At 39.2% G+C, this 72,089-nt stretch overlaps 1 protein-coding gene across 2 annotated transcripts; it reads right to left on the reverse strand.

The window, feature by feature from the left end:
• Window positions 1-18,444: 18,444 nt before the first annotated feature.
• PTGFR (prostaglandin F receptor) lies at window positions 18,445-37,502 on the reverse strand. 2 transcript variants are annotated; one of them, XM_059822267.1, is made up of 2 exons: window positions 37,035-37,502; window positions 18,445-18,750 (listed from the first exon to the last, which is right to left on the reverse strand). In XM_059822267.1, exons 1-2 carry the CDS (start codon window positions 37,500-37,502, stop codon window positions 18,445-18,447), a joined length of 774 nt encoding a protein of 257 aa, XP_059678250.1. The 2 variants fall into 2 exon arrangements, with proteins under 2 accessions (XP_059678250.1, XP_059678249.1); XM_059822266.1 differs by having other exon boundaries at window positions 36,714-37,502.
• Between the last annotated feature and the right edge of the window lie 34,587 nt (window positions 37,503-72,089).

Below are 72,089 nucleotides of genomic sequence, written 5' to 3' on the forward strand. Positions count from 1 at the left end.
ACACAAACACCTCCGTAGTGCAGCCTTTACCTAAATTGAGGGAAACCCATCTTCATTCCCTTCTCTGCCTGAGCAGACCCAAACATTGAGATCAATGCTCCCATCTTTATCCAGAATTTTGAGCAATGTTACTCTTCTAAAATGCTGCTCTGGCAGGGGGGATGGACTAGATGATCTCCAGAGGTCCCTTCCGACCCCTATCATTCTGTGATTCAGTGTGATTCTGTGATTTTTCCTGGTGATATGGGTGCTCTTCAGGAAGGTGGAGGAATAAAGTTGGGACCCTTTCAAACAAAGCACAGAATGAATTCTAGGTCCCCCATATCTGAAAGAAAGCTCTCAGCAATTTAACAATTACAGTCTAGTATTCTAAATAGCTTGAAGGCAGCTCCATCTTTTCTCCCGCTGCATTTTAGAAGAGTAACTCTGCTCTAAAGTCTGGATAAAGATGGGAACATTGACTTTCTAAAAAGTGGCCTGGCAGAAGAAAAGTCCCTTTTCTCTTCTTCTTGCTGTGGAAAGCACCTGTGCTTAAAGGATGGGCTGAGTACAAGCTCTGACCTTGACAAGTGAACTCCGTTCAAGGTCCTTTGGGATCCCGCAGTGGAGAGCTGGGCACACCAATGCCCTGCTGCTTGGTCCTGTTGTCTGAAGCCACCTCTCACAACTTTAATGGCAAACCAGTGCCATCTGATTAGAGGTAGCTAGATAGTTATCAAATTAGAAAATAGTGATTCAGAAAGAAAAAAAAAGAAAAAAGCAGTAATTTTAATAAAATCTATTTCAGGAAAAATTCAGTTGAAATCATGATCCCTCCTATGTCAAAAATAGGCAACACATGTTTAACACAGCTTCTAGTGCAAGTTGGGCTTACCTGTAAAAGAACACTTATCTGAAGGAATTACACGATTAGATGCAATGATTCAAAACGAAGCAAAATTCCAATAAGACAAAGGCTTGGTGTTTTCAGCTGCAGCATTTTAAGGTTCTTTTTTTTTCTGATAGAAAACAGCAAAATAGAAAACAACCAACTTCATTTAGAAATAATAATAACAAAATAATAAAGGTCGGAGTGCAGGGAAGAATAAACATGTTATCATGTTTTCCTGTGTTTTTAAATTTACTTAGGACACTTTAATGCCTTGCAACACTATGGGCAATGATTTTAGTGCAGTAGTAATAAGTGCAAAGTATCACATTTTCCCATGTGGTTTCCTAATTATAGCTGAGTAATAGGACGGTCAATATTGCACACAATTAAATGATGAATTAGGTGAATTGAAATCAGCACAGAGTTAAAACAACCTTCCAAGATGAACTTACAACATAAGTAATAAAAGTATTTCAGATGACGATAATAATACATCAGGCCAAAATGATGAAAATAATGATCCTTTTTACAGAGGATAGAAAAGCTTTGTTCTTCCCACTGCACCAGTAAAAGTACCAGTGTGACTTTTATATTAAATAGATGTATTTTATTTACACAGATTATTTTCACATAATTAATTGTTGCACACAGAATCTGTTCTTTCTCTTGATATACCAGCCATTTTAATAATTATAAAGGCAAGTACAAGGCTTGGAGCTTTCTTCAATTCTTATAAATTAAAACCTTTATGCTGTGTTATACATACACATGCATGTGTGCACATCTCTTTATGTACAGACATACTCCTAGCAGAAAAATAATGTTTACATAATTGGACTCCTTCACTACTGAAGTATTGCTGTTATGTTTTCACATTGCATATTCATTATTATTATTTGGTGTATGATCCCAAGCAAGCATATATTTCTGTAATAAAAATATGAACATCTACAAATAGTTAAACAGATAGGATTAGTTTATTGCTAGTAGTTAAGAGACTAGCAGTATCTTATGTCAAAGCAGATAAAGTTACGGGGCTTTTTAGTTTGAAACAATATTGTTTCTAAAATTAAAGATTTGTATATATATTCTTAGATTTTTATATATATATATATAATCTAACTAAACTTGAATACTGTAGAATTAGGAAACAGAGGAATTGGGAAAATGTGTTATTTTTTAAGAGCTGATAAATGTTTCCTCTCCAACAAAAAAGCTAGAAGTTTTATGAGGTTTTTGTAGTCTTTTGTGCTCAAAAGTAATATTTATTTCCAAAAAACAAATTGCACTTTTGACTTAAAATTTTTTTTCTCCTAAAACATAGAAACCAGCTTACCTCTTCATTGTAACTGCATCAGTAGAGCAACTTGGTGATGGACGCTCTCCTGTTAGCTGCTATAATTTTTCAGTGTTGTAAGAAAAGGTATTTTTACACCACAGTCTGAAAGTTCAGACTTCCAGCAAGCAGCGCTCCAGAACCTGTGTGCAGCTCTTTAACCCGTGTTCAACACCATCTCGTTTCCCACACGACACCTTCGTGCTTTCTCCCACAACCTGTCCCTTTCACAGGAACTTCATATACCATTCCCTTCATCAAAGGCACAAATGTGTTGCAATTCCAGAGGAATTCAGAATGGATACAGCCCAAAGAAAGACTATCTACTTTCTGGCTGGTGAACACCTTCTCAATTTGTTTCTGATGGGATTTCATATTAATCAAGGTTTTTACGAAGGCAAGCTTCTCTATCTCATATACAACTAATAAAAATCTTCATTAAAGATATGAAGCTTTCAAAGTTAAGCACTGAGAAGTTAGGAAGTGCCTAAATTAGTATTGCCTTTGCAGCCAAAGCTTACACTGCATGTATATATGCACCACAAAACAATCCTTAGCTGTTTTTCCCACCGGCTGTGAGCCAAATAACATATCATTCCTCAGTCCCATCTCCACAGACAGCTGAACAGCTTCAGTTGAATTTTTCCCAAAAAGACTCCCTTCAGGAAGCCATCCAACATTACTTTTTCAAGCAAAAGGTTAATGTTTCAAACTTCAGCAAATGTAACCAGTTGCACTTTGAGTTCTCATGGGGTCTCACAGATGGCCCCATACACAAGGCCACCACATCTTTGAAAACATGGATATAGACAATGAACATCCTTTGTGAGGATTCAAGGACACAGAATTCATTAGAAGAGAAAAGGGTCCAGCCACTGTGCAACTCACCTGCCCTCCTCTGCCATACAGGGAGCAGGAAAGGAATGGGATAGGAGACTATGAACATTACCCTTGGGCCACAGATTTATTGTATGGATCTGATCCATGCAGCTGCTCATGGCATCAGCTTGAATGACTGTTACCCTACCTGACCATTTTGAAATCTCTCACATGCTATGAATCCCCATTCAGTTGTGCTGACCTGTCCCACCATGTCCTATTTCTTGCCTGATATCAAGATAAAATACATGTATCTGCTCAGCAAATTTATATTTTATAATCTGTACTTCTGCTTGCCTTTTCCTTCCAGGTTGGGCATTCAACATTATACTACTGTTTCATATTCATAGCAAACTAATAACCAAAGACAGGCAGGTTTCTTCAGCTATTTGAGCTAGGAACATGATCTAAATTCCTGCCCCACGTAACACAGCCTAATGAGAGGTCTGTATTAGATTACATAAAAAGGACTTGCAAGCAAATCTTATCTCTCTTGCAATTATTAAATCTACTACTAAGTAATATGATTGTGTATCATTTGTATGATATGACTTTGATGTGTGATTACATATAACTCTAGCATTTTAATTCCACTAGAATAGAGAACCAAATTGGCCAATTTCACTGTATACTTATTTCTTTCATGTTCATTTGAACCATGTGCATTTATTATGAGCCAATTTCCTGAATGAATGCCAAGGCCATCTCTTGAGTTCCATCACAACATTCATGCCTGCCTTGCGAAGCTCCACACTGCACTGACACTGTTTCTGGTACTCCTGCTACATTATTTGAGGTTAGATATTGTATCACTCCACTGCACACTGGAACATGAAGTGTTGGCATATCCTTAAATTGTTTGGGGTGGATTTCTTTTTCCATTAAATGCTTTTTATTTCCACCATTGTGAGAGCAGAATCAAATCCAAGACTGAATCTTTCTGCAGATTTAATCATGCTTCCTTTGTTTTAATTGCCATTTAAAAGCATATTAATACCTATCTACATACCTATCTTTATTGTACCAGCTCAAATGAAGTAATTTCTTGCCTTCAACAAATTATTTCAAAGCAGATTAAAAACGTATAAGTCATTCCTTTAGAAAGCAGAGCTGTGGCTGAGGTGTACATACGCTGCTGGCAGCAGTCAGACAGCATTTTGCTAATGACATCCAGATAAGGGATCTTCTTCTACCTCCTTACGGTTTTCGCAGTTTGGACTCTGAACTTTTATAAACTGCTGTTACACAAAGTGGGCGCTCTCTCCCAAGAAACCACAACTTAAGCAATGGAGATACAAGCCTGAAATATATTCAGCTCTTCAAGGCATAAGAAATAAATACTGCTCTATTCTCCAAAGAAACTTACGGTGTGGCACACAATTGCTACAGCTTGTGACGGTAACAAGGAGACTAGCTTGCTGTGATGGAAGTTGGATGTCAAAGGAGTTATCTGCCCTTTGGAGCCTTAAAAATACAGCCCTCCATTCTCTGAGGTATTTGCATTTCAGCTGTAAAAGTTCATAGGGCTTTTTGTGGCTAAGCTTGAATCATATGTAAAAAATGAAAACCATGTGAACCTCTGTGTCTATTTTTACCACTGTACCATTAAACTTCTGTAGATTGGCTTAAGCGGGTTTGCTGACATATCCCTTTATCTTCTCACCATGAATAATCACATTAAGCTGAGGTGATCATCATTAAAAAAGATCTCCATGGCTTCAGTGCCTAAATATATTCGTGAACGTTCAAGAAAATCAAAAGTCCTTTTTCTTTGCACATTAAAAAAAAAAAAGGACAAAAAAAAAAAAAAGCATGGCGTCAACACAGAGGACAGCACTTCAATTTCCACACCAAATAATAAGCGGAAAAATAAACTGTATTTCAGCCACCTTTGACTTCTGAAGTGTAATGGGAAGTTAGTCTTCATATAAATCTTTAGCACACCTTTTGGGTTCCTTTCAGGAAACTTTTTTCTATTAAAATATGATACAAATAAATGAGAACTACGTGTCAGTAAAATGAAATAGTTCAAAGGAATTCTCACCAGTGCCTTCTGAACTCTGTGTCGCATTCTAGAAATATGGAGGATCCCAAAATCCCACAAGGACAAAGTGGATAGTTAGGAAATGTCCTGCACTTGGCATTTTACTCTGAGTGCTACAGTGATGCAATGAACAGGTTATATAACCATTAAAAACAGTAATAAATGAAACTTTTTAAGCTTCTAGGGAACACAGAAACTTATTATGTACCACTCATTTGTGACTGAATATCAATTTATGCCCATTACTAATATTTCAAAAATAACCAGACTTTGGTTTTCAACAAAAATGATCATTTTCATTATTTTTCAAATTCTCTTAAGGCTGCCTAAAAAATCTTCATTCTGTCTTGCTTTTTCTAACCACTCCACAATCCCAGTTTTTTTCCTTCTGCTTAGAGTGCTATAACACTTTTAACTAGATGGATAAACGCTAGTTATGTTTATCATACAGAGAGTTTTGAATAAATTGGAAAGATATGCAGTCTGCAGAAATGAAGCTGGATGGAAGCTTTGGATGTTGGCATAACAACATCTAGTTTTGACACTGAAGAAGGCATCTGTGTTTCTTTGTTGGGTGAAAGACAATAAAGCCTTCTGATGGGATAATTTATAACCTTGGGATATTTTCAAAGAACCGAGCAGCTATTTTTATGTTTTGTCATGATGTCTCAAGAAGACATTTGTCAGGTTAGTCCTTTAATGCATCAGGGATTTGGTTATATATTAATAAATTTAGAGTAATTGCAAAGATTTTGATAAATATTTGTCAGGTCTTTGTGGCTATAGGGAATTTTTAAATACAAAAATGTTAAATATAAATAAATTTAATTCTATCCAGTCAAATAAACTGGGCAGAGTAAAATCAAGAGGCAGACCTTCGAACTGCAGATGTAAATTTTTAATGGCACACAAAGAAACAGCCAGAAAAGTGTGGAGCCTGTGCACTGTGACATTTTTCCTGCACCCCCCGCATTGTTTTGGTAAATAGTTTGTTAAATAGTGGCATGTTGCCTCATATATATTGCCTTACACATACAGAGTTATTAGCTAACAGTGAACAAGTGTTGCATAAATATATATATCTGAGGGAATTGGGGAGAGAGCTACTTATTCATCTTCCCCAGATAAGTAGACACTTTCCTCATAACTATAGCTGGAATGGAGTCCCACCTAGTAAGGATGAGTTCCTCTCATGCAAGTTGAAGAATTCACCCCGACCTTCCTTTCCTCTTGATGGCAGAACTTGAACATGCTGTCTTCAGCACAAGTGACATCACTGACCATCATTGTGTTAACCCTACTCACATGTCCATTTTTATCTTAGGCAGGCCATGTGGTTGTGCACTGTCATTTTCACTTGAGGCATTAGAGTAGGACTAGCAGACACATTGCACTCATGAAAAACTGCAACATGAACCATCACTGCTTAGTAGCACTGGAATCAGTCGCCACAGCTCACAGTAAGAATAGCTCATCCCCAAATCAGAACAAACCACTCTAAACTGGTAGCAGAGATTATGGCAATTTGAAAAGACATTGGAGAATCAACTTTTAGAGAGTGGCCACTATCATTCCTCATTTTCCTTGCAAGCAGTAAGAAATGTTTGTTAATACTGGGGGGAGAGGAAAAGAAAAAGAATTAGCAAGCACAGCGCATAAAAGTCATTAAATCAGCAGCACAGTCCTAAGTTCCCCTCATGTTCTCATTGTTGTTTCTTGCAGAGAAAGCAGGTAAGATGCAGCAAAGCTCGTCTGATTCCCTTGGCCAAGCAGACCCTCATGGTGAGGGGATGGGGGCTGCAGGTGGTGTTTGTGTCCCCCCAGCAGAGAGTTAATTCTGTTCAGCATGTGCCCTCAGAAATCAGAAATTTTCTCAAAAAGGTGACAGTTACAACACCTGTCCTTATACTCATGGATTTGCAGAGCACACAGGCTGAGGTGGTGGCAGCTCTGGATCTGCAGTACTAAGAATACCATGTACTGCATTATACTCAGTCCTCTGCCACGTGCATTTGGCCGATAGCTGTTCTCTGTTCATTTATTCTGTTGGAACTCAGTCTTTTTGCATCAGTTGTCATTTTGAAAGGTATTATACATTGATTTTGCTTCTAACTGCTAATGTAGAAAGCAGTGGAGGGGATGAGTATTTGTAGTCCTGAAGATAAGCAGTAGAGATGGACAGCTGGGGGAAGGAACTGTGATATAAAAGCGTACAAGAATTGTTAACAGTGTAATATCTGGTTATTTCTACCATAAATCCCCACCATAGAACACAGAAAATACGAAGCAATCAGAAAGGAGAAGAAAGAGGCAGAAAAACTAGAGAAAAGATGAAAAATAGAAATTACAAGAGAGTTTGGCAATAAGAATGCTGATTAAAGTGCTAGGGGTAGCTTTTCCTCTCTCTATTGGTTTGTTTTCCTAACACTTTCTTCTGTATTAGGCTAGGATTACAGATTAAGCTATTTTTCCATGTGAGTAAAACCAATTGATTCAATCTCAATGTAGGCATCATTTGAATTTAATAACTCTGAATTTGAAGGGGCACTGTTACTATATTGGGTTTTCTAGAACCTGAACCTGGGGTCTCCTCAGAAATGAGTCCTACTTTCATACCAAATGAAATGAAAAACAAAGTTTCTCCCATATTGGGTAGCAGAACGTAACATCAGAAATACCAGCAAAAAAATCACCCAGCCCTGCTTTGATTTCTTTTCCAGTTCACAAAAGTAGCAATACTGCTTTCCACAGAAAATGCTAATGTTCCTTGAATTTATTTAGACTTTTTACTTCTGTGTCCTTGTTTCTCTCTGAGACTGCTACACAGTAGGTGAACCCGTTGGCATGGAATTACTGACCACATTGCACGTTGATTTTATTAAGTCGCCCAGGGCAGGAAACCCAAGTGTCTCAAGCAAATGAGGAATTCCTGCTCTGCTCCTGCGAGCTGTACCTACCTTCCACACAGGCTTGTTTGAGAGATTTCCTTGCTCTGACTGCACATAGTCAGTAAGGCCTGAGGGGAGTGGGAAAATCTGTAATTAGTTATTGCTCTCAGGTGACCTCAGTCTCCCTGAGGAATAAGGGTCCTGAGAAGAGTGTCTTATTGAATCTGCCCTCCGGGTAGCATGTTTTCACAGAACTGTATTTCAGGTGAAATGTTTTATTATTTAAAAAATAATCCACTACGGGACTGATTTTTTTCTCCCTTTTCACAATCCATATTCATCTCACCATCCCAGCTTCAGACCAACCTTTCTTGTACTGGTCAGAGTATAAACAAGGGATTTCACCTACCTCGGAAATTGCATAGCAGATCTGCTGATGCTGGAGGCTTGCAGGGCTTTCGGCTGCTCCCCCCAGCCTCTCCAGGACGCCTGCATGGCACGGCAGCTGGACTCAACAACATCCCCGCTCCGTAGGGCTTCCGCAGGCCGGTCGCTGACGCTGCTGAAGCATCACATCCCAACCGTGGGAGCATCATCCAGAAGAACATGGGCACCGCTGACAAGTGGGACTTATCTGGGGTCTCTCCAGAGCGACCTGCAGAATAAAACAGACGGGGAAGCATTGCCGCATCGTCTTGCCTCCTGGCGAGAGCACTGTCATGGAGAGTGACCCTTCTGGCTGGTATTCTGCTGGTGTGTGTATGACACTATCATTTAACCCACTTTATATGCTTTTTCTTCTCTCCAGACGAGTTTTTTTCCTTGTTTGGAGATATGGATTAAGATAAGGAGCTATGGACTAAGCTCATCCATTCAGGCCATGGTACTGGACTCTGTCAGAAGCTATTTTGAAATCCAAGAAGGTTACATCTGTAACTTTCCCCATCTGTTCTTTGCATAATTTGCCTGAAAATAAGTATACCAGACAACATCACACTTGAGATTTTTACCTTTTATGAAGTTATACTGGCTTGGTTTTGTCATCCAGGACTTTTCCAGATGTTTTGTGATCTCACTTATAATTAACATATCCAAGATCCAAGCCTCACACTAGCACTGAGATCAGACTGAGGCACATACTTACAATAGTCTAACATCAGTCTTGATTTTATTTTATTTATGTCTCCCAAGCCTTTTCTATGGAAGAAAATAAGAAATGCATGTGAATAACAACTTTGAATATCATCACCGACTCCTAATAATCTATTTAAAATTACTGCTTTATTATCACTGTTGAACATTTACACTGTGAAATTACTCTAGTTCTGTATTTCTATGGAAAACATGTGGTGTACAGACACATACACCCTGGGTTGAGTCCCCTGTTATTCACTCCGCAGCTCTGAAATTAAAATGGCATTTCTAATTTTCATAGCTGAGAAAGCAAAGTGAACTAAGTAAAACGTGGCAGTATGTGTGACTGTACAACACTAATTCCTACACTGGCAGGAGCCACCAGCACGCACATATAACCTTAACAAGACTTTGACTCATAATGTTATTTTTCTACATGTTACCACCCTAAACTCAGTCCATTTTCATAAACTACTGATATTTTAGCATTAGCAGGACTATTTACAGCACAACCTGCTGACCAAAAACAAGCGTATAATTTATTGACACAGTAGGTGATATTCCAGTATTAGGATATCAGTATTATAATAATTCATTTCCTTTTATCAAAATATCACCCTCTTAAATTAGTGACAATGAGTTGGATAATTCTTAGTAAAGAAGAGGTATGAAAGTTGGAAGAATCATCCCTGCTTAATTACAGCAAAAAGCATAGTTCCTTCTTGATGACCTGGAGTGTTTTGAAAAGGAAAGTAACATTTTATACATGAATGAAGCTAACTTTCACTTGGCAATTGCTTTTCCTTTGTTTCAAAACAGAAATATTTGAAATAAAGTTTACAAAAGTTCAGGGGAGAAACCTGTTTCTCTTATATATATTTACAAATCACCTAGTGCATTTCTTTCAGATCACTGAAAGCATATAAACTATTTCTTGTGAAATAAACTATTTCCCAAGAAGACACTGAAGAGAGCAGAAATACACCAGTCAAACACGGCGAAATGTGAACATTTATTTGGGAGTGAAATGAAGCTGTAAGTGACATTTTGTGGGATTCGCTTGTGTCAAGTTGCAAGTTATTTGGTAGAAGGAAGTAATTTTAAAATGTATCAGTATTTCTTCAAGCACTGAATGACTTATGATAGCTCTGTCAAATCTTCTAGAACTGAAAACTGTTCCATCAAAGTCAATATGAACTCTGCCAGTGAATCCAAGAGGAACAGGCTCACAGTAAGCATACCAAATAAAATGTAGTATTAAACATTGCAAATACTTTAAAAATCACTTTACTGGTTATGTTGTACTGAAGCAATAAAACACCACAGCCTAAGAATGATAGTCTCTCACTGTAGTGGATTAATGGTTTCTTGGAAGAGAAAATTACTGAAAAGACATGTGTAAAGACTGATATTTCTGTATAAAACAATAAACACTTCTTACATACATAAGAATAGTTTATTCAGCTTTGAAAGCTAAATCATCCAAACCGCTATCCTTCCCTCCGGCCATTAGCTCCCACTCCCACGCAATAGGCGGCCCACCCAAAGAGCAGGTGCAGAGGAGCCGTTGGTGGGACACACGAAGCGTACCCCTGAGCTGCAGCCGTAATGCTTTGAACTGGCAGTCTTCGAACAGACAGCACTAGATAATGAGAAGTGATGATTTCTCTTATACAGTTTATGTCAGAATTTTTTTTAATTAAGTATTTTTACTTTAGAAGTGAGCGCTTTTCTTTCTTGTGGAGGTTTCTACATTTCCCAAGACTCCCTGCCCTTTGCACATCGCGAGGCCTTGTATGATGTTTGTGTAAAAGCAGGAGGCAGAGGATCACTGAAATAGTAAGGTGTTACTTATATCTTGTCAGATTCAGACACCTTAGACTTCTTAAATATAGTGGCAGAGGAATTTTTATGGTTATTTTCTAAAGCTCCCAGTGAGAAGAGAATTATTTTTTTTTTATTCCAGCTTTTTCCCAAAAACCTTTTACCATTGCCTTTCCATGTGCTATTAGTCTGCGAGTTTCTGATTCTATGGACTGTAGTACAGCAGTAAAAATTATCTCCTGGATAAATGTATTTGCAGAGAAGCATATAACATGTGGGTGCATTTGGAGGAGATAAATCTGAAAGAGCTATTTTATTTTACATCGTATAAAACTTCATATTGCCACCACATTCTCTTAAAAATCACCCCTTCTCTTCTGGGAGATGATGTAAAACCATGAACAAGACATTTTAATGTGCTCTGTTAAGTTTTAAGAGCCAGGATGTGCAACCAAAAAGGGTATTTGGTTTGGATTCTTTAAAGCTGAAATTAAAGGGGATCACTGCTGATCTCCCACAGTAGCAGGCAACATAGGCTGGAAGAAGGGTAACTACAAGGAACTTCTGATATTAGAAGTTTATAGAATTGCCAGAAGGCACAAATCTGTTGACCGAGTAAGCCCAGCCCCTAGAAATCCTGTTTTATCAGCCACAAATACAGATGAGAGAATAAGCTCTACTGATGACAAGCCTGACTTGGGACATATGGCTGAGAATTTATGCAAGAAACGTGAGATAATTTAGGTTAGAAGTGATCCTGGAGGTCATCCTGTCCAACCCCTTGTTAAGAGCAAGGCAAGCTTTGAAGGTGGGTATCACCTTGTGCTTTTGAAACTTGGTGGTACAGCTTCCTCGAGTTCATCACCATGGAAAGAGAAATCTTGCCCACCACAGAGGGGCTGGTAACAGCCAAGATGTAACAGCCAAGGGCCTCAGATATTGTCTCCACTGCAGTGGAAAAATACCAGAGAAAGAAAAGGGAGAACAGAGAAGGTCACATCACCCACATACCAGATGAACGCATCAAGTTCAAGGTCTCATACTCAGGGACTTGGTTGTCATGAGTTAAGCAATAATTGGACGCCGGTGCTCAGCACAGTTTTCTGTTGAGAGGAACTCCAGATATGCATTGCAGATTGACGATCCTTCCCTGCTGAGGGGGTCAGTCACACTGGTTTTTGCAAACCAGAATATCTTCAACATAGATGACAGATGTCAAATTACTGTTTAGGAAGCAGGGATTTAATTGCTTCAGGCAATCATGGATTAAAGTTCTGCATTCTTCATCTTCCTCTCATGACAGTGTTACATTGACCAGAAGGAGCAGCAGATAGCACGTCGTGTTTCAGGCATCTGGGGAACTTAATGGATGAAAATCAAGGCACCCTAGAAATTACTGGAAGTCACTGCTCGTCAGGGTTTATAAAAATCAAAAATTTGAACCCTGAAATGGAATTTAAACTTTATTAGTTGTCCAAGTGACATTGCAAAAGTTTCGCCCTAGGCTACCCGGCTGCTTTGGCATCGACATTTATACGTCCTCCTGCTGGAGCCCTCACTTCCACACAGCTCTGCCTTCAGTGTGTCTGAAGCAAAAATAGGACTAAAACATGTAATCCAAAGAAGAAATTGTTTCAGATTACAAACATCTGAATTTATAATTGATAATGGAACTTAAGGTATTTTTCTTATGCTGGATTCAGAAGAAAGTAAATACACACACACAAACTTTTGCTGGGAATGGTAGCTACTTGGTAGTGATGTTTTACTGATAACAATTTTTTGCGTCAAGTATTTTAACTTGTCAACCCACTACTGGCAGCAGATTTTTAAAAAAAAGGGAAATGGGTTTATCTTTGCAAAATTCTGTAGCAAGTATTTATTTTGCAACCATGGTGCTGAAATTAAACAGCTAGATAGATACATGTTTATATTCCTGCAACCACAGGACTTTTTTTTAGACTCGGTCAACGTGTTGCTAAGAAACAAAGTCCTTAGGATATCTATGTCACTCTTTAACTTATCCTAATTATAAACTTTTTAAATTGCATTTTAAATTATATTTTCAATATTTAATGATTGTCCAATCGCTTCAGACGTCATCTTGTTTACAGGAGGCAGTAGAAAAAAGGGACAAGTGAGGTAAATAGATTTGGTTTTAAAGTACCATCATTTGGAGTTGCCGAAATGTTCACAGGAAGCATTTTTCCCCATACAAGGAGGGTCAGATGTATTATGGCAAACAGTTGTAATTGACTAGACATTTGGTATTTTTCTGTTATTAATTCTTCCTGTAACTTGCTGCAAATACTATGTTTGTTTGGCTTCTTGTTTCTTATGAATAAATTGTACTGAGTAAGACCTAATGTTTTAGGTTTTGCACAATTTTCAGGCTCTCTGATCACATCCCTCAGTTTCCACCAACAGATACATTCCTTGATTGCACTGCCTATCCCTTCGAAACATAGAACCTCTAAAAAATCATCAGACTACTACATTTCTCCAGAGCTGGATGGGATTTTTTTCCTATGGTATTTCTCTCCTAAAAAACCAAAAAAGTTAGATGGAAAATGGAAGACCTTTCGTTTGGTACTGGAAGGAGGGTGGAGAACAGAGCTGGAAGTATTCACATCTGTGTTCTGCTGCCCTGCTAGCATTGGATCCTTTCTGCACAGATCTCAGAAAGGGAAGAATTTTTACTCAACCATAGTGTTTAAGTTACTTGAGCCAGTAACTGCGGGTCATAGATGTATATTGTACCTACCTGCATAAAAGCAGAGCACCAACTACACTAAGGCTCAGACTGCAAATATGTTTTGATTTGCCAGACACTATTAAAGTAAAATAAAATGAGAAAAAGTCTGCATTACTACTTACCAGGGAAGAACAAATAACAGATGATAGAGAAAAACCTGCAACAGTCATTGCGTTTTTCAGCCCCCACAAAAAGAAATTAATTGTGACCTAATTAGTTTAAATAACCAGGAAAGCTTGAAGAAGCCTGAAGAAAGAATGAGCTAATGAATCTGTGAGTTGCATTTAAGAATCCTATAATGATATGCAAGTATAGGTCCTGCTCACCAGCCTGATCTCCTCCCATGAAGGGCATGGGTTCACAAAACAGCTGAGTAAAATTAACAGCTCCTCAGCAAGGGAGGTCTCATAGCCCTTCACTTTGCTGATGCACTTCCCTCCACGCTCTCTTTGCTTCACCCTTGCAAAATTTCTGGCACTGCAACATGGAGCAATTTGACTCATTATGCCTGTAAACAGCTACTCCCTCTTTTGCCACAGTCGTATTTTTTGCCATTTTTGCAGGGTCAGTCAACTCACGGTGCACTCAAATGCCAAAACCAGTGCAAAGGCAGCACCAGGAGTGCGTGGCCAGATACCTCGTTCTCCCAGTCGTGGTTCAGCCAGCTCACTCCAAAAGCGCCCCAGCAGCCCAAGAAGCTGAGGTAGCAGCAACATGGCAAACATCTTGGTGTAGAGGGGATTGTTTACTTGCCAGTCTAAATTGTTGTCTACAACAAAAAAAAGAAAAAGGTCTCCTTCCAAAGCATCCATCTGGGTGTACTAACGGTCACAGTAAAGTGAGCTGTGACAGAGGTTGTTCCATGTAGAGAATCAAATATTGTATTTTTCCCATTGCTTACCCAGCTCCAGTGCCTGAGACAAGAAGCCATGAGACACACAATACCTGTCACCACCAGTCCCCACATTGCTGCATCCACTGATACGGAGCAATCCACCATATAAACAAGTCATTCATATGAGAATAAAAAGCATGTTATTACTGAACCAATCAACATGGCACTAATGTGCAATATTTTCCATCTGAGATACACACTCATACTGTCTGATGACCAATGGGTACTGGAACTCATAATCGGTCTTCATCCTTGCAGTTATTCCTCATCACAAAGCAGTAAACTCAGGGTTATCTCAAGATCACAAAATGCAACTACTCATATTAAACAGCCCCTCTTTGATCTCATCAAAGAGAACAGCATTACACTGTTAGTATTTAAGACTATTTAGTAACCTACATTCACCAGGAAAACATTGTCTATTCAAGGAGTAAATACTCTTCTCAATATAATGCAGCTGAATCAAGTCATCATTTGCTGAAATCAAACAGTTTTGCCATTTTTAATGTTGGCAGATCACAGAAGTTTAAATTGAAAAGTGTCTGGGTTTTTTAGGATACAACAAAAGTGTTGTTGTAAACTGTAGGTGTTATAAATTCCCTCGGGATTTGAATGCTTTTTTTTTCCCAGGACCCAAGTGTTGAGGATTAAATCTCATGCCAACCTATGCAGTTAATCAGAGGTGTGCTGTGTTACCTGTAACATCCTACAGGAGTGTATAGGCAGGTGAGGTGCATCTGAAACGTCCCAACATCTTGTCCTAAAGGATCACCATGGCTACAGAACTGGTATGTATATGAATATCTGAAAACAAGCACACAAGGTGGACACTTTGCCTCAAGAATCAGATCAAAAAGACCTTGAACCTTGCTCTCTATCTTTGCATCTAGGTAACGAACTATGGATATTTGCCTAACGCCCGTGATGAGCAACTTGTTACTGAAGCTTTCTTTGCTTCAACAGGTTGATTTAGCCCAGGCTAGGACCTCGGTTTAGGATAACGTGCTTCCTTATATAGCCTGCATTGCTTAAGATCCCAATTAGATTAAAATATTCTCCCACACTGAGGATTTCCTTGGTCATTAGTCAGAAATGAGATTCACTTTCTTCCCACCAGAACGCTTACTGCCCCTGCCTGCTCTGGAAACACTAATTACTGCCTAGCAGTAAACAGGCAGCTCGCGACTGCTCACGTCATTAGCCAACCTCTCAAGAGATCACCAGCACATTGCTAAGCAGACTGCCCTTTTCTCCCTGCCTGGGCAATACTCAGATTCTAGTGTGAAGCTGTCCCATTGTTTTTTTTCATAATCTTATATTCCATAAAACATATAATTTGCTAATCATACAATACAGCACATTGCTGGCTCTCCTGTGAGATGAAACGCAATGATAGTCAGATCACTTTCAGTGGTAGCAGATCCTCGGGTGGCTGTGTCCTGAGCTGCCTCTGCAGGCTACCACATCACTGGACAAGACAAAATATTAACAAGCAAAACTCACAATTGTTTCAGGATTCATAGTGTATGTGAAACTAATCAGGGTCTGTGTAACACATTGGAAAATATTTGGACAAAAACACTAATTCCAAACACCGAACTCTCTCAGCTCCACTTTTATTTGCATTTTCTAGGCATGGATCCTCAGAACTTGACCTTGTCTGCCTTAGACCACCAACCGCACTGGGCTGCTCACCTGAAAATGAAGTGTACGGACACTGACACCTCCTATTTGAATTCTCGCTGCCTTCCTCCATGCCTTCACAACTGATATCACACGTGTGAATGGCAGTGGCTGGCCTGAATCCAGCGTGAGGTTTTTTTAACATAAGGATTATTTTTAACAACTTCAGATCTCTTCTGTCACACAAAAATATCGTAACACCCAAGATACAGTTTGATAACTTTAATGAGGCTTTGCAATTTACATTCAATATGTATTAGTACACAAAATATAAGAAATCACATATACATATAAACTTTTGTTTGTTTTACAAGTCAACCAGTATGAATTACACAAACTACAGTTATTCACGTAACAAAATGCAACATTGATGAGCTTCATTCACCGATCAAATATCTCAACAATTTACAGACCAACATTTTTTTTTGTAGCTGCTAAAACAACAATCTTCTATAAAGAACAAATAATTTACGTCAATAGATACACTGGCATCACATTCTATGAAATGAAAAAGCCAAACTGAGCACTGACTGAACACTTCCAGATTTCAGCAGAACCCACACGAAAGCAACAGTGTGGAGCTTATACCAACATCAAATCCGTCCACGGTTTATCAGCTCTGTGACTGAGGAAATAACTCACATACAGAAATTCTTCAGGGTAAACGAAGCCATTCCATTTCATTATAGGGTTATTTAACCCATTTATTTTTCAACCTTTTTAAAACAAAAAGGAAACAGCTTTAAAAAAAAATTATATATTTAAAACCTTTTGGGTTTTTATTTACTGACAAACTATTCTCACATACATGAATTCGTAGTTTGTGAACAGTTTTGGTCCCTCGGACTGTCTTCTTGGTGAATCAGTTTTCAACTGCTTTGTCCAAATACACCAACAATTCACTAATGTAGTTACTTGAAGTTAAGTAGGTAAAAATAACATTAGACATTTCTATCTTAAAACAATCCCTCTGCTACAAAGTCTCTGATACTCTAATTTTTGCTTCTGAACAAAGTACAGCAACAAAAAACAAAGCTTCTTTTAGCAGCATTGAAGGTGAAGGGCCTCCTCTGTAAAGTCTTGGAATCTTTCTGCTACCTTCAAATTTACTGAATGCCCTCAGCTCTTCAGACACAGACCCTGCAAAAACTGAGTGTGCAGTTTGCTTTTACAAACGCAACCACGCTCCCAGTGCAGTACCCTGCAGAGGTGCTCATTTGGGCACGCACATTTTTCATAAGCCACATGTGACCTTTTACAAGTGAAGCAGATGTACCTCATGAGCATTTCAGCATATGCATCAGGGGAACGCTTCAAGAAACTTCCTTCGGTTTGGGGGGAAAAAAAAACTTACTCTTTTTACAGACTAACCACAGCTTTATGCCTGTTAGTTTCAACAAGATTTGTCAAAAGGACTAAACACTCACCGATAGATCTGAAAATATAACTGTAAGCAAGCTGAGCTGATCTGCTTCTGCGTTCCCACAGGGAACCTCATGTTTTGTCAGTGATTTGAAAGGAACGCTTACACTGATGAAGTTTGCAGCTCTCCCAAAAATCCATGGAACAGTAAATAATTAAGAGGTCAAGTCAATGAACCAAGCAAACTGGATCATTTAAAAAACTGGGCACAAGCAAAATGTCTTTTATATATCCAATTGGAAAATTCAATGCCTAGAAGCAAAGAATACCCTTATGGAAAGGATGGTGGACTTTACTCTAGGAAGTAGTGACTCTGCAAAGGATTTGGGGGTATCACTGGTGAATAAAAACTACCCCTTTTAAAAATCACCTTGGAGATCACTTTCACACTTGAGTGTGTTCTTAAGAAGCCTGCTAAGGTAAAGGATTTGGTAGGGAGTATTATAAGGAACCCTGTTCATTTTAGTACCTGGAAGGGAGAAATACAGGATGATTTATCACTCTACTACTAGTTTTGGAAGAGATGTATTCTAAAGGGAATTAAAACATTCAAGTGCATCTTCTGGAGTAGCAATATCAAACTGGTAAGCAACAAGAGCTAACCACTCACAATTTAAAACAAATGCCAAACCACTGAGCCTTGGAATTAATTTTAAGGTATTGCCCAGGTATGAGTGTTGCCTCCATCATCTCTTCATACACTGTGTTTAACTTTATTGCCCCGTAGAGCTGAGTGGCTGTAGGTTTATTTGTTTGGAACTTACTGGTGACTCAGATATTGCTGCAACCTTCAAAGAATTCTTGATGGAGCTGAGTTCCCACATGTGTAAGTTTATGATGTGCACACCACAACATCCCCTTGTGATCTTGTACAGGTTTTTAAGTACGGCTTTCCGGAGAAGAATGTACACCCAGGGATCTAAAATCTGATTCCATGTTGCCATTCGGAGAGCGAAAAGTATTGTTTCACAGGTCTCCTTTGAACGATTCTCATTTATCCCAATTCTGGCCATTGTCACCTGAAAATGGAACATTTTGAAATTATACATCAAAAAAATACACCAAGAGAGCATGTAAAGGAGTGAAATTGTTTCAACATTATCTCTAACCTTCACACCTTCACAGCATCAATGCATCCCAATTGCAAAGTAAATACTTTCAGGCATGTAACGTCTGTAACAACATATCCTAGAAATCCTCTAATATTTTACATAGGACATACATGTGTCTCTGCTGAACTACTTCTGCTGAACCTTGAGCAGAGGATGGCAACCAGGCAGAGAATACCCTCCAAAACCAGGGATTGATTTGAGCAAGGAATAAGAACTTAGCGAGGAATAAAAACTTATCCAGAATTTGAGCTAAAAAAGCATGCCAAGATTTTTTCAAGGATAGAGGGCACTGATAGATGAGAACATTTTTATGAAAGGTATTTATTTTTCCACATTTTCCAAATTAAAGTCTGCATAAGGAATACAGCACCTTGATTTTATCAAGAAGATTCACATGTTTTAAGCTGCAACAGAACACAATTTATTGACATCAGAGGGTTTAGAGGTTTCTAGGAACATTAAAGCCATGGTGAAAAAGACCACCGATACCCCTCCTCTTGCCAATGGAGACACAGAGGGTTTCATTCACCTGTGGAGGTGAACGCTGCCGGAGCCAATAGCTCCACATGGCTGGAAGAATTAGTCTTCCAGTATAGCTCATCAGGACTGCTTCTGGCAGAGGATACCCAAGAGCTACACCAGCCCAGTAAGTTGGGGCTGGCGTCCCTGCTTTGCAGAGCTACAACCTAGGCTTTGAAACACCAGCCCTAGTGAAACACACGTCGCTGGGGCTCCTGCCCTGCAGAGCCCTCCTTTACAGGCTTTCTGCCACTGAGGTTTTGTAACCTGAGTTCCTGTGTGAAGAAAGCCTGACTCTGCAAAGCCAGGAATCTGCCAGAGGGCGGTAAATTATCTCTCTCTATTATTAATGTTGAAAGCACATGAAGACTTTTTTGGTAGAAAGATGAAACACTGTAAGGCTTTCAGTTCCAAAGCCTTTAAAGTGATACAGTTATTTAACTAAGAAACGGGATATGTTACAACTGATGTTACGAGTACACTGATTTATTGGGTGATGAGAGGTAGGGTCAGTCTGTCCGAGTGCAGAGGGTCGGATTTTCACAAAGATACATTGTAAAAAAAACAAAAAAAAGAATGAAGAGAGAAAACTCCTGCTCAAGATTCCATCAAACATATATTACTTCTTTTTAAATGCTTCCCTGTATTCTTAGGCCCTACCTATAGCTTGCAGGTTACCACATCTGAGTATAAACTTAAGTGGAACAGAGTGAACGCACAAAAGGAGACTCTACTTGCTTGAGTAAGCATTTGATCAAGCATTTCTGTATGGACATCTATGGGAGCAGCGAAGACAGCCCCTAGGAACATTCCTAAGGAAGCTGGTAAGACTGGCAGAAGCACAGCTGGGAACCGGTGTGACGAGGAGGAGGAATGTCTCAGCACCGAGCCAACACAAACACTTACAAGTCAGTTCCCTGACTCTGCTTTTCACCCCACAACCGCTGGGCGCGTTCCTCTCTGACATCAGCAGCCCACCCAAACTTGGACAACTCCTTTGGCTTCTGCACGGGATGTTTTCTCAGGACAGGCCTACATTTTTTTTATTAGAGGTCCAATACCACAAGCCAAACTCGGAGGGAATACTCCTTACTCATGCAAGTAGGACTGGGCAGCAAAAGACAGCACAACAGAGCTCATGGACCAACGTCCTTATCAGATATACTGCATGCTTGACTTAATACAGACATATAGCTTCCTAATCTGCTTCTTGATGTACTTCAAAATTCCATTCGTTGTTCTTCTCTTGCATTCTGCAAAGTTAATAAATGCCAAATCCAATGCAATTTCATGCCTGGAAGAGGAAGCAGTAGATGTTGCCGTCTAGGAAAAATAGCTCCATCCAGATTTTGTAAAACTGTATTATTTTCTCACATTGCCTAGCAAACTTGTGAGATTCCTTTCCATTTAGCAGTAATCACCTCTAAATGAATCCATTCATTTGCTGTTCAACTTGCTGGCTCAACATAAAATACCTCTGTTTTGATTATGGATTTACATAAGTAAATCAGGACAAGAAGGAAATTTGATACGTAATTTTACGGATTCTGATACTTGGAGAAGCTTCATCCAGAACATTTAAGTTACCTCTCCTGAATGCTGGACATACAAAAAATAATATATCTGAAATCACAAGTAGCAAGTAGAGCTTATGCACATAGCTAAATGCTTAAGCAACTCAGCTGTGAATCCCTGCATATAAAATCCCTGTAGATAAAATCTACACTATCTACAAATTTTGTTCCATAAAATAAGAATTTTCTAGCCATATTACTTATATTATTTGGGACTGTTATGCAGAAATTAAAAAATGTTTCCTTTCTGTATCGCTAAAACCAACATAAAATGGTATCGCAACTTTTTGAAGTTCTGAGAGGCTGAGATTTCCGTATAGGCCTGGACTAAGACAGAGAATCTCAGTCCAACCCCAAGCATGAGAATTTTTATCCTAAAACACTTGTGGCAGAGCAGTGGTAGTGACAGACATGTTACCATCACATTGTCTCCGGGTACGAAGCCAGACAGCTTCTCACTCCTCCAAAGAGCCTGCACCGTACTGGCAGCTCTTCTATGTCTTCTGAGAAAACACGTAAGAGAACTGCAGGCAACTGAAGCTGACTGCATGCAAAGACAGGGCAAAGAGGAAACCAGGTCCTGGCTACTGGAGCCTTTCTAAAGTAATCTGATGATTTCTAGAACAAGACGCTAAACTCCAGCTGAAGAGGGGTAGAATGGAGTGAGGCCAATATAAATTATTATTTCTATCACATTTTCATGGCCAATTTTTTAATTTAAATTTAAATTCTTAAAATACTATTCCAAAGTCAGTTTGAAATCATAAATGACAAAAAGGTCTAATACGCTACCAGCTGTTTAATAAAGGATTTCAATGAAGCAAAACATGCAGACAGTCTGTATTTACTCCCTAGGTGCGAGAAAGTCGTGTCACTGAACTGGCACAAATCACCGGCTCAGAAACTGCAATCAGCGCTTCCTACAGTGCTAAGCTGACCCCTGAGAGCAGGACCTTCTCTGTAGGCACAGAAAGAACACTTCTTTTTTCTTATTAGTTCAAAGTCAAGAAACCAATTCAAAGACTGACTTTTTTATTTTCCTTCCCTGTAGGTCCATCAGGTTAGTATGATGAAGGAATTCTGTCCTCTGTAGCCAGCAGCACACAAGTGGGGAAGCGGGAAGAGGCACCGCGATTGCATCATATCTAGTTGGCTTTGATCTCCACAACTGAATTTAATATTCATGCAGATTCAGCAGTATGACTCAAAAAATTAATCCCCAGCTGGTAAACAGTAAACATAACTCATGACATTTTCTAGCATATTTAGAAATTTAAAAATCCAAGTAGCATTTTGCTGGGTTATACAATGTTTATACGAACACAGCTGTAGCATGTCTCCCTGGTTTGGAAAAAAATGAAAGTATCACATGATGTAACCAATACAACTCACACTTTCTTTAGGATAGTAACTATAAAAGCATAACTGTAAAAGTGACTTTTTAAACCAAGACTGACTCATATTAGTCCTTGATGGTTTAAGGAAAGACCTGAGAATTCCCTGTCACTAAAAACAAATACAGAGAAATCAAATTCGTGTCAAGCAAGGACTGGACACAATACATTAAATTTCTCCATCCTTTCTGTCCAATTTTAGGCTTTGCTAAAACCAAAGCTCACTTTGCAAGACCCAGAAAGTCTGATGGGAAAGTTTTAAAAACATTTTGAAATTGTTGACTTCTACAATTTTGCATCTAGCAGATAGCATCAGAGAATTGCAATTTCCCTTAGGGACAAAGCTCAGCGCAACAAACCGAAAAAAATTGCTCCAAAGCTTCACACCACTCTCCAGATATAAACAGCATGTCTTTAATTTCCCTTCCAATTGGATCTCAATTATATGAGAACAACTAATAAGCTAAATGGCAGTGCTGCTTAGTCACATTCCTGTTAGTACTCAAGGACAGCCAGTCAAAACACGAAGCAGCCTTTGCAGACTTTACAGCTAGTTAGGAAACATGGCAAACTGTAATACTACTTTGATGCATTTCAGCACATAGGCTCTAAATCCAGGCTCTATCCTTGACTTCAGGAAACTGGATAAAAACCAGTCACCAAGAGATTGCCATGGAGAGCAGAGCAGACCGGCTAATTTTGTTATGTGCAAACAAATATCAGAAATTCTCTTCCTCTGTAGCTCAACCTTCAGGCTCCATTTCCCTGTGGGAACCTTGCAGACCCTCCCAAACCTCTTCCTCTTCCTCTGGATTTCATTACAAGTAGTTCTGAGAATTTCCATTAATGGAAGAAAGTCCATGGTTTTTTCAGTATTTTCAGAGTACTTATGTTTTGTCACTGATGCCCATGTCGAATCCAAAGGTGCACATCCCCTTCTCCTAAACCACATAGGACTCAAGGTGGTATTCTACTATGTCCCACTCCATGAAACAAAAACTGTATCATTATTTTGAATTTCCTGAAGTTTTTGGAATTTCCATTATTCATACATGCTACAAAGAAGCAGCAGTCTGCTATAGGCAAGAGCTGATAGAAGATGACACTTTGCAGTACTTTATAAACACAAACTTTAAGAAAAAAATCTGCAAAAGAGGGGGAGAGAGAAGTCAAAATGTATCCATCTTCACATTTTATGTACCATTTCATATCTCCTAAGAACAGCCATTAGAAAAGAAACACTGACAGCAAATTGCCTATATCATTGCTACATAGATATTGCAGTATACAAACCAAGCATTTGTTGCCACAAAGCTGAGTATGCTTCATTTTATTTTTTATGTGATTCTACATAAGTCAGTTTAAAAGCAAGGGCTTCCAAGAAAAATATGTAGCACACCACTTCTGCCATCAAAATGTTAGTACACACACTGTACTACTTAGGCCACATAATGCTTTTTATGTTCTAGATCTGCAACATGTTTTTCCCTGACTGTTTTTCTTTCTCTTTTTAAAAGAAAAACATGAACCATACCTTCAACTTTTATATATCAGATTTGGCCTAGCAAGTAAATTTTAACTGAACATAGTGATTTTATAAAAAACGTGTATTTAAAAAGGAATTGGAGAAGACAAAATGTGTTAGCAAGTTCTCCTCCACATTAAAGTGCAGAGGGTACTTTTAAGGGGATACATAATACTTCCATGTGTAAAGTTTTGCAGGATCAGCTCTTGACAAGTAGCAGCAAAATAAGGGAGTCCCCTTTTCCCTCATGTATGCTTCTGTGAAAAAATAATAAGGCCACTAAAAATTAACAACGGATCCACTGGCTCACTATTCAGTTGGGGAAAAATCTGTGTCTACCTCCCAAAATCAAGTTCTAGGCCAAAAGAGGTAAATCAAGGATGGTAACTACTACCTGACATGATAAGCATCCTTAAAGATGCAAGTTTCCTTATTATCCTGTTAAAGGCAGCTAGTCTGAGAAAGACCTTCCCCTATCAGAGTCGCAGTCCTCTATGAGAAACACAGAACCCGAACGAGAAACAGACAGACAGAGGATCAGAAAAGATTCGGATGACCAGAGGTAGCTGAGAATGCAAAAACATTTTGTAGGTGTTTATTTAGCCTCCACGTGCTCCGTATTTACCACCCTTACAATGGAGCTGCATAAACCTTTTGGAGGTATTGTAAAGGTAAAGCCACTCAGAGCTCAGAGGTGTTCCCAAAGCGCTACTGCTGTGATCAAAGTCAAAAAAGTATAGAGAAATCAGGAAAACACAACATTTTCAACAAAGCTAATGAAAATCGTTTCTAATGCTCCTTTCTCAGACACAGCTGATGCTGTGACCAGGCGATTTCTCACCAGCCAATGATACTGCTCCATCAACATGGTACCATTCAGGATACACGCGCCTTTTCTCATGTTGGCAAGGTCAAAGCCTTGAAAGGGAATGCCCAAGCACCCCTCTGAATTCATCGGGCAGATCTCACATCAACTGAACACCAAAGAAAGGACCGCAGTATAGCAGCATATACATGACACTGCAGCCGTGACATTAAATTAAGGCTCTGTGGGTGTTTGCCACCCAGCAGCTCAGCTCCGTCTGACCTCACCGTATGATCCCTCCTTGCTGAAGCCATTCAGTTCTTCTGAGCTTTCTGCTCTCCTCACACAGGCTCAGGTCTGCAGAGGACTCGCAGTCTATTGCACTCCATTACTGTGCCATTAGAGTAAAGTGTGACATTTTCACCATCTGTGTTTTCACAGCTTTACACAAAATATTTATGGAAGGCAATACACTTTCCAAGCAAACATTTGGAAACATCATTTGAAATGAGATTTTTATGTATGCAAGAATTTGTCAAAATTACTGAAAAAAATGTAAAGTGCCATGACATTATACTTACCATTTATATTTTGTTAACTGCCTTTGGCATCATCATGCTCTATGTCAGGCAGGAATGCAACTATGAAGTAAACCTCATAGAGAGAAGGATTTTTTTTGTGTGCATAAACTCACAAACATTAACTGAAAGTGAAGCTTTTATTTTCTGTCAACTTTCCCCTTAGACGCTACCTATTTGCATCTGGTTTGCAGTAACGTATATTCAGGTTGGGCTTAAATTAAGCATTCCAGCTCACCTTTTTTTGTTTCTCCAAAAGAATCCAGATATTTCTGTCCTGGATTGGCAGTCTATTTTCCTTCTTTCCTTTCCACCCTCTCAAAATTAGAAATACTTTGGTTCAACTAGCAATGCAATTACTCTCACAGCTTAATTGATTAACTCATTTGAAAGGAAAGCAGAATGGATATGGACAGAGAAGAGTTTAGCGCTGAAAACAGTAGATGATTCACTTCATAATCAAAAGACATAGTGTCCGTATCAAAGTCAAATAAACAACCTGTTTCCTAAGCTACATGTTTTCAAGTTTCACAAGAAAGCCTGCTTCCATAGAGTGAGGAATGTATTGCTGCCTAACAACAAGGTCTACAACAAAAATCTCTTGTACAAAAAAAATTGATTTTACAAATAAAATTAAAATATTCTTCACCCAGCAATGCTGAGAGAAACTTTACAGGACAACTGCTAGACCTCTTGGGACCAGAAAACAATAGAGTATTTCTAATACTGCATAATAAGAATCATCCCGAGAAAAACAATCAAATCAAGTAAGTATTTAGGGACTATACGTATAAGTATTGAAGAACTATATGTATTCAGGATCCATTCATTCTTCCTTTAGGCTCAGTTGGGTAAAGCTTCAAACCCTGGAAACGCCATATTACTTCTCTTCTATTGCTTTGCTTTTTCAGGTTTTCACACTCATTTAGAAAACAATCACATTTTTACTGGTTAAACAAATATTCGCATTGATTTGGGAGCAACAGAACTTCTCTCACTAATACCCTACAAATACCCAAAGAAAGAATCACAGCTAGCACATCATACTGGGGAGGAAGGGAAGAAAAAAAGAGACAATATACAGACAACCTGGAGGAAAAAGGAGCTGCAAAGGTCCATAATTATAGAATTAATTCAGCATTTAATTACTGTTATGCACAGGATCAAATCAATAGCTTAAAAGTGAATTGTCTTTTCAAACATCACCACATTCATGCTGCTTTATTACTAAAGTCATCCTCCACTGTATTTACATGGCTGAGGAAAGATACAATAGAGATTCAGCAACCAGAGACAAATCTTCCACTTATGCCTTTGAAAGCAAGAAAACGTTCTCCTATGGGGAATGCAGGATCTGCCAGTTCTTACCTGGCCATTTTTAATTCTCTCAGATTTGTTACTTTTGTCTAAGAAGCCAAGAATTAGGCTGAATTCTCTAAGGGCTCCTTGGACAGGTCACTTCCCAATTTCAGAGGAATGGCACATGCATGCAGGCTTTCAGGGCAAATACCACCCAACCCAGACATACCCATACATAGTAGAAGTGTGAAAAGAAGGGAGAAGAATTTCGCGGTGAGTCAGTCATGATATATAGTGGCCTTTTCACCTCTTCTAGAACTCAGGAGTGCAGGTGGCTTTGACGTTTGACCAAGCCTGCAAGACCTCAAGTAACAACAGGTCTAAAAAAGTAAAGAACCTGCTCTCTTGTCTACCAATGGAGTCAGACCTTCAGTTTAATTGCCTGAGAAATTATGGTGTTTATTACACAGGTGTAGGGGGAAAATAAATTAAAAAATATATTAATTTGTAACTACATTTTCTGTACATTTATATTTACCATGTATGCAACATACACAGTGGAGGAAAATGAAAACTTTTTAAGACGGATTGGAGTCATAGTCATCTAATGACTTGATGCTATCTGATTTGCAGTATTTACAAATCTGGTGGGAGGCAAAGGAAGACATAATGTGTTCCTTTCGTGTTAATTTTTTTTAAAAAATCTCCTTTTTAAAGTGACTTATTCTATGCATCATTCTGGAGAAGTACACTAAAAAGCTGTGAATGGAAATATCAGGGCTAATGAATTAGCGATATATTTACCAAGTTGGAATATATAACTTGCAATTGTTTTTTTCTTTAATGTTGGCACATAAACTAAAAGGGACTGCTCTGCAACTGGACCACCTTTTAGGTGGAGGAGGGAAGAGAAAAATTACATCTCCATTTAAGAGCTATTTATTTCTCACTACTTCTGCAAACACAGGCTCCTGGTAAAAAGTGGATTCAATTTTATTTCTAACTCACTAATGGACTGTAAATCCTAAAACAAATTGCTATCATTCACATGGATCCTCATCTTCCTCCTGCTTCACCGTCTGTTTTAACACCTTCCCATGCAGTGAGGCAGAGGGGAACACAGCTGGCCACATCCCTGCCAACACCAGAGTCTTCCTCGCCACATCCTCATGTCCTGATGTTAGTCATTCACGGGCAGACTCACTACACCCTTTACATCTTCCCTCACTCCCGGAACTTTGGGGTGGCTGTGCAGCACACGCACAGCCAGCTTATACAGGGTTCAAGCCACCTGAGTCAGCTGGCAGCACCCAGCTCTGGGACAGCAAGTAGGGGACCAGCTGGAGATCAATCATTAACTTCCATTTCTCCAATGAAAACGTAATCTTTGGTTTCTGTGAGTTTAGTATTGAGGCCTAGTTGTCTTAAAAACCTCAGCTCAGGACATCCCTTACACGAAGGCTCATCTTCAGCCTTCTTCAGGAAATCATGCCGAAACACAACTCCAATGCCATTCAAACCCCCCCATCGGCACGCGCCTCTGAATGAGGTCTTCACACGGCTCATTAAAAAGAGGAGCTAATAGCAAGCTTATGAGCTGCTCTCCGCTCCCTGCTCTGTCTGGAGTAAATAAGAGCAATCCTTCAGCAAGAGACAGAATATTACCTACAACACGGCTCAGGTTCATTCAGCCACTCACCTATTTCGCCCCATCCAAGATGAGAATGAATCTGAAAGAATGAATCACAATTACTAAAACTTCACTGTAACTCCTGCTGTAAACCCTTTCTGCAATGTTCTGCCACCTGACCATTACTATTTCTAAAGGCACATTCACAAAACCCGTGACGGGATCGTGCTCCTGTTCTGCGGGGCACTGTGCACACACACAGTAAACAGGCACCTTTCTTCCCCGGGGAGCTTGTAACCTGAATTGCATTTCAGCAATTTCTGATTAAATTTCATATAAAATCTAAGTCAAAAGCATGTGAAATAAGAATTATTGCTCTGTTTTAAATCTAAACAGCGTATTTCCCAGAAGAAGATCCAAATAATGCGCTCTCTCAGACATGCACTGATTCTACACTACTATTGAGACAAGTGACTTCTGCTAGAAAGCATTTATAATCACCATGCGAAACTTAAGACCGTGAATTAACACCATAATAACTATCTCATAGAATATATGAACATATATCACACCCTGATGTCTGTCATGTTAAACCTGGTGAGGCTGCAGGACTTTCTGGAGTTGTTCCATGTAAGTGTATTTGTCCCAGAGACTTTTCAGCAACAAGTTTACCATTTAAAGTCTTTAGATTGTCAGGAAAGAGAGCTTTCCTAAAATAACCATCCAAAAATGGTTATGCCGTGTATGACATTTTCCAAAAATGGTTATGCACTGTATGATATTTTCCAAAAATGGTTATGCACTGTATGATATTTTCAAGCAAGAAAGGCCTGAATAAGTGTAATATCTAGGAAATAGGAAGAATTCTTGTAGATCAAACAAAATTGGAATGTATGTCAAATTGACTTCCTTTTAATAACAAACACAGAATCCAAAAACTTTACCAACTGAATAATTAAGGGGAGGTTATGAATGGCAAATTTATTTGGTTGAAGTTTTCAGAATTTGATTTTTTAAGATGGCAACTTCAAAACTGAAAAAAAAAATCAAAATTTTCTGGGAAAGTCACTGACATCTATTTGGAACAAAGTATTGTGTTTCAATTTATAGATCTTTATGGTTTAATCCTGCATATATAATACAAATTTAAAAATCAAGCGGCAAGCAATTTTGAAAGAAAAAACAGGACCACATTGTTTTGAAAATGGAATGTTATCACACAACTGGAAACCTGCCTTCCCTACCTTTTCTCTCCAAAACAAACCAACCTCATTGCATTCTGATGGCACCGCATTTTCAGAAAAAGGCTTTACATAAGTTTTTCCAAACAGCACAAGTAAACATAGATAACAAAACCCATAATTATGCTTCTCCAAAAGCCTCTGGTAAAGGACAGTCTGTCAATCTCAGCTCTTCTTCCTTCCCTGGTTCATGTCACTACTGCAGGACAATATGCCGACCACTGTCCATTTCTTCTCCAGAACTTCTTTCCTGTTGAGAGAGTATCTCAGCTGCTCAACTCCCTGACTTCTGTGAGAGGGTGGTAAACACTTGAATTACAAATATAGCCACAATTAATATAGAGTTTCTAAGCATTCTGTGATAAACTATGCCCTGGCCCACACTTAAAAACATTTTTTTTAAATTGTTCGTATTTCGCAGAAAGGCTAAGGCCCAGAAGATCTCTACAAACTGTGAAAGATGAAAATAGGAACAGACCAGTTCTGAATACTGAAACAGTACCTTTGAAATTCAGTATCGTTTTAGGCAGGTATACTCTAAAACGATGCTCATTCCATTTCTCATCTAACCTGGTGGAAATTTGTCAGCTGTGCCTCTTAAGAATCCAAAATAAAAGAAAGATGACTACAACCAACGCTAAAAAAAAAAGGCATGAACATCTTATCCAAGGGTTTCTAGTATCACAGAAGCACATCTGAATAGGTGGATTTAATTTTTAAATGCATTGTATTGAGCTTTGATGTTCTCTCTCTGCAAACACCTACAATTTCTTTCCATAGAGTATTTTCATGGTGACATACAAAAACACACTTGAATTGTCTGAGTTGCTGCTTAAATCTTATTCCACAGGAAACAAAGCTAAAAAGATACCTCTGTCTTGAGACTAACAAAAACTTCAATCAAAATGAGTGTTCTCCTTCATCTTAATCCCTAAAATCAGCAATTTACTCCAAAATATCTTTTGGGCCATAATATTAGGAATGACACTAACATTTCAGTGATTTAACCTTGAGTATCAGAAGTTCATTCAGAGGAACTCAAGCAGGAATAGTAATTGAATTTGCACAGTGTGAAAGGATGTATTGAGAAACTTGGAAAGCAATTAAAAGGCCATGATATGAGTGAGAGCCTTTTTTCTAGTGTAGCTTGAAACACAAACAAACTGATATGGGACTTTCTTTCTTTCCAGAGGAACTCGGAGCATTTTATTCAGTCAAACAGCCACTCCTGATCTGACCTCTCCTGACACAGCAAGGCCTGGAAGAGAATTAACACCCTGCCATTGACAATAACCATTATGGTATTGATGCTTTGGACTATAGATAAATAGGCGTATCTAGCAGGCCTTCTGCTAGCAAAAAGCTTTTTTCTTTTCCCTATGAAACTAGTTCATTTATTAAATGGTTGTGGCAGAAGTGGGCTCCTGAGATGGGCTTGCAGCCAACCCAAGAGATGCAATGACAATGTCCAACAGGTATTCCATGGAGGTCCTGCAACAGGTCACCTCTCCTGTGCCCATCAGCCTGCCGCAGGCAGGGGATGAAGCGTAGCCCAGACCCAACTCAAACCACATCTTCTTTACTGTGACAGCACGTCCTGTCTTTGTATGGTGTCAATAGACAACTGTTCTAGCAAAACATGACAAGAATTCAATGACAAGAGCCAGCAAAAACATAGTAATTATCATTGATTATCTTCTTAAATCTGAATCTTGAAAAAGACAGAAAAAGTGTTTTTCCCCTGTGAAAGTAACTTTTGCAATGGCATTCAAAGCTGCAAGGCTAGCTAAACACATTTAAGATTATCTCCTTCAGTCTTCAGAACAGATGACTGGAAATTGAAAGTCTAATTTATTCTTTTTCAAAAGAAAAGATCACTCTCCTTGTTGACAGTGCCTATGTAGGCACAACAAGCCCACAGAGGCTGCAGCTTTGACTAACAACGTGTTTTGCCAGTGGTTCTGTAAGAGAATACGCTTCTGCAGAGCAGCCACCCATGAGATCGGGGTGGCTGTACGGTACATGGCGACGAGGGCCTCCCTGGCAAAGCGTGGGCCTGCATCTTGAGACATCTTGTGTCTGCTTCTTCTCAGCTGCATTTTTCAATTATGAAAATCACCAGCCAGAGAACACAAGAGAAGGGACAAATTTTTAAGTAACTGTTTTGTTGCAGGAACAATCCAACTAGCAATATTTGAAGGCATACAAACAACATTAATAAAGCAATGAGCTCATATAAATGATGCCCATCGCACATATAAGCATAAGGTAGTATAACAGAAATTTAAACTGCCAGCTTGTTAATGAATACAGAAAACAGGAATGGAGGAAGATGCTTCAAGGGTAACAAAAATACTGAAATGAGATGCACAGAGGACTGCCTTGTACAACAAAGTACTGTATATTGGATGCAACTACGTGGCCTAGAATTTAGTTAGTGTAAAACCTGCAACCCACTGACCTCCTTCAGCACATGCCAACCGTGAGCCTGTCTCAGCACCCGAAATACCTGGTGAAGCAACCAGGGTGGGGTGGGCTGGGGTAAGGGGTATTCCACCAAGAGCATCCCTGTGAGCGCAGCACTGCCCTTCTCACCTCCTCCGGCAGCATAGTCACTGAAAGGACCACTCAGACCAGCTCCGGCAGCTTCTCGGTTGGAGTCATTCAGCAAATCATAAGCTAAATGCAGCCCTAGGTGCACGAAAACCAACCATCAAGCCTCGCTGCGTGAGACAATCTGAGGACAAGAAGAAGTCAGAGCAAGTTCAGAGAGACGCAATTAGCATAACAAATTGGAAAGGGAAGAGATGACATGAGAAGAGACTGCTAGAAATTAATCTAGGCAGTAAAAAAAGCAACTGAATAAGAGCTGATTTAATCATATGAAATAAATAGCTCAGATCTTTAAAAAAAAAAAAACAGAAAGAGCTGCTATCTTCTGCAGTAGAGGGGAGGTAAAACTGGAATAAAAGTAATCAGATAACTGCATGGAAAAAGATCTTAACAAGAATAATTTAATAAAAGTATTTTTCTCAGGTTAAGACTGTGTTCCACACATGAGAAAGATTATACATTTCTCCATATCATAATTTGTTCCCATAGATAAATTCACTCTGAAATAAACCCCTCCTGTCCATAATTACAGAGAGTTCACTTTGCTACTCCAAAAACAAAATTTAAAATGTTTTTATCCCTTGAGCCCCACAGAACTTGACGTACTAAAGTCAAAATCTGCTCATACGAACACAGCTCCAAAAGCAAGCTGTTTCATGACAGGCCAGACGTCAAGTCACAGCCAAAAACCAGCTTTATATAACAACCTATTTCATCAGAGATGCTTGTCACAAAATGCTCCAGCCCAACTATTTGCTTTGGGAATCCAACCCCTAGGGACCAAATTTATCCGACAAAATTCACATATCCCTAGCAAAGGGCTAAGACTCTAGCAAGGATGAAAAAAGATGACTTACTACACAGAGAAACTGATGTTACTATCTTCAGAACATATTTTCCTGGAATTACCCATCACAAAGCAAAATTATCTGGACTGTCAGAACAAACGTGCCTCTGCAAATCATTGACTACATAGATTATTGGAAAACTCATGAATTTCACTTGTTACTTTTTTTGTGATTTCCCTCCTGCTCTCAACTCCTCAAAAGGAGATAAATGTTCCCCCACAAGGGAAGAAGCAGGGAGCACCCCTCGTTCTGGTACTCCATTAAGGAAAGAGTCCCACACAGTAGCAGAAAACTTGAAAAAGCTGCTCATTTTTGAGGAACAAATGAGATGGAGCTTCAGGAAAGAAATCAGAAGGAAGAGAAGAAATCAGAAGAAAGTCCCTGTCCAACAGCCCCAGGCAGAGCTCCACATGAGCCCTGCCATGGGCTCTGCTCCTGAAAAACACTCCAGACCTCCAGGAGTCTTCAAATAGTATATAGTATTATAATCAATCACGACCTCTATTACATATAATATTAAGTTATATATACATATGCGCAGATACATAAAGGCACCAAAACAAGCTCACTACCACTGAGCAGGTGCAGAAGTCAAGTTCAGCTCCACACCAGACACCACAAAGGACGAGCCAGGGTCTTGTGCCTCTGATGTCATCTAAAGGTGATTTTAGCACGGGACAGTGACTGAATATATAACTCCACTTGGGAAAAAAAGAAAAAAACTAATAGTGAAGTCAAATCTGCAGTTGGATTACAGTACTGGATAGACTTGATTTTGGTTACTCTCAATATGACAACTGACGTAACACCAGACTAGATTAAAAACAGAAGAAAAATAAACAAAGCAAACCCGCCATCAGATGGAGAATCACACCAAATAAATCCAAACTCTTGTATCTGCAAACCACATGTGGCATAAACTGCACCGCCTTCCTCCGCTTTCTCTTCTGAAGGTTTGTTTGGTTTCTAATCGCTTTGGTTTATATAGAGGCAATCTACTCTCACATAACATTTTTTTCTGTATACTCTTTGGGATAGAGAACGTGGGTAAACTTTGCAATCCAAAGATTGACACTGACTTACAGATTTTGCTTTGAGAAAAAATTAAAAAATGAATGCAAATGAATGCAAAACAAGCATGTATTTAGCTACTTTACTTTGCCAAATAATGTCACCTACGAACATCTGCTCATATTTATTTCAAGAAATACATATTTTGGTATATGCTGATTAAACTATAGAATCTAAACAATTCATTTCACAAATTAAAAGCCCTGAGACGTTTCAGATAAATCGGACAAAGATTTGGATCAGTAATTCTTCATAAATCATACACTTTGAAAAACCCTGGATTTCTTTATTGTAGCACTTTAGCAGTACATTCCTAGCAAAGCTTTATTCCACTGAATCCGTATGCTCCACTGCAGTCCAATCAAGCTTGCTAAAGTAACGCTGCGCTTATAATTCTGTTTGTATTCAGTGCACAGAATGCTGTCAAAACAAAGAGTTGGTAATTCAGAGAATTAACTTTGATGACAACTCTATGATCCTAATAGCTACGAAAGGCAATACCTACCAAGGACCTTGCCCTTCGCATTTCCCGGACTATTGAACTCTCTGGCTAAAAGACCAATTGTTCACTTCCTTGGAACTTTGTTTCAAGAACTACATCCTACCTTACATTACACTAACTTTTTTTTAACTTCAGGTTTCTAACATGAATTCGTCCATATTGCACAATTGTTTTCCATACTGCCAGGCTAATTTTGGTGATAGTTTGGCTCACCTCATTTTAAGAGATTTTAAGAGATCCAGACGCAAAGCGTTGCGAGCCTGGAACGCACAGAAAGCACCCGCAGATTTGCCACCCAATGAACCAGAATTGCTGGTGTATCACCTCCCTCTGCAACAAAGTCCCCGAAACTACCAAGCACAAAATTAAGCAAGAAGTCATTCATGGGTCTGTACCACCAGCTGATGAAAACACCAAACTCTGAAAAGCCTCTGGAAAAAAATGTGCTGCTGGAATAATAATTCATTGTCAACTAAAACTTAGATGAAGTTAAATACTTTAACAAAAGCACTGTTGTGATTTCATTAAAGATTGTCAAGATTTTAAAAACTATGTTTTTATAATTAATAAAAATTGAAAGGCATAACACAATTCCCAACACTGAACAACCACAGTAGTTGCAACTTAGTGTCCTTCATATGTTGAATAAATGAAGTATCTCTTTTGAATTAAAAAAGTCTATAGCCCTGTTGCTACCTAAGGGCTTTTTAAAAACCAAATTAATTCCAATGTTTAAGGACAGTTATTTTATCTGAAAATAAATGTCACCAGAGGATAATATACTGTTTTTTCATGAAAAGTAAAGCCATCATTTGCATTGCTTTTCTTGAAAACCATTCTGTGGCTTGCCCCAGACAAATTTCAGGAGGTGTCTGGAAGTAAGTTCACTACAAAAGCTTGCTATACTTTTCTGTCAACTTTGTTTATGCTCTATACACAACAGCCAGGTCACTGACAAGAGCCAACATGAATTTAAACTATGCTGTGGAACAAGTCTAGAAAAATCAATAGAGATGCAGGGGAAAATTCTCTGTGTGTTGAACAAAAGTGAAAGAGTTTTTGTGCATTTCAGTGATGCAGAGATTCATATCCAGACTCTCTCCTTGAAGTCTGTGATACTGGATTAATGAAATGCTACCTGCCAGATACACCCAACTGCTGCAGCTAGGCTAATATCAGTATCTAATTTAGAACTAGTTCAGGTAGCTCCATACTATACCATATGCAGTGAGTAGATGAGATGTAGCTGGATCTGATTCAGATCTGAGATTTAAATTTCTGTATTTGTAAGCCCAAACCAAAATTGCTCCTCATTCACATCAGTGGCAAACTATGGGACCTTGTTTCTAGGAAACAAATTAAGATTTCATATCACTTGTGACTTAACCTCTCTCACCCTAGTAAAAAAATAAATTTTCTTCAGTCAGGTTTGCTGCAGTAAAAAGAGTCACAGTTAATATCAGCTTTACAATGCCATCATACAACAGGAGCTGTCAAATTCTTTCCCATATCATAACCCCACTTCCTTTGACCCTGCTAGAGGACACGCTACCATGAGCAACACTTACCGCTTTGGAAGAGTCACAGCAGTTAACAGCAAGCAGTCCTAAGTTACAGCCAGGACAGCTGAGAAAGCGCACCGACCGCACAGAGCAGCTTTGCTAGTCATCTGTCCAGATTACAAACCCAGCTTGGTCAGGTCTAAACCAAACTCTTATTTTACCCCACTGCCAACCCCTGGTTTTTAACATGACTCTAAAGCAAAGTCCTTAATACCCTGCTAATGGAGTGGAGGATTTTTACGTTCTTAACTGTTATCTTCCATAACACAGTTTGCATGTAGCAGCAAACCGTAATAATAACAATGAACAGACTACCATAAATAAAAAATGATATGAACCATAGTACAGACTAAACAGACTTGCCACTCTAAGATTTCACTGAATTTTTGGACAAGCTCAATATTTGCTCTGATTTATTCTAGCCACCATTCTGCTACCACTGTCTGCTTCACAGCACTGGAAATAAAGTCCTCACAGTCCCTATACTTACTCAATCTATCTTCCTTATGATCAGAAGTGGAAAATAATTACCATTTTTGTTACAGATGCATAGGTACATACATTATGGGCAATATGCTGTAAAATTAATACACTGAAGAGTGAATAGAGCTGTTATCACAGCTAAAGCACCTTAAAACCTGGAGATAAAAAAGTATAACTTTTATACAGTGATGTGCATTAAAAATTGGCAAACACGTTAGGCTCTTACCAGGAATGGACTCCAGCAAATGCAAGAAACACACATTATAGCCAAGAGCTGAATGATCATTTCAAAATGATGAGATCTGCCTTGTCTTTGTTGACTTTTAAATTTGACTCTTAAGAGGGTAATTCCTGTGACAGCATTGCACAAGAATGAAATAGCAAGGGCCAGTAACCCAAGGCAAGAAAAAAGTAAGAGATAAAATCTGTCTTCCCAGTCCTCAACATGTTCTGTTTTATAGAAGCACCAGGTCCTCGATGCTTGAATTTGATAGGCTCTAAACCTAAGAATAGGCAGCAAAGCTATAAGAACAGCAAACAGACATACCATAGTCAACATCATTTTCACATGTTTAGAAGTCATTTTTGTAGAGTGAAATATTGGCTTAGTGACTCCAATGCACCGTTCAACAGCCATCACGCTGCCCAGGAAGAGCGGGCACAAACCAAAGAAAACCATGCAGATGCCAAAAACACTGCAAAGAATGTTGGACTGGTTGAATCGAATCCAGTCTTTATCCGATGCGTACACAAACACTGCAATGGCTCCATTGATGAGGTGGCCGAAGAGATCTGTGACGACCAAACCACTAGCAAGAAGCAAAAAAGAGGCTTTCGATTTCTGTCTAAACCTCTGATACGCCTTCATGAGAATTGCTATTGCAAGACTGTTGGACAAAATTCCCACCGTCATGAAGATTATTGAAAAGAAAACTGAAATCTTCTTCTCCGTGTGGCAGGTTGTGTTTTTCAAGATTCCAAATCCAGCCAGCCCTGGTGATTTTGAACTGTTCATGGTTAGGAAAGGAGAGGCAGCCCTCAAAACATTTCAGCAGTCTCGCAATCAAAAGGCATCTGCAATGTTAAAAACACACACACACTGTAAAAGGCATACCACTGTTCAAATGACATTTCAAGCAGAAATTCCATAATATTAGTCTGTGGTACAAATCTAATTTTCTGGTTTTCTGAGTGATATGATATGGCATCATATTTTAAGCGCATCAGTCACAGGATAAAACAATTACCTGCATGCATTACACAACGCAGATACAGCATATAGTATCTTTATAGTCTCTGCACATATAAGATATACGGATAATGTACAAAATACTTAATGCTCATGTACATATAACCAGAGAAACGATACAAAACATTCTGGTGGTTAAACTACGTATATAAACAAATGTTTTTGCAACATTCTCCTAGAATAAAAGCATTTATCAGCCCAACCACAGTCAAAAGTGAAATACTCAAACTGGAATGTTTTGAGATTATAATCACACTCCATTTTTCTTCTCACTGTTAAGCATTTATTTTCAAAACAATGTCCTAACATCTTCCAAGTAATTCTCCTCTCACAATTCAATGTTTTAAAGCTTTAACGTAACCAACACTGAAGTCTCCAACTCTGCAGTTCCCCCACCGAAGTACAAACTTGTATTTTAGACGCTCCCTTATTCAGAAGCCAATTCTGCCAGTTACTTCACACTTTATCTCCCATCTCTACTCTCAGGACATTCCTGCTGGCAAAAACTTCCCATGCAGAAAAAAGAGCAAGCTTTAAGAATGCGCAGCACAAAGAGGCGGTGAGGTCTCTCAGTTACCGAGCTAGATCAGAAACCGGCCATGCCGAAGCCAAAGGTATTTCCAGCGTTCAGAACTGCTGAACGGGAGCGCAGCCGGCAAACCCCCCGGGCGGAGCGCCTTCCCTCCCCACCGCCCGGCAGCCGCGCTGAGCGCGAACCTCCGCGGGCGCGCCAGCACGTGGGCAGCACCGGCTGCACCGGGGGAGCGCCCGAGGCAGCGGCGCTCCCGCACGCCGCCCCGCAGCGCCCCGTCGCCACCAGCAGCGCCCTTAAGTGCCCGCCGCTGCCGCCGCCGCCGCTGCCGGGGGCGGGGCGAGCCCGCCACGCCGGGCACAAGTGCCACCGGCCGCTGCCGGTACCGGCCCCGACCTGCCCGGCTCTGCGCCGCGTCCCCGCGCCTTCGCACCCTGCAGGGCTCACACCGCTCCTTCCCCGCCCCGGTCCCGGCGCTCCGCCGCTCACCTCCGCTTCGCTCCGTGGCGCCGGGGAGAGGCGCGGCGGCGCAGCGTAGTGCCCCGCCGGCCGCCGCCGCCCGGCCCGCCGCCACCGCTACCGTCCCCCCGCCCGCCCGACGCGCCCGCCTCCCGCCCTCCCTCCGCCTTCCCTCCCGGCCTCCCGCCCTCCCTCCTCGCCCGCCGCCCCCGGCCCAGGGCCCAGCCGCCCCCCGGCACCAGGGCGGTCGTCTCTCCCAGCGAGGGCGATGCCGTCGCGCCGCAGGGGTCGCGGCTGCCCCCCGCTGTGCGGGGCGACCGGGGGCTCCGGGCGCGCCCGGGGATGCGGCGGCTGCCCCCCATACCCGAGCCCCAGGGTCCCCTTTCCCGGCCCCTTCTGGAGGGGGCTGCGGGGCAATTCGGGCAGCCCCGGGGTGCCCCGCTCTGTCCCAAGGAGGTGGAGACCCTGAGCTTAGGCCTGTCCCCGCCGCGGGAGCAGGGAGAGGAGCAGGGAGAGGAGCAGGGAGAGGAGCAGGGAGAGGAGCAGGGAGAGGAGCAGGGAGAGGAGCAGGGAGCTGGTGCCTCAAAGGCCAGCGTGGAGCCTCCTGCCTTGCTGTGCCGGGCTGCGGAGAGAGGTCTCCATCTGGCAAGGAAGGCCAGGCCGCCTCCTTACATCACAGCGCCAGGCGACACGGCCACCCCAGCCAGGCAGGACGAGTTCTTGCCCACGGGGCTGCAACCACGGCAGTAGCAGCTCATGGGGCAACCAAGAGACCACATCTGTCCTCAGCCACAGCCTCGTCCCTTCACTTTCCATGGGCTTCTGCCCAACCACCCTCTTCACCATCACACAGGGAGCTCAGGAAGGAATACTGCCGGGGGATGCAACTGAGCACGTCACTACCCCTCGCACCTACCAGATCGTGTAGAGCTAACGGTGCTCCTCGGACCATTTCCCCACTGAAGCAATATGATGAGAACACGGCCAGACAAGGAGTTAATGATACTACGAATAAGGCTGGAGATCCAAAGGTTCTTCATTTCCTGTCACGTACTCATGCTGTTACAACTTGAAGTTATAGATAACTTAAGTTGTCTCATCCATCAATCTTCAGGACTACCAAACAGGCCTGAATGGGAATTTTTATTAAAAACTCTTAGTACAGAAATAAGCCAAAATATAAAACCAAGGTCAAAATATAAAATCAAACTGTAAAATATTACAGAATTTGTCATGGTCAAGAATGATGGAGAACTTGTATTTGTTTCCATTGAGACATGGCCTTGAGTTGTACTACTCTTAGCTCCACAAGGCAATGATTTAAAAATTAAAATTATCAAACATGTTACAGTTTTTGCTTACCTTCATGTCTTGAATACTACGGATACAATCTGCCTAATCCACCAGTGAGGTAATACAGGCCAGCTAAATCCATTCTTTCAAGTAGTATCTCAAGTCACATACATAAACAGTTAAAAGCAGCATGCGATGGCCTTCTTCCTGAAAACGCTTGTCAGATTTTGGCATCTTATCACACAACCAGCAAAAATTGTCAGTTTGGTCTGATTGGGACCTATAAATTCCCAGAAATTCTTCTTTTAAGACAACAATAAAATATAAAAACATCTCAAAATACATTATTGTCCATTAAAGTTCAGAGGAAAAGAATTTATTTTATGTTTCCCTGCCCAGAAATAAATGGAGATCTCAAACTACAAACAGCTTGCACCGTGTCCTTCTTTCCTAGCCAGACTTCTTCACCCACCCCTTCTGAAATGGGTGGCAATTCTGTTTGAAAAGAAGCGATGAAGTTGGTACTTCAAGACCCTGCAGTCTGGGAGGTAGAAGCTAAAACACCGTTATCAGGTAGATCGAGCCAAAGAGAAGAACAGAAAAACCTCAAGACAGATGTTTCAGCGCGCTTGTAAAAATGTGCTTAGAGTAAGGAAGGAAAACGCAGGCTTGTAGAGTGCATCCTGAGAAAAGCACTGCGTCTGCCAAAGGGAGGGAGAGTGACATTTCAATTGCTGTAGAGATGGGGATAGGAGAGCAAGAAAGAGTGCTAGGAAAGTAAATACATAAATTTCCATCTTCAGACAGCAGGCATAGGAGAGTGCTCCTGCACCTGTACAGCTTGAAGAACACAAAGTGCCACAACGTATTTTTGCACTGTTAGTCTGCTGCTTTGCAGCAGGCATGTTAAGCATCGGCATAAGCAGGGCAGATGTCTCTGCAGCCCAGCCCTGCACACATTTGTGTGCTCCTGATACGAGAATAACTGAAATAGTGGCTTCTGTGGAATTAGTTGATTTTGCGGGGTTATGGCTAAGTAGGATGGTGACTTCAGAAGGTGTTGGAGGACTGAAAACTGGCAATGACGCCAGCAGAACTAAGCTTTTCCTTCTGACTGATGAAGCTTTCTTCATTTCCTATTACTAATGAAAACAGAAGGAGTGACCAAAATTGTCACATCACAGCCTCTGCTGTAGGTCTTGGCTGGGAGCCACTGCTTTCTCAGGGGGGAGTAGTCTCTTCACTTCAGTCGTACACCTGAGCCGGAGCTGCGGGAAGGGAGAGGAAGGATTAATGTCGTCTTCATCAGGGCGGTGGCTCTTCCTTTCATCAACAGTTTGCCAATCAACCAATACGGAGCTGGCCTTGACGGAGTCCCTTACGTGACTGAAAACAAAAGCTATAGATGCAGGAGTGTTGCTTAGAGGCTGTGTTGCTCTGGCTGTTCAAAGGCTGCAAAAGACTGAAGAACTGAAGTATTGCCGTTGGCTTGGCTCACTGACTTCAGCATTTCTGAATGTGTTTTGGAGCCTGTGTTCGTTGTAAAACCCTGGACTCCTGGATACTCCAAGCATCAAGAAGATAAATACTCTTTTTGTCCCAAGTTTCAACCTGAAGGAAGGAATCGGCATTCCCTGCTCATGTTCAATGGGTTTAAATTCAGAAGCATTGGTATAACATATATGCAGAGATAAAAAGACGGTCTGCCTCTCCAGTGCTGTGATAATTGCAATCCACCTATTGGTTCCCAAACTCCAAACAGTGGGAGGAAAATGTAAAAAAACCTCTTCTGGATAGGGAAGCATGTTGCTGGTTGGCAAATGAAGTGTACAGTAATCAAATCCTCAAAGCCTCCTGCTACAAATCCAGAAGCACGCTCAAGTGTTGCACTAATTTTTCACTAAAGACCAACTCCAGACAACCTTGCTGTAAATAAACAGGTAAACATTTCAGTTGCAGCATCAAAGGTGGTAGAATGCAAATAAAAACAGTATCTCTTCCTCTTTTGTCATCTTCTCTTAAATTTCTTGTGCAGCTTCAATGACAGTTACTATATACTTTTATTACGTTATTCCCAGTTCTTGCTGCAAAACATTGGAAACCTTTTTTTCATTGTATATGACAACAGTAAATGTCATCTTTCCAACTAATCACATTTAGTGAAATATCAGTGATATAAAAGTCGTTATTTAGGAGACAAAAGTAGTAAATCAAAATAACTATAGATGGAAATTCATAAAATAGGATCAGATTTGGGACACCTCAGTCAAATAAAACTGTCAGTGAAAATCCTTCAGTCAAATGCCACATTGTTCGGCCTGTAATTGTTTGAGACAAGAAAGACTTTCGAAGTCACAGATGTTGACAGCGTGTCCTACAGCACCCATTGCCATGAAGGGTTAGAGTTACTGTCTTCCACATCTTCAAAATTAGCAGTCGTTCAGGACTTCCTTCTCCTCTGGAATTAGTGTTATCCCTGCCACCCCCATGGAGCAACTTCTGTCAAAGATCCAACTATACAAATGAATGAGGTATTCAAATGAAGAAGCAGATATTCAGACGAAGGTAAGAAAGGAGATTCAGAGTAGTTGGGATTTATATCAGGCAAGATTGTACATTCTTTGATGCATACACAACAGTCTAAATACTGTATGTCTGAGAAAAAAAATGAAATTAATGCAAATTATGAGTTTCAAGAGGCCAATAAACAGTACTGAGAGGTGAGTAGGGCAGAGGCTTCCTCTGTTCTGAAGCTAGCAATAGGCAGACAGCAGAAACATGGAGATGAAAAATGATAGACTTGAAAGCCTGAGTCACTCCTTAAGAACACCAGCATTACTAATTCTTCTTGTATTTTTAGTGGCATTATTTAGTATTCTCATTACTAGAAAATAAAAAATTTACATGTCTTTTTGGAGGTTGGTAACTTGGTTTTACAGCAGATTTTCAAAGAGATTGTTATTTTAAATAACATGTAAGCGAAGGACAACTGGCAATACCATTTCATGAAACAGTTAAGACTGATCAAGGCTGATTTTGCTTTAGAAATTAATTACACCCCATGTTTGGAAAATGTAGGCAGAAAATTAGGTCAGTAATATGGAAGGTTATGACGTACATAGTAAAATCACAGAGGTTGAACAAGGTTGAACACTAAGGTTGAACAAGACCTGTAAGATCATCAAGTCCAACCATCAACCCAACACCACCATGCCCATTAAACCATGTCCCACAATGCCTCGTCCACACGTTCCTTGAACGCCTCCAGTGATGGTGACTCCACCACCTCCCTGGGCAGCCTGTTCCAGTGTCTCACCACTCTCTCAGTAAAGAAATTTTTCCTAATATCCAGCCTAAACCTCCCCTGGCGCAACTTGAGGCCATTACCTCTTGTCCTGTCACTAGTCACTTGGGAGAAGAGACCAACACCCACCTCTCTGCAACCCCCTTTCAGGTAATTGTAGAGAGCGATGAGGTCTCCCCTCAGCCTCCTCTTCTCCAGGCTGAACAACCCCAGTTCCCTCAGCCATTCCTCATAAGACTTGTGCTCCAGACCCCTCACCAGCTTCGTCGCCCTTCTCTGGACACGCTCCAGCACCTCAATGTCCTTCTTGTAGTGAGGGGCCCAAAACCGAACACAGGATTCGAGGTGCGGCCTCACCAGCACCGGGTACAGGGGCACGATCACCTCCCTACTCCTGCTGGCCACACTATTTCTGATACAGGCCAGGATGCTGTTGGCCTTCGTGGCCACCTGGGCACGCTGCTGGCTCATATTCAGCCAGCTGTCAACCAGCACCTCCAGGTCCTTTTCTGCAGGGAAGCTTTCCTGCCACTCGTCCCCAAGCCTGTAGCATTGCATGGGGTTGTTGTGACCAAAGTGCAGGACCCGGCACTTGGACTTGTTGGCCTGGGCCCATCGATCCAGCCTGTCCAGATCCCTCTGCAGAGCCTTCCTACCCTCAAGCAGATCAACACTCCCACCCAGCTTGGTGTCATCTGCAAACTTGCTGAGGGAGCGCTCAAGACCCTGATCCAGATCATCAATAAATATATTAAACAAGACCGGCCCCAAAACTGAGCCCTGGGGGACTCCGCTTGTGACCGGTCGCCAACTGGATTTGACTCCATTCACCACAACTCTCTGGGCTCGGCCATTCAGCCAGTTTTTTACCCAGCAAACAGTACACCTGTCTAGGCCACGAGCCACCAGCTTTTCCAGGAGAATACTGGGGGAGAATGTCGAAGGCTTTACTGAAGTCCAGGTAGACAACATCCACAGCCTTTCCCTCACCCACTAGGTGGGTCACCTGGTCATAGGAGGAGATCAGGTTGGTCAAGCAGCACCCGCCTTTCATGAACCCATGCTGGCTGGGCCTGATCCCTTGGTTATCCTGCACGTGCCCTGTGAGCGCCCTCAAGATGAACCTCTCCGTAATTTTCCCCGGCATCCAGGTCAGGCTGACAGGCCTGTAGTTCCCTGGATCCTTCTTCCGGCCCTTCTTGTAGATGGGCGTCACGTTGGCAAGCCTCCAGTCATCTGGGACCTCCCCTGTTAACCAGGACTGTTGATAAATGATGGAGAGTGGCTTGGCAAGCTCCACCAGCTCCCTCAGCACCCTTGGGTGGATGCCATCAGGCCCCATAGACTTGTGAGTGTGGCATAGCAGGTCATTAACTGCTTCCTCCTGGATCACGGGGAGTTTATGGCAATAAAAAAATGGCAATAAGTGCACGATAAAGGATGGCACCAATACTTAAGCATTCGAAGGCTCATATAAATTTAACAAATAAAGCTTTCTTAAAAGCATTATGTGTCCCATTTCAGAATCAGGTATAGTTTCTGATTTAGGTACTGCCTTGATAATGTTAAGACAAAACTGTAAGCTGCTGCCCAAGCTACAAAATACATCTTATATAGGAACACGTGCACTATCATATTGGTGTGCAGTTAGACAGTGTAGGTACCTGAAGCAAGTAATGGAAGTTGCAATATGTCTCCTCAAAGATCTGGTCTCAGGATCCTGCGTTTGCCTGATTCTTGAGGAGGTTGGGTAAAATACATACTTCCAAATATCCTGGCATATTCAAAATACTCATTTTAAAATATGTTAAAACACTTCTCTGATTAAAAAGTATAATTCAGCAGAATGCGCTGAACAGCTCATCCATGGCTTTGTCATTCAGATAACTGCCGCTCTGACCTTCATGCCTCACCATGAAGTAGTTCATAAAGCAGTCACAAATTCTGGCATAAGTACTGCCTGAATTGGGACACTGTCCAATGCAGTTAAAGGAGGAAATTCCTAGGTAGTTAAATATAAATTAATGGTGTTTTGCAACAAACCCCAAATCAGTTTAGGAGGTTAAAAACTCCAACATGCCAGTAGGCATTCACTATCAGAGTGGAATAAAACCAAGAAAGGTCATCAGGAATCATAACAACAAACATGCACCCTTCTGCTGAGATTTCCACCTGCTGATATCTAAAAAGGGACTGTTTGCTCTTACTGGAAGTACAGCTGTGGAGAATGGTGTTTTATTTTCTAAACATCCCTATCAGCAAGGAAGTTCAATTCTTTGCTTCTTGATAATGAGACATGCCTCCTGGCAAATGAGGGGAGAGTTGCTGTAGACAGATCAAAGGGGGAATACTCACAGTTTCCCTGGTGAAATTTGAAGCGGGGCAGGGAATGGGGATGCAGAGGTTTGCTGTAATTTGTGACATTCATATTTGCATTGCAGTTCTTTTCACTAGAAAGAGCAAAGACAGATTTTCTGTTTTAATGTAGGTCTTGATCCTGTCACAAGAAGAGTCCAAGAAGTCCATTCAGAGGCGTCTCTTTAGCCAAGGAATTTGGCCGTCAAATGGCTGATGGGCCTATTGGTACCAAATAAACAGATTGTTTCTGAGATACCAGCAGACCTGCAAAGCAATTACTTGATGAGCAGACCAAAAACATCAGCTAAACTTCTGAAAAAGCTGAATTTGACCTAGTCATCATGGCCAAACCATGTTAGCAGAGGACGAGAGAGCTCTAGCATCCATCATCCAGCTATCAAACACGCAGACAAAACTTCAAGTGGAAAAAAATGACTAAACCCAGAAGTCTCCAGTCTAAGCCAGAATATTTGTAATATGCCAGGATATGCAATACAACAACAACAAAAAAAGATTCTTTACTGTCTTATGCACATTTGTTCTTAGCAATGTTTGCATAAACATAAAAAATGAAGATGCTGCTTATTGGTCAAATGATTCACTAACAGATCATGCCAACCAATGCTAAATAGTAGAAGTGGCTACTGAAACCTTTCATTACATCAGTTTATTGATTTGCATTTGTTCCTACTTAGAGGTACACTTTCATCTTAATCACATACTGTCACTTTATAAGTTATTTGATTACTACAAACAGTGCCTAAGCTGGTTATAACAGAAAGAACTGGAGAACAGTAATTTGCCTTCTTTCATCTTCATTTGCAAACTTTGTGTATCTGATACTTTCTTGATACCTTTTTTTTTCTATTATGTCACTACAAGGTATGCATGGGAGATGGGTAGGATCCTTCTGTGTGTAGTTTGATTCTTTCTTATATACAGTTTCATGCATTACTTCATACAAGTATGCCCCTTAGAAATGAAGGAAGAGGAACAGAATAAGAGCAAGGTGATTATATAGCAGGTGTATCACTGAAACATCCTTTAACTACTTTTTAAATATTGACTATGAAATAATCTGAGGGTGTTCTTCCTATAAATCCACAAATTTGCAAGCATTCCCTTCAGGAATTTCTAGGAAGCTTCATGTAGTAATTCTGTACCCATTTGGCTAGCTTTAATGAATAGTAGATTTAACAGTCAGAAATATATTTTTTAAAGTTCAGTGTGACGCTTCAGACTCAAGGGATGTCTCCTTTACAATTGTGTAAAGTATCCATTTTTTTTGTGCTACCGTAGACCCAAATCGTTAAATGGCCAGAGGAGACACGTATCGCCACTACTGACATGAATCTTGCCTGTTCAGGCTGGGGTAATTCATAGTGAGTGGGCTTAATCAAGACTGGAAGTACTGTTCTACCCATAACAATAACAGTATAATTTTCTTTTGTTAATTTTAAATATGTGGGACAAAATGTTCTCTCTTATGATTCACCTCTTTGATATTCTGACACATAAGAACAAACAATCTACCAAGTGATACTAAATGCTGAGCCGTATTAACTCCTTTTCTCTTCTTCCATTCTCCAGAATGGAGACTCTGCAAAACCAAGTCAGAAGAAATCTTTCATCAAGTATTCTTTTCAATCATTCTGCTCAGGTCAAATTAAATAAAGAAATCATTTCCTTCAAATTGTCCTAACCTATTATATTTATGCCATGTGACATAATGGCCAAAATAAGTCCATTACATGAATAAATCTCATTAAGGGTATGCCTGCTGTATACCTTCAAGTTATGTGGTATTATTTATTTGGTTTCTTTGCTTGTACACATGCTTAAGGATTTAATATGTGAAGGTTTGATAGATTAAACACTTCTAGAGGATATTTTGAAACTAAAGGGTCATATTGTTCTATTGGTTGCAAACAGAACTTCCACAGTGACTTCAAAGAAATAATTTACTTAAAATCAATGACCCATAGTTCACTGAGTTCATTACAAGTTCTAGTAGCCATGTCATATTACCTTACCACTTAGTGTCTGGCCTGGCCAACAGATAGAGAACTCTCTCTTCAGACTTTATCCGTTTCACGAACAAAAAAAAAATCGTATTCTCTCAATACTTCAATAAATAGTTACAGAATTAAAACACCAAACAATAAATGTGCTAGTTATGATCAGAGGTTTTAAAGAGGCATTATTCATTTCTCTTTTTAATCATGTGATTCTGAATGCCTTTGTTTGGGAGGTGTGGTCTATGTACTACTTTTAATTGTGTCTCAAAAGAAGGGTGAAATGCTGTTAAACAGAACAACTTTTCATTTTAGGAATATAGTAAAGGGTGATGTTATTGATAAAGGTAACTCATCCAATTAGTTACTAATCCAGGAGACTTCTAATTAAGAAGTTAATTAAGAAGACAGGCAAATCACATTTAAAATACTATTCTATCATTTTATGTAGTTTTCTTTAAAAGGGGGAATTCTAAACCAATTTTGTGGCCCATTAACTTTGGCAGAAGGGTGGAAGATCTAACAATTTATTGCTAGGTGGGTTCAGTGGCCTGCAGCACTTTCACAGAGGTTTTAGCAGCCTCAACCCCGCAGAAGGCACAGCTGAAGGTCACAAAAGGCCTGTACGACTCCTCGAGAGCTATGATCATGCCCCACACTTACTTTCATGTGACGTAGTTTACATATTACAGCCTATGTAATACTCCATCTGAAGTTCAATTACTAACTGCTACTGCAGAGAGGCTGAAGGGTTTGGGGGAGGAGATAGGGGAAGGATGCAGGTAACAGGAGAAAGCTTGTCAGCGTTACGATGGTCATATTTCATAGCTGGGGCATAGTCAGGATGGTATGAACAGCCACAGGACTGACCCTGCTCCTGAGGGTTTACACTCTACATAAATAAATAGATAGAAGACGCTGAAACGATCTTCTCCCCAGAAACATAAAAGCAACCCTTGCCGAGTGCTGTCTTCCAATATGCCGTGCCGGGCCCTGACAAGCACTTCTTTCAGGCAATTATGAAATACGATGCTTTCCGTTTCAGATGCATCTATTCCAATTCCAAGAATAACAAGACATTTGAAACTGGTAACTCACCAAAGAAATGAAAAATGTGATCCGTTGTTTCTTGTGATACTGATAGGACAATCAAAGCCGTGACTGAGTGAAATTCTTCCTTTCTGTTTAATAACCTGTAATTAATGCTGCTGTTTGCAAAACGTGCGTGGTTTTCCAGACTCCGGTTCTGTTACAAAATCACAGTCAGATTAATATTAGTTGCTCCTGAGGATCAAAAGTATCAGGAAACAGAACACAGCTGCTTTTAAGAACAAAAACAAAAGTATCTTTTTAATTTAGAACCCTTTTGCATTTGCAAATGTGCACAGGGACAAATTGATGGAGTTCTGTGGGTTAATAATTTCGTCACTTATAAGAGCTTTCTAATCACACATCTCGTAGTCTATGAAGATTTTTCCAACTTTTACATCTGCTATCTGTCATCCTGGAATCCTGCATCCTGTATTCAAAGACTTTACCTTTGAATTTATGTTCTAGAAATATGTTACCATTTCTTCCACATCAAAGAGAAGTTAAACTTTTGACAGAAATTCCATTTAATACCTCAAATGTGGAAGACAATTAAAGAATACTTGTAATCATGAATCCATGAATTAAGAGGTCTCCATTTCTGAGACATAATGGAAAGCTGACAGTTGCAAATCTAACATTGCCAATTAAATATGCTTTTGTTCTGTAATTGTTTGGGGGGTAATATAATGGTTTAAAATAAACCAGTATGAAACAAGCATTTCTGAAAATGGTCATCCAGTTGTGAAGTCACTTTCCAGATCGAGAAAATAAAATTGTGGTCATAACTGGAAAATTCCTGTAAAAGTCACTGAAAATGATGGAAGAGATGAATTTGGAATCAATGAACATTGTAACCTTTACATTTTCATACCATTAGCTGAATTATTTTATCCTCTTTCTTCCAAAATGCAAATTTAACAAATATTTGGAATGGTGGAGGAATTATTTATATTTTAATAATGGGGAAAAAGGTTCTATCACAGTAATTATTACCTATCTGTTTTACAGTGCACAACATTGAGCTTTCTGGCAGCACATACTTGGCAAAACTGCAGTTTCTGCAAGCTTTAGTCAAAGAGACTTCAACAACTTTACTTTCCTTAAGAAAATAGAAAGATGTGAACAACCCAAAAATATTACTTCTTAACTGATGTAAGTTCTCACCAAGACAATTTTCATTGAACTATGCAGTAGTATTTTTGTAGATTATTATCGAAGACATTAACATAATCCCCTTAATTATAAAATAAACTCAGTAAAGTCAGGATGCTGTTATTTAACGTTAGCCATGTAGTGGCATATTCAGAACCCTTTTGCTCTGTTGTAACAGTGAAGAATGCATTTCACTACAAACAACAAAATCTTTCAAAGGAACTTTTATTATCAATGAAATTTCCCCAGACAAGAATAGGAAGCATTTCTTTACCAAGACGGTGGTCAGACACTGGAACAGGCTTCCTAGAGAGGTGGTCAATGCCTGGCAGTGTTTAAGAGGCATTTGGACAATGCCCTTAATAACAGGCTTTAACTTGGTCAGCCCTGAAGTGGTCAGGCAGTTGGACTAGATGATCATTGTAGATCACTTCCAACTGAAATATGGTCTGTTCTGTTCTAATATATACTAGCAAGTAGGCAGGTTAATTTTGATTTTCTGGGTTTTTTTCCTCTGATTCTCCTCTTATCATTTTTCATATTTTGAAGTAAAAATACTTCAGTGTTATTTTTAAATATATCTGCACTGGTTTTGGCTGGGGTAGAGTTCATTTTGAGAAGAAGAAGGAAGAAGGGGACGTTCAGCGTGATGGTGTTTGTCTTCCCAAGTAACCATTACACATGATGGAGCTCTGCTTTCCTGAAGATGGCCGAACACCTGCCTGCCGATGGGAAACAGTGAATGAATTCATTGTTCTGCCTTGCTTGCGTGAGCAGCTTTTGCTTTACTTATTGAACTGTCTTTATCTCAACCCACGAGTTTTCTCACTTTTACCCTTCTGATTCTCTCCCCCATCCCACCGGGGGGAGTGAGCAAGCAGCTGTGTGGTGCTTAGTTGCTGGCTGGGGTTAAACCATGACGATATAATAAAATACAAATCCAAAGTCATTAAAAAGCAATAGGAAGATTTCAATTAACATTGGGGGATTTGGGTTACAAACAATATAAATGCCAGCTGATTAGCAGAAAAAGCAGCCCTAGAATAGCCAAATATTACATTTCAGAAACACAGTTCTCTCCCTGAGCCATGTCACCATAGCTAGAGATCGATAGAGATGCAGAAATATGTGATTGCTGCAGATAAATGGTAAAAAGTTATCTCTATATTTTATCATCTAAAAGTGAGGAAATTTTTTTTTTTTACTCTAGACCAAAGTAAACTAAATGAAATTAGAATAAGACAACAACTTAGGCAAGCAAATCTAATTTTAGAAAAAGCTTCATGTTTTCTCAACATTTTTTTCCCTAGAATTGCTAGTATCTTAAAGCAAAGTGTGATCTTTAAAGTTTAGACTCAACAATAAACCACAGCCAGAAGCGGGAACTCAGCCTCAAGGCTTCCAACTAAGTGAAAGTGTTTGGATTTCCTGGAAGAAGATAATTTTTGATGGAGAAATAAGTTCATCTTAATGAAAAGAAAAAGCACTCATTTATGCTGTGGAGAGGTCTCTTTCTCTGGAGATACTTAATTAAGAATGATCTAAATTTTTTTATAAGTAATTCTCACCGTGTTGGCTTACCTCAATTAATATCTGTGCTAAAGAAAAGTAGTAAACAAGTTTATATCCTTAATTAGAAGAAATTTCATTTTCAGTGTGATAGGCAGCCACGTAATCATTCAGCTCTTACTAAATTAATACAATCTCTATAGATATAGCCTTAAGCCAAGCAGACAATTTACATCTGAAATCTCAATAAACCAGTTGCTCTTGATAAACAGTGGGCTAATGAGAGAATGATATTTCCAGTAATAGCATTAGTGGAGTCTCACTGGAGAGAAGAGAGCAGAACAAGAGGGTGTTTAGAGAAGAACTAGACCATCAAAGCCTGAGAGCACATTATGAAGAAAGAGAGCAAAGAGGAATTCACATCTAGTATATGTCACTGATTTTCTTTTGCTTTGTTTTCTGAAGAGGGTTGGATTTCTAGGACAAAGGAAGTGTTCAGGTTTGGTGACAGACCTCTGCATGACCGAATTAACCAAGCAAATCTCAGGTGCAAGGATTTAGTAATCTGATGGGCCCATCTGCGTCTAAAGATACAGCAGCTGAGACAAAACATCTCTGAATTACAGTTTTGCAACCACACTCTCCAGGTGCTGGTGCTTGATGAGAAAGTTCAGCTTTACATATTCAAAACAGAAGCATCTGCAGAAAGGTCATAAAGGTTCTTAGAGGCCAGCCACATGCTGGCATTTATGTGTAGATATTAGATCTCATATGTGAGTCCAAGCACAGAAAGAGTGAGTCTGACTTCTGATGTTGAAAGAATTGAAAACTCTGGGCTTTCTTCAGCAGCTTCTGAGTCCATTAGTAATGTTGTAAAAACATGATAAGGATATTTTATTAAAATTTTTAATTAGTAACAAGACAATTAGTAGCATTTTAACATTCTGATTGCCTGATGTCATGGCTAGTTAATAGTAAACCTAGAAACCACATATCAGACTTGTACTTTCTAGCTTGGGAAACTGGAGCAGGCACAGAGCTGTTTACTTAGTAAAATGGGTGAAAAATTAAGGAAATGGAAAAAAAAGGTATAAAATTAATCCATAATACTAGCACTATGTAGCACTGCAGTGAAAACAAGTCAGCCTTTGAGTAGCCTGATTTGGGTTAGAAAAGTGCTAAACAGGGATGAGTCTGTAAGGCTGCTGGAGAAATACCATTTCTGTTGAAATTTGACTAACTAATCAAATATCAGGACATTTATAAGAGGACATTTCATCTCATCCTGAGTAACAGCTTTGATCCTCCTACTTTCATTTTTAACATTAACTAATTGGCCAGTATGAGGTCAGATTTACTTCCTTCTGAGAATTACTTAGCCCTTAGGATGAAGGGCAAACATCAAGCTCTTATCACTTCACGTCCTAATGCACTTGAGCTGTACTTAAGGAGTAAAAACTGCCAGTGAATTTCCATGTTTCCATTTTGAATGGCTCCTAGCCCTTTGATTTATTTTTCAAGTGGACCAGAATTTTCCTACTATTTTTTTTTAGCTTTCATAGCTAATTATCCACTCTCTTCTGAGGTCCTCTGAAGATCTTCCATGATGTCCAATAAAACCTGACTGGCAAAGGAATTATCTAGGAACATATGTTACTGTTTCCTCACGGCTAGAAAAATTTAGATTGCTCTACCTTGCTTCCATAGATGACCAAGATTTTGGAATGAATTCAATAAGTGGAAGGATTAAGGCGTTGGAATGACAAATATGAGTTATGAGGAAATACTGTAAATAATTCAACACAGGCTGGCTAAACAGAAATTAAGCAGGAGATGTGATTATCTTCTACACTAGCATAAATACCAAAAACAAAAAAGAGGAAAAGGAACTGTTTAGGGTGAAGCCCAAGGAGACAAAACTAGTGCTAACTGGACTATATGGGGCAATGGAAAATATCAGAAGAATGTGCTAAAGGTGAGAGGTGGGTGGTTGTGAAGTGTTCTGGTAAGGGCACTCGTGCAACCCTCAACAGGATAGCCAAACCTGACAGCCTGGTTCAACCGCATACATTTTATTCAGTGTTTTTTTAATTTATTTATTTATTTATTCATTTTATTTTTACATTTGAAGAGGGTTTTTTTTTTTCATTTTGCTTTGTTTTGCCATTATATGATTATTTTCATCTTAAAGGCCAGAAAAAAAATAGTGAATCATTGCAGGCAAGATTTGCATGAGTAGATTTTTTTCATATGAGAATGGAAAGGTAGAATTTATAGAAAGACAGTGTGGTTCATCATGATAACACAGGCCACTGGCTTTTTTGGAAAGATAGTAGCAAGCTATGAAAGTCAATAAAAGAAATTTCAATGCTTGAAAGAAGAAAATAGTTTTATTTAATGTTTCCCCCTTTCTAATAATGAACACTATCTGTTTTTTAAAGTTCTATATCTTAAATAGTAACAGCTACATCCTAAATGTAAAATACAGTGCGCACAAACATAGAGCTCAATTAGGAATATAGACATCACCAATAACGATACTACACTTTTAGACTGATTACAGAACTCGTCTTTTTTTCTGTCAGTTTAAAATTGGCTGTTTATTGTTTATTAAGTATACTATTCATAATATTTTTCCTTAGCAGGTATACTTTTCAGATGTATTGATTGATTAGAATGAATGAATTTGTGTTTTTTTTATTTTTATTGCACTACTAAGTCCTGAGTTAATCTGGGACTATACATCCCATGATAACATCATGCTTTATAAAGATCAATGTTCAATAATTACTTTTAAAAATTCCATACCTGAAAGAAAAAAAAAAATAAAATTAGGAACTTGTAGCTGCATGAAATCACTGTCTCTTTCATGACACCTTCAGAGTCAGAAGGCCAGGAAAAGTTACTGTTTTCAAGTCTCGTGTTTCCATGTTTCACTTTGAAAATATTTTTTTCATAATGTGAATGTGAAAACAGCATATCCCAGCAACTCCAGTAACCTCAGTAAATGTCACAGGAAGAGGAGTATGTATCATAAGCAATATACAGTATTAAAAAAGAATAGGTCAAAGTGACTCAGAGGTTTGTAAGGGTACTGAGCACAGTATCCTTTCTTTGCCAGAATATACTCTTTGCCGAAATTCAGTGTGATTTGATATTTTTCATCAGCTGTGTACAGTAAGTAATATTTAACGTTTGCTTAAGTTCTCTGTCCTTATATTTGCTGAGGTATACTGACAACAGAGTAATAAGCTGGAGATAAATTGCTGAGGCCCTAATTAACTGTGTAGCAATTTAGCTATATTCAGGGTTACCTGTGGATGGAATGCATTAATATCCATGAGCTGTTAATATCTCCATAAGATGTATGTTATCTTTCTGTGGTATATGTAAACAGTAGCTGAATCCAAAAAGAGAGAAAAGTTTTTCTAACTGAGCCAACATTAAAAAAAAAACCAAAAAACAAACCAAAAAAACCCCTGAACCACCACCACCAACAACAAAACTAACAGTAACAGGTTATGGGACAATCTTCTTTTTAAAAATTCAGATAGAAAAAAGTTAAACTTAATTAAAAACTAATGACCCAAATCATAATGGTCACGCTATTGCTTCATCATCTTGAGCAAACAGCAAATTAGTCTGTACTTTCTATAAACAGTGCCCACCACTGCACACAGCATTCGTGCTGACCAAGTAGTGACAAGCTTTTTTGTGCATGGCACAACCCTCTCATTCACAAACTGTCGCACTGTCACATTGCTGACTCAGGTTTTCAGGTTAACCACAGTTTTAAACGTGCTAATAGGAAAAAAATAGGAGAAATAATAAAAATATTAAAATCTGTTAAAGAATCTATTTCCTTAGAATTAGTGGCTTTCTGAATCAGAGGGAAAATGAGTTACAGCTTGGAACATGGAATATAACCATGCCACAGCATCGCCATTGGTTCAGGTTTTGCTAACTGAGCAATTAAGTTATTTACCGTTGCACCATTCAGCCCTCACTGAAACAGAGGAAAATCATAGTACATTTCCCCAGAATGTTTCTGGGGACAAACTGTACCCAAGTGCCTTGCTGGTGCAGAGTGTAAAAGAGAGGAACTGTAGTTAAAACTTGCTTCATTGAAACCCTAGCAAGGAAGTCAGCCATGCTACTAAATTTCAGGTGTGAATACAGTCAATAAAACCAGGCCTACAGAAATAATTTGGTTTAAAAATACAGGACATCAGCAATAGCTTTATAACACCAGATAGTTTAGATTATTCAGAGGAGCAGTGAAGGAAAAAAAAAAAAGAAAAAAAGCTTATGGGTTATATAAAATTCTTCTATCTGCCCATAATTTCTCTTTAAAAAGTTCTGTTCCGCTTTATTTTTGAAGAAAATAATTGCTTAGCATATTTCTGTACAAGGTTTAAGAACTTAATCAGCTATCTTCTAGAAAAATCCTACTCCAAGCTAATGGATTTTGGCTAATAAAAACAATTCTGTAGCAGAGCAAATACTTTGTCACATTTTTTCACACTTTCACGCATAACCACAATGAGGTGGCAATATTGCAGTGCTCTGATTAACTCCAAGATTGCAGCACATCATTTTTTGGTTAGATTCAGGACCAGGGTTTCCCCAGGGACAGTGTTCCAGCTGTGCGGTTCAAATCACCCTTCCCTTGGCTTATATCCAGTCTCAGCCAATGCATCTCCCGACATAGGGTAGGTTTCACTCTATTTCAAATGGCCCTAATTCAGTACCCAGGGTTCCAAAACTAGTTCTGACTCATTTATTAATAACAGCATTTGTTAAACACACTCTTTCAGGATCAGAAAAAGAAAACTCCTCTACCTGCTTTGCAGCATAAGAATACTTAGAAACATTTCTTGAGGCAGGAGTGCAGGAATAGAAAATCAGGAGCGATACAAGCAAGGGAACCACACGTTGCTGTTTGACTTGACTGCCTACAGCGAAACAGGATTCTGTGCAGACTCAGTGTATAGATCATCTCTGTTACATTTAGCTATAAACCAGACCTACCTCTGTTCCTATAGAGCTTAAAGTCATGCAATCTTAAATACCATTTATGTCATTGTTCAGGTTCTCCCGGTGACTAATTAGACAAAGTGGAAGGGCAGGCTACCAAGTCTGGCGACAATTATAATACTAAGAAAGAATTTTTTCTTAGTTTTGTAAGAAAGCTCAGGCTTGAAGATCAAAAGAAAAAAAAAAGAAAAAAATCACTTAAAACAAGCAAAAATACCAAAAATCCTCCCCTGGTTATAAAATTGATCTAAAAAATAGTGAAGGAAATTTGTAAATTATATTACTTGCTTTAGTAAACTGTAAATAGAAATTCTTCATTAAATATTATACCTAAATTAGCTCATACTATTTGCAATTATGCTGTAATATAGTCAGCTCAAATTCATGCTACTACATATTTGTCCCATGTGTATAATGTCAACAGGACCATATCTGCATCAGAAATTGAATTTCTGCCTTTTTTATCCAGTGGGCTTGAATTTGCCTGAGTAATTCACTCAGGAAGGAAGGAATTAAAATTATAACACAGTCTTAATTTTGCCACTGTTACAGCTGACATTTATATTTCATGCTCCTTGTTCCCTTTACGCAAAGTTTTCTCCTACTTCACACAAAACCTAATCCGCAAAGAACCTAAACATTTGAATCACATTCAGTATGTTGTGAATCAGGCACTCAGCAGAGAGCCATTAATGATTTTGGAAAAGAGTAATTCCAACAGGTTTGAGCAGCAATAGTCTACATATCATCCTATTGTGCTAAATTTTGATTAAACGTCATAAAGTGCATGATCTTTGGAGTTCTGTATTGATCATAAAATTAACCTTCATGGCGCTTCACAGCTTGGCAGGCTGTAGGTTTTGCTGTCATCATAACACATGAAAACAGCCAGAATTATTTTTTTTTAAATTGAAGGGCTGCCACATGAGTAACTGACATTCCTGCATCACTCTGATTTTCCCGAGTATGGGACAGATGTAGGTCCCCTTCACAAAAACCTAAATGCAAAAATGACTCTGTTATGTTCAGTCCCACAGCTTTAACCAAGCGCAGTCAAGGCATAGATTTATGCCAGAAGTGTAAAAGAGATGGTTTCTGTAAGTACAGAAGTTAAAGATGCTCAGTGCTTGCCTTTCTGATTCTTCAAAACTGGGGTCAACTCCTTTCATCAGTAAACATAAACGGTGCTTACGTGCCTCTTCTGAACCTTCTACCAAAGGAACTGCAGGTCCTCTGGATCAAAACCAATTGTCTGGTTCTGTCCCTTCTGCAGGGAAGGAAGTTATGTCCCATGCTTTGCCTTGGCTGCCATCTAATAGAGTGCAAACAGTTTCCATGGATCATCTTGCTCATGCTAGCCATTTTTTCTGTGTTTAAATCTCCAGGTTGTCTCGTTGTGATAACTTGAGACATATTCATTGAGACAGCCTCTGAATAAGTACTGTACTTCCCACTTACCAAATTCCTTTACTTTGATTTCTTTGTTACAGTCTAGTACTAGGCACAGTATCCATCTCTACCCAATTTTTTTTTTCTTTACAATTTTCTCCCCTGGATAGTAGTAACAATCAAATGTTGAGGCATGAAAGGATTCCTGATTCCACCTCAGTGATTATTTCAATGGATATTAAATGGTTCTTATCATCACTTGCCTACTGAAGTGATCACTGTCACCACTGGATCTAGAATGGCAGGTTGAATCTTATGGAAATTAGATTATTGCTTTAAAATAATGCGTGCCTCTTATTAATTGCCCCTCCAAATCAAAAAATGTTCTTCTTTTTAATGAAACCTATATAATTTCTTTGATGATCAGAGAAATGGTACTCTGTAAAAGCTACCGTAGCCTTTCTTAGAATTCAGTTCATTGTGCTATTAACTTTTCTGCCTCTGTAAGTGGTAACCTAGTTCTGCTAAGAGTTAATGGGAAGTTTATCTTCTCTGAAATTATTTCTTATAGGGAAACGTTCCTTAAAAAAAAAAGGGAGGAGAGAATGGAATCTTTAATAACAACATCAGTGGAGCCTCTTTTCCCATGCAGGTTCTTTAAAGTCTGAAAGAAAACCCACAACTACTGAGACATCACCTTCAAACTGCCTGTCTTTTGATGTGGATTTCTTGGGAGTTTCTTTGGCAGTCATTGCTAGACTCCTGATGTATTAACTGGTTCTTCTAGGAGGAGATACTCCAAACTGACTATTCACGATTTACCTGAACAGGACATTCTGAAAGATTAGCCATGAGCTCGACTTAACTTTTATTATACCTGAGCAGAATCTCCACTTCCATATCAGCATCACAGCATCAACGAAAAGACACAAAATCTCCAAACCAGTCTTACCAGAAATAAGGAAAGCAAGCTCATTTTCAAGTGGTCAAGTAGATCAAGGACCTGACTTTCATCATAACTGATAGCAATAAAGCACTGAAATCACTTAAACACTTGAAAAATAGCTACTATTTTACCAGCCCCATTCTAGGGAGCTCAATCATATCTATTTATTGAAACAGAGTTTGCAATATATGCCCACATTCACCCTATTTCCAATTCTGAGAAGTCAAATTGCAATACATTGTATGAGAACCCACTGAGCTAAAGAACACAAGGGAGATTAGCAGTGCGAAGATACTTTGCTATCCAGCAAAAATTGCAGGTTTCTAATTCCAGCCCAACCTGTTTGCAGCCAGTGTTGCTTTACAGGTTTCCCTGCCATACTCTTGTATAAGCTGAGGTTTCCCACCACAACTGAAAACAGACTATGCATTCTGACATCAGCATCTTGGTTGATAATTAATCTTTGCAATGAGGACCAGTCTTGCCCTTATCAACAATACAGAGAAAGATCCGATACAAGAAAAAGGGTTGAGAATAGACTTAGTTTCGGGTTTTGGGTTTTTTTTTTTTCAGCTGGCAAAGGCACACCATTTCCACTCAGAATTATCACCTTTAAACACAGCAGAAGACTCATCTTGACAGATGCAGCAGCACTGTAAAGTATTGGGAAGATTGATATAAAACAAGACAATGGATAAAATTAAGAAAGGTGTTGAAGCCTATTCTAGTTTTGGAGCTCGATGATGCATGTCCAGAATTCTTATTCTTTTTTAAGGAGCTGTGAGAAAGAAATTGTGCAAGTACCAAAACTGTAGATAAGGAAACAGGGAAAACAGCTGGCCTAGAATAATCACCACTTACCTGCCAGAAGACAAAACAGTATATTCCTTGGCCCAATACATCATCCTGCCTTCCCCAAAGGATTTGTGAGAACATCTTTAGAATGTTGTTCCCCTGTGATATGTTCTGTTGAAACAAACAAAAAAAAACAGTATATGGAGCCAAAAGCCTGGCAAAGAAAAGGAAATCATTGCCAGACAAAACAGAAGAGGGAGTTAAGAGAAGAACAAGTGGATGCACTAATAGGATAGGAGGGAAGCATGTGGTATTTAATTGAAGAGACCAGGAAACATAGGAATATTTTGGTGAGAGGAACGTAAAGGCAGTAACCAAACAGCACAGTCAATACACCATATGCTGTGAGGGAAAACGTTGAGGAAAGGGAATGTAAGGCCTAAAGATGCTTACAAACACCATATCTCTCCTTCCTAATATAGACTTATGAAGGCAAGATAAGTTTCCAGTGTTGGGTAGAAAGGAATGTGCATGTGTAAAAGCAGTTTTGTATCTATATTTTTCTGATAGACATTAAACAAAAAATTAATGTTCTTTTGGGCAGCAAGAGAAACTCAGACATTTATTTTAAAAAACACATGTTTTCATAACTGTAAAAGAGCAGAAAAGGCCAAGATGAAGTACTTTCACCCATTTCTCTATACCTAGAATTTGACTGTTGAATAGTAGTCCTAAATACAAGAAACTGGATAAGGACATTTGTAAAATGTTTCAATGAAGAGTATAACCTTCCATTGTCATCAGTTTATGAACAAATCCCACATTTGGAGACATGTATATGCAACTACCATTGGACATCCACAAGGCATAGTCACCTGTCTTATCGCATAAGCAGAGCTGACTGTATTACCAGCGATGCCAGCTTTGCAGACACATTTAGTCAAATCCCTGGGCTTTAGCTGCTGTCACTGGGAACTTGCTGACACTCATCTGAGGCACAGGCTGAAAGTCAAACCTCATGGAAGTCAAAGACAGAATCCCCATTGACTTCAGCAGGACCAGGACTGCACTCAGCCAAAGAAATTAATGGCTGTTCACTCACAGTCGATCTACAGGCCAGACTGCGTGGCTGTCATTAGAGCAAAAGCCATGGAAGAAATTAATGCCAGCAATATGGAGACCTAAACTGAGTGTCGCTAGAAAAATCTTCATCAAAAAATGAGGAAAAAGGCAGAAAACTTTTTGAAAGGGATATGATGATTACTGGAGTATATAAGTACCTAGGAAAAAAAGAAGATAAAAGACAGGTTGCATCCATCTGTACAGTTACCATAACCCGACTTATGTCCAGAAACAGTAATAGACACACAAAAAACGAGCTGTTTGTCCTGGAGCTGCGGTGTGGTATGCACTGTCTCCCTAAAAATGAAGATCATCGCTAGAGTGTATTCAAGGTGTTAAGCGATACTTATAATCTAGTAAGGATCCATAATGCTCAGCATAAACAGTTGTCTTTTCTTTGTTTTTAAAGCACAGTTTTTTTCCATTAATGACTTGAGCAACATCCTTTGTGGAGGGTAGCAACTAGGCGACAGTTGGCTCTTGCAACAGTGTGATCTCCGTAAGTTTAAGAGCATTGCACAAAAGTTTTTTTTCTTTTTCCCTTTTTTTTTCCCCCGCCTTAAGAACGAACTGTGAAATGAGGGACGTGAGTAAAATTTTTAACATTAGCAGATTGTTTTCCTTGATGTAAACAGCCTCAGGGGATTTGTTGAGACACAGTATTCAAACAAGCATATTTCATTTCATGATAAATGAACTTTTAAATGATTCTGGCATATTCAATCACACAAACAAGTTTTTCTCAATTCAGAAAAACTTCTCAGATTTTTTTCAATTCTTTTTCCTTGCATCAGAAAATAACCTTACTTTTCTCCTCAGATAACTCTTACTTGCTTTTTTCCTGAATCTTGTGATCTCATTTTCATTTACATCACCAGCCAATCCTACCATTAGGATTTAGAGATTTATTAGACATTTCATGGTAATCTTGATAATGTATTTGTGATGTATTGAATCCAGTCCTAATGAAGGTTTGTTTTAAAGAAATGTAAACACAAGGGACTTGTTCTCATCTGATGCAATTTGGCAGGAGAAACTCCCATAGAGAGGAAATGAGCTGTCCCATGGTTAGCATACTGGTCTGGAACTCAGAAATTCCTGGTTTAGTTCCCTGTTCTGCTGTAGACTTCCTGGATGACCTCAGACAAATCTCTCTGCCTCTGATCCCCTTGTGTAAAATGAAATAATACCTGTTTCCTGGTTAACAGATGAAGGAAAATGAAACACAGCTGAAAGGAGCTCAATGTCTGTCAGCCCAGTTGAGCCGTTCTTATTCAGATTGTGGATTTGTTCACGCTGCCACCCCCTCTCTATCTGCAGTTGTCTGGTATGAACAGGCCTTTAACCATTTAGCAAATGCCTTTCCTGTCCTTTTTTGGCCCCAGTAATCTGTTCCTGTCTTTCCTCTGTTCTCTATATAACCTTGACTGCCTTATCCCCCCCGCCTGTTGCATGTGTCTTCTTTCATCGCTGAACCAGCACCCATCATTGACACCTGTTTTCCAGTACAAAACCAGATAATTTTATAGTCTAATCAAGGCAAATTATTCACTCTGTTCTTCTTCATAAGCTTCTGGAAACTATAACATATATGAGACAAAATTAAACCCTTTAAACCACTCTCATAAATTCTACCTAACCTAAAGCACATTTCATCCTGGATGCTAGGACCAGGATGTTCTTTCAGAGACAGCCCTGGACAGAGTACTGAGAAATCTGCAGCTCACAACGTGCCATGGTAAAATGTAAACCACAGAACTTTTGCACTTCAGAGCGATTTCTTTTAAACACTACTAACCATATATGTGCTATTAATAAATACAGGACGTTTTATAATATAACATAAAAAGAATTCATGTAAAATGTCAAAACCAAGAGAAGATGGAAGAAATATCTGGAGTAATTAGCACTTCAGAAGTATTCTTTGAGAGAAATCAAAGGAGCTTTGGTAATTCAAACTACCGAAAACCAGACTGTTGATTCAAAAAAAGAATTAATATTTACATTGTAACCAAATGTAAAGCTATTTGTTATAAACCCAGCTACTTTCATTCTGAGATTACTAAGAAAATAAAGCAGAGATTCTCCACCACATATTTTCTAAATAACAAATGGAAATCCAGACTCAAGAGAGACACATTTTGTTCTATACTAGACTTTGATCCATGTCCATGTATGACTAGGTTTTGGGGTGTTTTTTACATTCCTAATCCCAGCTTCAAAGTCATTGTAGCTGTTAGCTCTGTTAGCCAAGTATGTACCAAAGACTGTACATATGGTTACTGCCAAGGGAGTTCAGAATTATAGTGGAAAGTGATGATTCAGACCAATGGTTAATATTTCTAACAATCCTATCATATTAGACTAATATATTCCAACTCTTTGTCTCAGGATGGTAACATTATTTTTACAATATATTCTTGATGAGAAAAATCCAAGGAAAGTTTAAGGATAACGCCTTCCAGAGTTTCAACTGTTACATTTAGAGGTGTGAATATAAATAAACATGGCTTACCAAGAGTCTGTTATAGTATTTGCCTGCATTGTATGTAAGGGCACATTGAGTTTTCACGTTACATTTTCCATAAGAGTTGCATGTGTAAGAATTCAGTATTTCCATTTTGAAGTCGTAAGTACTAACTATTGGACATCATCACTCAACCTTTTTTGGTAAATGTGATTCAGCAGGCAATGCCATCTAAAAAAAAACCCCAAAGTTCCTAAATCAAGAGGTTTCATTGACTCCATATGAAAAAGAACAACTTCAGCTGCGTTATCTGAAGTGATCAAACACACAAAAAAAGTCTCTGATTATTCCCTCTGCAGAGAGACATCAATTCTATTCTTAATCTCTCAATTTCCTGACCAAAATCCCACTGTGCATATTTTGCACAGCTCACTATAGTAGGCAGGAGGCTTATATTTGGTTCCACGTTATTCTACTCAAAGCAACGTTTATACTCAGTTTCTACTCTAGTATAGGATTAAAAGTTTGCTGCAGGAGGCAAAGTTTTTAAAGGAAACTATCCAAATTAAATTAAAAGATTAGGCAATTATTTCTATTGATATTACCTGTTTTAGACAACAAGTAATTAGACAAATTATGAAGCTAGAAATTTATTCTGTTTTCTGTTCCGTGCACTAAGAGTAAAATCTACTCACAAGATGGAAGTTATGATAGAATAGTCAAATTATTCTCTTGACTTTTTGTGAAAAATAATACTGGAGCACTTAGAGAAAAGATACTGCAAGCATACTGAAAAAAATCCCATATATTTACTCCCACTGCATCATGTTTGGCCTCGTACTCATGATTTCACTTTTGTTTAACAGTGAAAATAGGAAATAAAACACAGACTGATAGACTTCATTGAGTTACAGTAGCATGACCGTAGGAAAAAAAAATATAAACTAATCATGTAATTTACTTTGAAGGTAGAAAGTTTGGGAATTACGACTGAGTACATCAAAACCAAGTAAAAGGTGACAAGTCGGTATTACCATCTTGCCCTGCCAGTGTATTCTAATCCTGATCTGATCACCTGTAGAGAGCAGAGCTCAGTCCAATCCTTGCTATCTTTTGTAAAAATAACAATAAAGGTGTTAGGTACAACTAATACTAGTGAAGATCATTGGCAGCTGAAAACCAGAGTACAATAATCAAATGGAGGCCATTATGTTGCACTCATATCCCAACTGTTGTTGGCATTACCATTATAAAATCAATTTAACTATTGACAGGAGGGGAAAAAACTCCACAACTTCACAAATAAGTGACCCAACTTTTTTCCCAACTATTTATTTTCTTTGATTCTCCTTACATAGTGATATCTCATCTGCCAAGAACTAGAGAAAGTAATCTATATAGTACAGGTAGAGAGAGGTATGTGACATTTGGTGAGCTAGCCTTTCTTTCCTTTTTTTTTTTTTTAAATAAAGCTGTTTTCACAGGAGAGACTAACAAAAATCTTGGAGAAAAATTACCAACTCAAGCTCTTAAGACAACCTTTTCTCTGTTGATAAATAGCTTGCAGTATAAAGCTTAAGTAAGAATTAGTTTGCAGGCAGTTTCAAAGGAGAAGAAGTTGCAGTTTCCTCTCCCGGTGCCTCCAGTACAATTGTTACAGCACCACTTTGTAGCAAAAGTATGGGAATAGGAAGGCGGATGGACAGTGGATAATGCTGTGTCAAGACCTCATATCTCACAGACTAAGAACTATACACAAAGCTGGAGTTAATGCTGTGAAACCAATGCTTGCAAAATAATTTCAGCTCTGTACCCAGACTAGCAAACCCATCAGCACAGCCAGTGCAGGGCATTAGGACATAGTCCAGTACTGGGAGCAAATATTGGCCACTAGCAGCATCTTCAAACATTTCAATATGATTATCAAGTCAGCACCACAAAGACCCACTTGTTTAAAGAAATTTCATTTCTTTACAGTATAAGATTCTCTTAACTGACTAATTTCTCCTTTTTTTTATTTAATGAAAAGTTTTCCAGAAAACGTGGCTACTGACTCACTCACTGTTTTCCACAGAACTTGTGCATCAGGTTTTGTTTTCTTTCAATTACATGCCAAGCTTCCTTGCTGTTAAGAAAACCTGCATGTGATCTGACACTCTGGACTTGGAGATGGACATAAATGGGTCTGAGAGGAAGTCTATATTATATCTTGCAGTGCTTCAAAAGTGTAATTCGGACTGTTAAATTTTTCAGTGTAGCCTTTTCAAAGATATACAGGAATTACAGCCAAAAGTCATAACTGGATGCTGCATACTAAAAAAAAAAAAAAAGTAAAGTCTATAAAATGACCCCTGGACTGACCGTAATGACATATCTAGCCTACCCAAAACATCACCTTCTAACTTTACTTCATATTCTTTACCACATTCTTCATATGAGCTAGTCCTGGCAGGTATGTTCCACTTAATCCAAGCTGAATTTACCAGGTAACTGCTTTAATATTGTTCCTGTGACTACAATGCAAAATAATAGTATTCGTATGCATTTAATTCAATTGCCAACATGTCAAGAGATAGTGGAGGGCTTGAAGAGGAGGAGAAAGAAGCAGGGTGAATGCATCCATAACCAGCACCAAAGCAAGCTGTTTCCATCTTTCCAATGCCACAGCAGATAAAACAAATTGCAGTTATTTAATTTCTGCTTGGACAAAGAAGAACGGATTTCTTTAATTCCTATTTTCCATCTGAGAATCAACCACTTCAGAAGTAAATTCACCTTAAGGGGCAGAAGAAACCACAGCCTCTGCTTGGCTCTACGGGAGAAGCGACATGGGTTTTCCATCACGCATCTGATTCCTTTCTGCAGTGAGATACAGCCAAAGCTCTCATTCATCTCCCTAAATCATATTTGTGTTGGATAATTTCTAACAACGCTATTTCCATTCCTATTCTCTACTACATTAGTGTAAGACAAGCATGAAAAATTATTTGTCTGTCTTTCATCCTGTCTCCTTCTCCACATTATATTTTACCTTCACTAGACATGTATCTGATTTGGAAATCCCAGCTGAAGACACTGAAGCTCACACTGGCTGGAAGTTGTAACTCTGATGCTGACTTAAAATATGAAGCCCTGGTCCAGAAAACTGCTGACTTTTAACAAGTTTAAAACCTGTCATAATGTTCTGATCTAAACCTGCTGCTGCTTACATTATTTAATGACAAATGAACACTATGCTGAATGAGAATGTGTGCATCACCTAAAAATAGACTAGGTTTGATATTCAAAATTGACCTTCTAGCTCTATTTCTATACACAATCAAAGGAAACTGTGAATCCCAAATAATATCAACTTTTAAGAGACTCTGATATGAATTCAGATTGAATCCAAGTGTATCAGAAAGAAAGAAATACATCTAAAGCAGCAAACTACACTCTTTTTTCGATCTTGGTTGCTTCTCTGAGCTTGCTTTAATTTTGATCTCTATCTTCACATTTCACGTTGATTTTCATGTTCAAACAAAGGCATAATCCTACCAAGTTCCTCTGTAGTTGATGTTAAAACAGAAACCTTATAAATAATTGAATTTTTTTGGTTCAGTAGCCAACAGAAAAAAAAAGTTAGGGGTTATTGGTTTGGATCCGTCCCAAACCGAAATGTTTCCACATACTCAGCCAATTAAGACAGATCATTTGAGATTAAACAAAACATTTCATTCAAGCAGAAACAAATCAGACATACTTAATAATGCCAGCAAGTCAGAGTCAAAAAGCAATCAAGAAAAAAACCCAAAACACTTCATGTCCCTGACCCTGTGTACCAAAGGTGGTGATCCTGTTGCTCTTGGATCGCAGATGACTTGCAGGCGCTCCAAGGACCACTCCTGTGCCAGGCCTGGGTACGTGAGGGACCAGGGCTGGCTTTTGCAGGAACGTGCTGGCTGCGTCCTCTGAACCCTTCTCTAGGAGAAGAAAGGAGCCAGCTGTGGCCAACACTGCTTGCCTGGATCAGTGACATGTTCAGCCTCAGGGAACTGTTGTCAGCTCCTGCCTGTGAACTTCTTTCAGAGTTTCCTCTCAGGTTTTGAGTTACAGTGTTTTGCTCCTTGACTACGTGAAATAAGAAACATCCCTCACGACAAGTTTCACCTTTTTCTGTTGGAAAATCATCCAAAATATGCGTTACTTGAGCATTAATACTGTCCTGTTCACTCCAAGACGAAATTTCACTCTAGGTCTTCATCCCACAAGTAGACCAGAGCGGTAGACGAGGACATCGTAAGGTCAAAACCTGTCCAGCAGACTTCAGTTTTATGAATGGCATCCAAATCTCTGTTAATCAAATTCAGATATCAAATATTTTTCAGAACTATTACAATAGTTTCCTGGGACATACTTTTCTTCATCTTGTATTGTCTGAAATAGTACATTTTGAGAAGTAAATTGTTCACTAAGAAAACCAAAGTTAGTCAAAGCTATTAAAAAAAAAATCACGCACATCTTAATTCTGCTGGGGTTTAACGTAAACTAATGTGATTGTCCAGGTTTTCTCAAATGTTTTTCAGAAGATATTTAAATTTCTAAGTAATTTCATGCCTTTGCTTTTTTTGAAAAAAATTTTGATGATCGTGTTGAAACTCCTCCTGAAAAAATAATATACTGAAGTATAACTATGATACTGATCCTCTTTTTTTCTCTTCCTATACAACCTTTTCTTGAGAAGAAAAGCCTTGAATTTTAACATATAAATTAATGACCACATAGACAAAATTAAACACTATTAGTAAGACTGGTAATGGAACCACCATCCACATGAAGTGTACATGTGTGAGCCACCAAAAAAAGAAAAGGGTTGCTACATCTGTTTTCTCAGTACAATAAAAGACACCATTCTTTATTGGTCACTCCTTTTGGAAGCACTTCCAATGGCCAAGTTTTGACAAACTGTTGAATTTAATAAAAACAGGGGAAATTGCATTTTCAAAGTTCGCTGAAAGGCAGATGTTTAACTCACCACAAACATCAACATTTTGTTTATTTAACAAAGAGCTTGAGGAGTTCATGTGGCTCTTCTGGAGTCACGTTGTACACTTCTTTCTGAGACTACTCCCGCTGATGACAAACTCTCCTGGCTTGTAAATTTGGCTTGATGCTAACTGCACTGCACTAACTGAGAGGAGGACTGTGAGGCTGCAGGCCTGTGAATAAAACAAGGTATGCCTTTCACATCTGCAGACAGCAGTTGCCCTAAAAAATAACAGCAGGGAGATGAAGGAAAGAACTAGAACTTCTGCAGGAGGTTAAGCCTTCTTTTGTTGGTACAAAGAATAAATTCATTTTTCCCCTTCTGAAATAAAATTCAGTAGCAATTCAGAGTTATATAATTACAATTATCCAATATCAGGGTAAGTCAAAAGGCACAAAAAAAGGTGACAGTTGTAAAAAACGCAGGCAAATTTTCCATCACGTTTCACCTATCGGAGTCTTTGTGACCCTTTTCTTCTGTAGCTTTTCTCTTAAAACCGTATGTAGGGAAAAGCAAGTCCTACTCACCCTGCTTCCTTGGACAAACTGCTTCTCTTCTGAAGCCAGAAGTATATGAATCACACATTGTACTTGTTTCTTTTATTTATTCCCCATGTCTATCTTCAGCCTGGAACTTTGAGCTACCAAAAATAAATACTAAGTCACAGGAAAATGCTAGGGGGATTTTCATCATTTAAAATAAATAAATAAATGGTCCCTGATCAGGACAGCCTTCAACTACCCAAAGTGTTTCTGCAGTGGTGTACCACACTTGTTGAGTATCAGGCATTAGTCCTGCTGAAATATAGGAAAAACATTAGCAAGGTGATAATGCCACTTCACAACTGTGGAGATCAGTTACCAGGTTGATGTTACTAATTCATATTCACCTTACAAAGGATCTGAGAGTAAAGCAGACTAAGAACAGGCTTTCAGCTACAGCAGCAAGTGAATGCATGCTGGAGCAGTACAAGCTTTTGGTTTTGCTTTGGAAATGTTGCCTAAGAGTTGTTGAGCAATCTCCTGTAATGAAATTTGTGATTATGAGAAACCTTTTCCTAAGGGATTTTCTATGTTTTGGAAGATGTTATGTGCTTTGATTTGTGAGGTGTTTGAACTTGAAAATGCTTGGGGGTGGGAGTAAAGGCTTTTTTGTTTGAGTGCTTGGTTATTTTGATTTTGTTGTTTAGGAATTTTTCTGCACTGTAAGCCCAACAAAAAGTTATTTCCCGAATTTTTTTTTCCCCCAAAGAGAGGCAGCTTCTGTTTTGTTACGGCCGCCTCGACTGCGCTGATAATCCAAAACCCAGCATAAGGTGCGTATTTGTACATTGCACAATTTCAGGCACTTTTGGCATACCACCAGACTGCAGCTGATTTGGAAACAAGAAGTCACTAGGAACCTTTTCCCTGACCTCACAGGGCTTTGGGAAGGCCTGCAAAGATAATTTCATTAATCTAGTAATTTCCTTTGTGAACATCACCAGGGAAGTTGAAGCACACAGGTATTAAGATCACGTACTAGAAATAATGGCAGGTTCACTGTTAAAGGGTAAGGAAACATGCCTCAGTCAGTCTTGCTGGTTCCCTCTCCAGTTCCTCATGTTTTGGGAAGCTAATTCTTTTTTGGGGGGGTCTAGTTGGGTCTTTTGGTCACTATAGGGCGAAGTCCCATCTGGGAATTGTCCAGCATGAAAGTGTTTAAATGAACGCACTTCGACTTGGTCTGACAAGTGCCTCCTCTCAATGTGGTTTATTCTCTGCTTGCCGCATCCTAGAGGCAGTGTCCAATTAATAGCAATTTAGTGAAAGTAAGTTTGTGATTATGTTTACACAAAAACTGCGAAGCATTTTTTACCTCTCAAATTGTTTTAATCAACTCCTTTCCAATAGGAAATAGCATCCGTAGCATTCTTCCTTTCCAATAACACAGTAGAGCTCATAAAACAGTAAATAAACTCAGTCTCTTGTCTACTTGGTAGAAAAAAAATTGGACTGCTGCCATCTTTTTGTTACACTCTACAATAATTGCCATCAATTAGAGGTTGTTTTCTAAACCAAACACAGGAATAAAGTATTCTCAAGACGTTTATGAGTTTGTTGTAATAAAGGGAATTCTCTAAATAAATACAAATCTAGGAACATTTTCTCTGTAGTCACTAAAGTTTCAGAAACAACTTTAGTGTATTTGTACAAGGTTCTATAGGAAGTCCTGCTTGAGGCAACAGAATTTCAGGACACTTGAGAACAAACAGTAGATTTTAGATTTTTTTTTTTTAGTTAGACTCACCACTAGATAACTTGTGATCCTTGTTTTTGCATTTCATTCTTCACTTTGTAAAACTATTTTATAGTTCACCACTTCTGTGAATATACAGCTGTATTTTCTGAAGTCTTTACCAATCTGTCCTTATGATGTTTGGGACTCAATATGCCCTCACAGACCTGAATTATCAGAAGCCTTGAATGCTGACCTTTCTGATCCATCCAAGTTAAATGGCAACACGTGGGCAGAGTTAGAGACTACAGAGAGTAAGCACATTGGTTTTGCCTTTACGTCAGCTGAGGAGTAATGACTAAAACTGCAAGCTTCTATCACTGGTCCAGCTTTCTCGGACTGTAAATACATCCACAGCTGTTTCATTTAGGAGACTAGAACACAATCGATGCAAGGAATACAGCTTACAAACAATTTAGCAGCTGAATGAGTATAGCTCGCAAATTATCATGCCAGCTGGAGTGTTTCAGAAAGCGTTCAGGAAGATGTACACAAAACTACTTCTCTTAATTTCAGTGAGAAATCAAGATGAGAGCCTTCTACTTCTTGGCAGTCCTTTGATAAACAGCAGAAGAGATAAAAAAAGAAATTATTGCAACAAAGCTGTGGTTTCTTGAGATTCTGTGATAATTCCTCTAGTCCACACTATCTGCATCTGGAATTTCACAATATAGGGATAGAACATGTCTTTTCATGCTCAAGGTGGAGAATATTTTCCACTTAGCCTTTAGCACTATATAGTCCACCATGCACCCAGCAGGTAGCTCTGATTCACCCAGAAAGATATGTGTATGTGGTACCTATATCCTAGTTAGCCAGCTAAGACGGTATTGACCCCAGTTAAATGTAGGCACATGTGGCCACCTAATATATCTTCTGCACCCAAAATCAGCAGGAGGACAAGTAAGTTAACATCATTCAGTGCATAAAACCATTTATATCATTACGGGACAGTTCAAAAGAACTGGTCAATGCCAAAAGCATTTCAAAGCTACCTTTTTAGTGTGCCTGGAATATGATGGAATTAGTTTTATTACTGCTATTAAATAGATGTGTTGAGTTAGTGCCCAAACATACTAATCTAATCAGTAGTGGAGATGCTTGTGTTTGGTAGTGCATAAACACAGGTTACCTATATCCTGCCAGGCTTACAGTCCATTTGATCAGAACATTTTTATCTCATTCATGAAGCTATAAAATGCAGTATTTTAACTAAACCCTCATGTCACTGATGGGGAACCTGTGGCACACAGGTCAGAAATGACAAACAGTGCTACAGTCAATGGTACGCAAGCACAAATAAAATGGCCATAGCTGTGGAACAGCCTCTGGATGCCAAAAGGAGCAAAGGTTCAGAAAGTGACCTAGAGGAATTAGGGTAAGAGGCAGGGGAATATTTTGCGCAGACATAAAAAGTCTTTTCCGTCACCGATTAATTCTCTTCCATCTATCTGGAAGCTTTCCCAAAACTGACATTTAATTTCAAGGCTCAGAAAGTATGTTTCTTTCTAGGTAATTACTTTCTCTAGTAATAAATTTAATAGTAATAAAACTAAATACAGCAAAAGATCTTTAAATAT

This window comes from Gavia stellata, chromosome 10 (genome assembly GCF_030936135.1).
Source record: "Gavia stellata isolate bGavSte3 chromosome 10, bGavSte3.hap2, whole genome shotgun sequence".
In the NCBI taxonomy this organism is placed as follows: Eukaryota; Metazoa; Chordata; class Aves; order Gaviiformes; family Gaviidae; genus Gavia; species Gavia stellata.

What these genes read in the sequence shown, in the direction of transcription:
- PTGFR (XM_059822266.1), bottom strand. Translation starts at nt 37,502, where the DNA reads ATGAACAGTTCAAAATCACCAGGGCTGGCTGGATTTGGAATCTTGAAA. An exon ending in TTTGCTGGAGTCCATTCCTG is followed by an intron (nt 18,751 to 36,713) that starts GTAAGAGCCTAA and finishes TTCCATTTTCAG; the next exon opens with GTGACAATGGCCAGAATTGG.